Source organism: Carcharodon carcharias, chromosome 2, assembly GCF_017639515.1.
Source record: "Carcharodon carcharias isolate sCarCar2 chromosome 2, sCarCar2.pri, whole genome shotgun sequence".
Lineage (NCBI taxonomy): Eukaryota > Metazoa > Chordata > Chondrichthyes > Lamniformes > Lamnidae > Carcharodon > Carcharodon carcharias.
The window spans coordinates 77,756,886-77,828,974 of NC_054468.1; the positions used below are offsets into that span (position 1 = coordinate 77,756,886).

Here is a 72,089-nt window from a genome sequence, read left to right on the forward strand (position 1 = left end):
CCTTCTATGCTGTAACCATTCTTTGATACTATGATTGCCATCTATTTCACTTATATCATTGCACCTATGTCACAGATTTCATTTGATCTTTTCTCCACATAGCCAGAGAGTAATTAAAACGATAATGGAACACTTGAGGCAGCTGTTTCTATTCCAACTGGAAATGAATTAAATCTTAACCCGAAAGACTATTTTGAAAGATTGTTTTCAAACGTTTCATGACAACACATTGTGGCAACTGTAAGATGTGCGCACTGATACTGGACAACTGAGCATGGTCAGCACCTACAGTGAGCACACGGCAGCCTCCACAAGGCACTGAGAGCTGTCATTGTATCACAGGATCTTTTCTGTGCAGGGACAATTTTTTAATCTGTAATTTACGTTATCTGTGACGTTGTGTTTTCTGACACGTTGTTAATATTCACTGAAGCCAAATTCCCTTTTACACGTGTAATAGAAATTAGGACGGAATGTAGCAGAGGAAGATGCATCTTGATGACCTCACCTCTGGTATTTCCTGTTCATGGCAATTTTGACTCAACACCTCTGTGGACCAGAGTTGTGTATGTCACTCTCTGACAACTCCACCGCTGGAGTTCTCCCCAGCAGTGTCAGGCAAAGATTTACCCCTCAATGAACATGAGGTTATCTGATTATCACACTTTGCGAGCTTGCGGTGCCAAAACTGGCTGCTGCCTTTCCTACATTACAACTGTGGCTACACTTCAAAAGTAATTAACTTCTTCTGAAGCGTAACATCCTGAGGATATGAATGGATATAAGTGCTTGCTCTTGTTACTTTTGTGGCTCCAAAAGGTTATTTGGTATATTCTCTACATATAATAATACACAGGTTCACTAGTTGAGAATCTACTGACCGCCTAATTTCATTTTACATTGACTTAACTGATTAATTCGGTAGCTGCATAGTGAATAGCAAATGAAGGCAATAAGCCATCACTAATAAAACTTTGAGGAGGCTGTGTAGCCTTCCAGAACCGTTAAGACAATTAAATCAGATGAAAGGTGACTTAATTGACATTTTCTTTAAAAAATGGGTTCAGCTACTACTACCCATTTACATCTATAATGAGTAAACAAGCAAATAACCTAGATTCTATTGTCTTGAAATGGGTGCATGGCATCCCACACTTAAACAAATACTTCCGTTATGATAATCGTGCTTCCAAAAGGTCACTTAGTGTAACTTAGGTTGCAAACATTTATGAAAAACTTAAATGAAACACAAAGCCCTCCAAAATGTCTAAAAGAAAAGCATTGGGCTACCTTTTCCGGTTGGTGAGCAGGGGTGGGGCCTGCTCACCGACGTGTAAAATGACGCAGAGTGATGTCGGGCATGCGCACAGCTTCCGTGCAGATGGCACGTTGGGCAGGCCTTAATTGGTCCACTCACGTAAAATGGCGGCACGCCCCCAAACGGGGGCGCCGATCAGGAACCTGCCCGCTCACGCCCGCTCCCATTCTTGCTCCTGCACAATCTCCCCCGACAGGGGGAAAATGCTGCCCATTGTGTTTATATAGCTCTGTTCATGACCTCAGGACATTTCAAAGTGCTTCAGAGACAATGAAGTATTTTTTGAAGTGTGGTCCCTGTTGCAATGTTGGAAATGCCGCAGCCAATTTGCACGCAGCAAGCTCCCACAAACAGCAATGTGATAATGACTAGATAACCTATTTTAGTGATTAGTTGGTTGAGTGATAAATATTGGACAGGACCCTGAGGAAGACTCCTCTGCCCTTCTTTGCATAGTTCCCTGGGATCTTTTCTTGCACCTGAGACGTCAGATGGGGTCCTGGTTTAATGTCTCATTAAAAAGATGGCACATTCAACAGTGTAGCATTCCCTTGGTACTGCCCAGAAGTATCAGGCTAGATCATGTGCTCAACTCTCTGGAGTGGGACTTAAACCCAGAACTTTCTAACTCAGAGATCACTGAACCATGGCTGACACATCAAACATTGATTTGCATGCTCAATTTCTCTTATTGCACCAAATCTAAAACTTTTCTTGCAATTACATTTCTGGACAGTTTGAGTGGATGTAGTACAGAGTTACATTGGGATAGTGTTTGATTCTTGAGCTATACTGAGCTGAGGACTGCTGCAATATGCATCAATGCATGTGTCCTTGCTTCTGATCACTGTCCAGTGACCCTTACTGGATGGTATGTGTGTATTAAGGATCAAGCATGGTTCTATTACCCTCCACCTACCAGCAGTCACTATCGGTTTCACACATGACCAGTGGCCATTTTGATGAGATACTTGAAGAGAGCCAACACCGCTTGGAATTTTTTCCCATTTGAATCAACAGATTGATAAGACAGGGAAATTGGGAGGAGAGAAAGAAATTTTCAGGACTTGTAGAATGAAGAAAGTGTTCTATTTACCGATTATTTATGTCAATGGTATTTTTTTTTTGTTTCTTGATATCCTTGTACAATCAAACTGCGTTGCTTTACATCTATAAATGCCAATTTAATCACTTTTAAAGTAGCAAAGTGGCCCATAAGTAGCTTTGATGAGCACAATAGGTCTTGAAATCCAGGAAAATGCAAGAGTAACCATGCAGATCTGGCTGATCACAAGCCACTGTTGGCTAGAATGCTATAAAAACAAAAAACTGCGGATGCTGGAAATCCAAAACAAAAACAGAATTACCTGGAAAAACTCAGCAGGTCTGGCAGCATCGGCGGAGAAGAAAAGCGTTGATGTTTCGAGTCCTCATGACCCTTCAACAGAACTTCAGCAGTTCTGTTGAAGGGTCATGAGGACTCGAAACGTCAACTCTTTTCTTCTCCGCCGATGCTGCCAGACCTGCTGAGTTTTTCCAGGTAATTCTGTTTTTGTTTTGGCTAGAATGCTATCTCTGCAGGAGTAGGTATTTGACATCATTGAAAATAGAAGTTTGCAGCACAGAAAGATGGAATTTTGGTGAATTGAACCTGTGCTGGCTCTCTGAATCAGCTTTCCACTCCATCACATTCCCCTCTCCCCATTCCCTTCTAATCTTTTTATTCAAGTATGTATCCACCTCCCTTCTAAAAGCTATTACAGATTCTGTGTCATCCTTGTTTCTGGTAGGTTTTTCAATGACCTAACAATTGAGCTGTGTCTGAAGCTAGAGGGGCAGACTGCCACAGCTATTTGGTCTATCTGCCTTCTGACAGTTTGCCTGGAGGGCCTCCTAGTTCCTTGTTGATAGATGACATTTCTCCCATGCATTTCATTGAACAAGGCCTCCAGTGCAGCGTGGGAAAAAGTTGGAGCCCGCTTTCTGCAATCTTGTGCCATTGTTTGGTCTTTTCCAAATCAAATTCCATCACCAAACATGGCTCAGAGCACCACAACTGACCAAGCTAGTTGAACCCTAAAGGAAATGGACTGGACCTGTAGCAGGGGTGAGGGAATCAATGAGAGGGAAAAATGTACTGGACCTTGTCCTCACCAATCCACCTGTTAGAGATGCATCTGTCCACAACAGTATTCGTAGGAGTGACCACTGTACAGTCCTTAATAAGATGAAGTCCCATCATTGCACTAAGAATACCCCCAATTGTGTTGTGTGGTACTTACCACCATGCTAAATGGGATAGATTTCGGACAGATCTAGCACCTCAAAACTGGGTATCTGTGAGGTGCTGTGGGCCATTAGCAGCAGCAGAATTGTATTCAACTACAATCTGTAACCTAATGGCCCAACATATCTCCCACTCTACCATTACAATCAAGCTAAGAGAACAATCCTGCCTCAATGAAGAGTGCAGGAGAGAAATGCAGCACCAGGCATACTTAAAAATGTGGTGTCAGCCTGGTGAAACAACAACAAAGGACTACTTGCAAGGTAAACAACAGAAGCTGCTTGTGATAGACAGAACAAAGTCATTTCACAACCAACGGATCAGATCTAAGCTCTGCAGTCCTGCCACATCCAGCTGTGAATGTTGGTGGACAATTAAACAACTAACTGGAGGCAGAGGCTCCACAAAAATCTCCAACCTCAATGATGGGGGAGCCCAGCACATAAGTGCAAAAGAGAAAGCTGCAGGTTTTGCCTGAAGGAGTGGATGATCCATCTCGGCCTCCTCCTGAGGTCTCCAGCATCACAAATGCCAGTCTTCAGCCAATTTAATTTACTCCATACAATATCAAGAAACTGCTGAAAGTACTGGATAGAGCTATGAGCCCTCAAAACATTTCAGCAATTGTATTGAAGACTTGTCCTCCAGAACTAGCAGCACCCCTAGCCAAGCTATTTCAGTACAAGAATAACACTGGCATCTACTCGACAATGGGGAAAATTGTCCAGTGATGCCCTGTCCACAAAAAGCAGGACAAACACGGACAGTCCAGCCATCTACCATCAGGCTACTCTTGATCATCAGGAACTCCACTCGTTGGAGTCCTACCTCACATAAAAGAAGATAGCTGTGGTTGTTAGAAGTCAATCATCTTAGTCCCAGGACATTCCTTAGGGTGTTGTCCAAAGCCCAACCATCTTCAACTGTTTCATCAATGATCTTCCCTCTATCATTTGGTCAGAAGTAGGGATGTTCATTGATGACTGCACAGTGTTTGTAACCATTCACAACTCCTTGGGTAATGAAGCAGTACATGTCCATATGCGGCAAGATCTGGGCAACATTCAGGCTTGGGCTGATAAGTGGCGAGTGACATTTATGCCACACAAATGTCAGGCAATGATCATCTCCAAAAAGAGGGAACTTAGCCATTTTCCCTTGACAGTCAATGGCATTACCATCATTGCATCCCACATTATTAAACATCCTTAGCTTACCACTGACCAGAGATTCACTGGACCAGCCATTAAAAATAATGTGGCTACAAGAGCAGGTCAACAGGGGTTTGGAATTCTGCAGCGAGTAACTCACATCCTGTCTCCCCAAAATCTGTCCACTATCTATAAGGCACAAGTCAGGAGTGTGATGGAATACTCTCCGATTGCCTGGATGAATATGGCTCCACCAATATTCAAGAAGCTTGACACCATCCAGGACAAAGCAACCTGCTTGATCAGCACCACAACCACCACCTTAAATGTCCACTCTCTCCACCACTGGTGCACAGTGGCAGCAGTGTTCATCATACATAAGATTCACTGCCAGCAACTCACCAAACCTCCTTTGACAGCACCTTCCAAACACATGATCTTTACTACCTAGAAAGACAAGGGTGGCAGATGCATGGGAACACCTCTGCCTGCAAGTTCTCCTCCCAGCTATATTCCTGATTTGGAACTATAGTGCCATTCCTTCACGTTGCTGGATCAAAATCCTGGAATTTCCTTCCTAACACAATTGTGGGTGTACCTACACTTGATGGGTTGCAATGTTTTAAGAAAGCTGCTCACCACCACCTTCTCAAGGGCAATTAGGGATGGGCAACAAATGCTGGCCTTGCTAGTGAGGCCCACATCCAATGAAAGAATAAAAGAAAAACTCACTTTTACAATGGCACCCAGCAAATGCTCCAACAATGTTCCAGCCAAACTGCCTGAGTAGCCCAAGGTCGCACTAATTCATGCCAGCCTCTCACTATTTGGCATCCCCTTTTCAGATGTTCAACCACTCAACAGCTGTTCAGTAGCTCTCCATTATCAAATCAGATGAATCCTGACTGCAATCAAACATCCTTTAGTTCTGGATGCATGTCCTCTTCAGCTAGGAAGGCTGATGCAACAACTAGGCCAATTAGGTGGTGGCCTAGAGTAACAAAATTTGGCAAGGGGCTGGCAAAAAATGGCACAAAGTATTCATGAAACTATATAAGTAAACAAACAGGTTTCAGCAGTGGGAATGAAAGGTCTACATCTACTAACATGCGTCCACAGATACTGATATACATATAGATTTCCACATATTTACATTGCAGTCTTTTCCAGAATTTCATACTATATTCCTCATTCTATTTATGCGGCAGTTTTACAAATTTGTTCATTCACATGACTATTGCAAAACTGTGAACCTATAAATAATATCTAAGAACATACTGGAATTTAATCTAGCCCACTCTATCATAATGATTATTGATTGTGTAAATTGTGCATAACATCATCTAGTAACTGTTGCAGGGACACATTATTACATCATGTGAGCCATGTTATACATGATAATGTGCATTTCTTCTAGTACATATCCTGTGAAAAGTGTAGCACAATGAGAATGTACAATCAGTATCATAATATTATTGCTTTTCATGTAAAATAAATCTGTAATTATAAATGCAGAATTTTTATTTATACTAATGTACAATATTCATTTTTGAAAGTTAATTATGGGGGGGAGGTGGTGATCGCTAGGCTGGAGGTTCGTTTAGGGCACCTAATGCTCTTGCACTGGCTCTGCCAATAAGCACCACATTGTTGGAGCCAAATCTTAGTGATGGTTGCTAGATACAATCATTTAAATGAGTGAGTAATGCAAAGTTTGTCCGCTACTTGCATTAGAGGCAATGTGCTCGGGTTAATTGTACATCACGATCCCTGTGCGTGTTTTTGAGTCTTACCAAAGTTGGAGGCCATAAAATCAATAAGAACAGAATTTATGACCCTGAAATGGGATTGAATTACATTTGTACTCCATGGCCATCCTCTGTTCTCTAATAACACTTCACCTGAACACTACACTTGATCTTAACCCTCTGTTATGCCACAAGAGATTAAGTACAGGAGTTTTTTTTAATTTGAGATATCTCTGGAAAAATACATTGGAACTTGCCTATTGGAAATTTTGGAAATACTGAACTGTTTACACAATATCCCTAATATCACTTTACAACCCACAAAGAATATTTCTATCTATTTCGAAGAGCATGTTACACAAATCAAGTTTGTCAGCATGCTTAGAAAGCAACTGAGAAGCCAGATCATACTTATCCCAGGACACTTCCAAGCTCGAGAAAGAATGACCTGACTGGCTTCCATTGAACTGATCAAACTGGTTTTTCCAAATTCTTTCATGTGACTCCTCTCCATAATTTGTATAATTTTTTCCAATTCTTGATGGAGGAAGTTTATGCAGTACTATGGGTTTTGATAAACACCTTCACTGCAGCAAAATTACTTGGTCTGATTTTACCAGGAAAGATTTCTCTATGTTATATATGCTTAGAAAGAACTGATACGAATGGAAAAGTGACAAGGGACTGGACAAACAATGGCCTTGAATTTGCTAGAGTGGGGATTTTTTCATGGTGTGTCCATTAGCTAGACTTTCTCCTCATCCTCACTTGTAAAATATTTTGTGAGGCAAATTGCAGAAAGTACAAGCTGATAACATACAAGGGGCAACGAGGCATCTGGGACCTTGGTGAATGCTGGGACCAATGGTCTACATCTTTAACCAATTGAATTTAAGGATTAAGAAAGAAACAGAAGAATCATAGAATAGGAAATGGGGTGAATAAGACTTAAATCAGGTGCAGAAAGACAAATAGAGAGAAAGATTAGGGTGTTGCTGTGGTGAAAAGGTGAAAACAAGCATTAAGTGGAAGCTGTGCTAATAAGATGGGCCCATTTAAAAAGTTTGATTGAGCACACACTTTTCATGCTGATTATGATCATTTGGACTTGCCTAGAGAAGCTAAAACAGAGACCTATATGTTTAGTTCTCAAACATTGACTAGAAGCAATTTTCATAGAGCAATATATGTGGGCCCCACGCACCTAATTACTTCTCTCGGTGATTCCTATAACACATCCAATGATGCAGAATAGAACAACAGTTAAGCTGGGATTTTCCATGCTCGCCAGTATCAGGCGTGTTCAGTGGCATTAACGGACAATATGGCACAATCGGTTTCACGACAGCGTGAAACCATCTGCTCAGCCCACCGATGGTGGGCCGTGTTCTCTGCCATTGGATGTCAGGAACCTTATTGTAATACATCAGCATATCAATATTAGGCCTGGCTGCCGGAATCGTTCCCTCTTCCCATTGGATCATCCGCCCACGTCAGTGGGAACACATCTTGACAAGCAGTAGTTGGGACTTGACGGCCAGGGCTTTTTTCACATCGCGGACATCGAGGAACAGAAGATGCTGGAACCCGACAGCAGCAGCACACTGAAGGAATGTCCATGGCATGCTGGGTGGATTCTCTTGGACATGGCTCTGCTGCAAAGCAGCTTATGGAAGTTGGATAGTCACCATTGATGCTTACAATGGATGATGGCAGAGGGGGCCGGAGAGGAAGGGCTAGGATTGCTGGGAGAGGAAGAGGTGTCGGAGGGGTAGGATTGGGAAGGGGGAATGAAGGTGTCAGAATGGGGTGAGGTTTGGAGGGGTGCAATGAAGGTGTAAGGATTGGATGAGGTTGGGAGAGGGGGAATGATGGTGTCGGGGAGAGGTTGCGGGGTAGGAAGAACTGGGGGGGGGAGGGGGTAACGGAAGAGAAGATGGCAACTGGGGTGGTAGGTGTAAGTAGGCTGCAAGGGAAGGAGTGTGGAGAGGGGACGGTGTCCAGGAGGAGGAAGGAGTGCAGAGAAGGGAGGGTGTCCAGGGGGAGGAAGGAGTGTGGAGAGGGGAGGGAGTAAGGGAGGAAGAAGAGAGGCTGGAGGAAGACTTAAGGCTGGAGGATGGAGTCGGGAGGGAGGAGGGCCTAAGGGTGGAAGAAGAGCTAAGGATGGAGGAAGGAGTCAAGAAGGGGGAGGGGCTAAGCGGCGGGGGAGAGTCTGGGGGGTGGGTGGACTGTTGGGGGGAAGGGGAGGGGGAGGGGAAGGGTTCCAGGAGGGAAGGGGTTCCAGGGGAAGGAGTGCATGGGGGGATGCACAGTTGAACGTGCGCAGGAGGGGTCGGATAGGTCCATGTCTACCTCCTGGGGAGTAAACTAAGGGTGGGTGTGATATGGAGGAAGGGTGAGAATGACCGAGGGCAAGGTGAGGCAATAGGTTGGGAGGGTAAGGGTTTGACGGTAGCGATAGAAGGGACAACGAGGGCAGTTGGTGAGGACCCGAAGGCACACATGGACCCTGGGGTGGGAGGGAAGAAGTCGCGGAGGTTGATGTGGATGGGGGTGAGATTTTCAGGAAAGAAAGGAACATACACATTCACCTGGACATCGCTGAAGGAAAAGGGTTGGGGCTGGTAGGTAACGGAAGGGAGATTGAATGTGAAGCTGGGGGATGGGGGCGGGGGGTCACCTGTGCTTGGGAAAGGGAATTGGGTGACTGGGGGAGGGTAGAGGACGGGGGAGTGGAAGTAAAACTGAATTAGCACCATGCTGTCCAAATCGAAAGTGAAACGAGAGTTGTGGTTGGCAAGATCGGTGCTACATGGGAGTGTGATCAGTGGGTGGGCGGAGAAACAGGTCAACTCCGATGGACAACTGAAAGTGAATCCCAGCAGGCAGCATTCAAAATGCTCAGGACATTGAGAGGATTGTGAAATATAAAGGATCCATGTACATGGGAAAGTGCTGGTACAAGGCTCTGAAAGGCCCTGCCATGCACATGCTTTTCCATCCAGAATCACTCATGGGCTGGCTGCTCCCTCTGCGGTGATGAGTCTTCTGGGCTGCTTATTTCCAGCTTTTCAATGGAGGAGGTGTCCTTTTGGCTGCCGGTGAGGACATGGATGGAGCTGAGGGACTGGCTGGCTAAGGGTGTCAGTCACTTGGCAGAGCTCCCTGTGAACCTAAGTAGAGATAAGTAGTGCATGGTTGCAGAGTGAAAAACAGGACAGAGAGCACTCACATTTGCATTGAGAGGGATGATGTGGTGCAGGATCCTCAGGTGGGTGTTCGCCACTGACATCACCATCACCGCAGGCAGGGTCCACATCCTAACCAGTCAGCACAATGACACGCTCCTCAAAGTGAGTGAAGGGCCTAGTGTGGGCCACTCCACCCTAGTTGCGGGACCTCTCCCTGCTGTTGTGAGCAGGCTTCTCCTGCATGTGAGAAAATTGAGACAGTGTGAGCAGGACACATGGCACTGTGAGGAATGTTTGTGTGGTGAACCGAGCCATGGACAGGATGAGGACATGAGCTCCAGAGGGTATGAGCCTGATGGAGATTTGAGGGTGTGTGTGAGAGTTAGTGGTGTTGACCCTTGAGTTGTGAAATACCTGTGGATGTGTGATGGGTTTGTGAGTGTGAGTTGAGAGTGATGAAAGGAGTGAGTTATCCTGGTGTAACAGATGAGGCCATTCATCCTGGGTGGCTGTCCTCTTTTGCAGGCCATTGGTGCTGAAAACCACTGCCACCACCTCCCAAGCCTGATTGGCCACGCTGCTGCCCATCCTGCGCCCAGAGCTGGGGTAGAGGGCATCACGGTAGGCCTCCAATGCATCTAAAAGGTGTTCCAGTGACATTTCGCTAAATCTGGGTGCTGCAGCCTTCTTGCCTTTCATGGACATCTTCCCTGCTGTAGCCGTGGCCTGAAAGCACTGAGACGTGACGCATGCGGCTGTACTTTAAATATGGCATGATGGAGCAGCGAGATGATGGCAGGCGCGTGGATGAGAGCCCAACTGTTATGGCGCAGCCGATGGTAAATGCTGAGTTGTTCAAATCCCAAAGGGCAACTTGAAACAACTGCCACAACTTGTTTTGTAATTTGTATAAATTTCAAGATGCAGGCCTTGAATTCAGTAGTAATAAGACCGGCAAGTCTTATGAGTTTTTACAAAACTAGATTAAACATTTATTAATAAGAGAAATGATTTAAGCACATACACATATCTACAAATTACTACTATAATAACTTCTAATCCTCTGTGCTGTGTGCACGCCGAACTGTCAAAGGCCTATTAAGGCCTGTTATAAACTAATTTAAGCAATTAAATGAGCTGCCTGCCCAACCTTAAGGTTGGCGGGCGGACAAAGAGCCCAGGCAGCCATCGCATTTTTCATGAAATTTCATCCAGGGGCGGGATGAGGTTTCATGAAGTGTTTTAAAATTCAAGAAAAATTTTTTAAACAATTCTTGACGTGTCCCAGCTCATGTGTCACATGAGGGACATGTTTTAAAAGTTTTTAATTACTTTATTTCAGTTTTTAAATATCAAACTGATCTCCCTGAGGCACAGAGGTGCTCTTCCATGTGCATGTGTGAAGGACTGCTGGCCCCGACTCAGGGAGTCACCCCCCCCCACCAACCCGCCCGCACAGGGAGCGCTCAGCGCTTCCGGGCGAGCATGACACTAGGTGGGCCTTAATTGGCCCACCCATGTAAAATGGCAGTGCAGCCCTGATCAGGGGTGCCGATTGGGTTTGCGCCTGCCCCCATGCCCGCCCCTGCACAATCGCCCCCCGCAACAGAAGGAAAATTTTTCCCATAGATTTGATAAGACCCAGGCAAGGTTACGCAGAATACCCTGTGCCCGTGGAATTCAAAGTGAGATTTCTTAACTTCAGCTCTTTGAAGACAGCAGGTTGAGGCATAAATGCTGAAGGCTTTTCACATGTGTTAGATCTCAAAATGCCTACCCTAACACACAGCCTTCACTCCTTTATACATATTTTCCCCTTTGAATGGAAATTCCCATTGTTTCACTACGTCTTTGGACTTTACCTTTCTGATAATAAAAATCTCTCATAGTACTACATTTTGCCAGTAATCTTTGGGAAAAACATACTGTTTCTTAACTGCACCTGGCTAGGTGACACATTTCACCCCTCCTTTGGAAACAACCTAGTCTGGTTTATTTAAAAATGCAAATGTCCTTTTACACCTATGTTTACCTACTTAACACTTCAAACCTAGCTCATCTCCTAAAAGATCAAAGCCTTCAGACCAGCTGCCTTTAATCCTTTAATCTTCAGAGCTCTGAAGAAGAGTCATAAGGACTCAAAACATTTTTTCTCTCCACAGATGCTGTTAGACCTGCTGAGGTTTTTCCAGCATTTTCTGTTTTTGTTTCTGATTTCCAGCATGTGCAGTATTTTGCTTTTATCTAAAATTTTAAAACTCTCTAACAACAATTGACTACATTCGAGAATCAAATCTCGTAGTTTCAATTGTTCCCTTTCTGGACTGAACAGGTTGAGTGACATTGCAGGAAGGTAAATTTTTTAGAAATATACTTCAACTGCTAAGTGCAAGCCCTAACATTCTGAAGTGAGTTTAATTAATTTATGAAAAAATGCAACAATTCCTTGAAACTTGTGTGAAAGCTGCTGTTTGCACAAGGCTAACACAGCTATAGACCAGTTGAATGGGGGTCTATTCATGTGATTCCTTCCTTGGTGAGTTGCCAATCCTGGCAGAGAAATGTAGCTAGCAGGAACTATGCAGATATGCACTCTAAACAAAAGCTAGCAGAATGCATCATATGTTCAGCTCTTAGTCTCCTAAAGAAAATTACATTCCAGCTTCCAAGGGCAAATAAGAAGATAAGGTGACCCATATTCTATCTACACAGGCCACTGCACAATTGGAGCTGCTGTGTGTGACAAATATTTGTCAGTCTCCCTCAACTCCTTCTTTACATTATTCTATATTAACTTAGTGAAATTGAGAATGAGTTATTACCCGATTTCGCTGTCGAACTTTCAGATAAAGAAGCTAGACGAAATTAAACTAAGCATGTAATAGATAGCTTGCCAACTCAGCACAAGTTAGTTTAAGGGAGAAATAGTAAGGTGGCTGTCCTAAATGAACTTTGCTGCAATTTAAGATATAACTGACTTTGTGCTGCTACTGATAGGGGAAGTTTGTCTACGAATGTAGACTCCAACTGAGACTAAACACACATTGTACTGGTCAAACAGTTTAATGCCTTAAATAAAAACAGAAAATACTGGAAATACTCATCAAGTCAGGCAGCATCTGTGGAGCGAGGCATCAGCTGACATTTCAGGTTGATGTTCACTGTGCTGCCTTCATCGTCACTGTTATCAGCTGAACAATACTGGATGGGTTCAGGGGTTTCTTAAATGAGTAAACAGTTTTGGAAAGACTGAAGCTATTGTTTTCAGTCCCTGTTCCAAACTCTGTTTCCTAGCTTCTGACTACATCCCTCTCCCTGGCAACAGTCTGACATTAAGCCAATTCGCAACCTTGATGTCACATTTGATTCTGAGATGAGCTTCCGACTTCATATTTGTGCCATGGCTAAGACCACCTATTTCCACCTTTGTAACCTAACCCGACATCGACCCTGTCTCAGCTCATCTGCTGCTGAAACCTTCATTCATGCCTTCATTACCTCCAGACTGACTATTCCTGCACCCCTGGCTGGTCTCCCACAATCTCACCTCGGTAAACTTGAGGTTATCCAAACACTATTATCCTTGTCATAACTTGTAGTCCCCCTCTAACCTGATCAAGCAACATCTTGATTTTATATTTCTTAACTTTGTTTTCAAATTCCCCCATGTAAACTCTTCCAGCCTGAAAACTCCCGAAGGATTGCATTCTTCAAATTCTGACCTCTTGAAAATCCTCAATTTTAATTGCCCCATCATTGCTGACTTCGCCTTTAGTTGCTAAGGCTCCAAGTCCTGGACTACCCTCCCTACACCTCCAACCACTCTATCTCACTTTCCTCCTTTAAGACACTCCTTAGCTCCCACCTTTGATCAAGTTTCTGGTCATCTGGCCTAATATCTCCTTATATGGCTCAGTGTTATAGTTTGCTTTATAATGCTCCTGTGATGCACCTTGGGATATTTCATTACATTAAACACACTATAACTTGTTATTGTGAAATGCTCCATTGCCCAGCTCAGTTAGATATATAATTCTTTCTTCTCATAAATCAAAAATCCCAAGGTGCATTTTAAATGAAGCATTTCCAGTACAAAAAAGGCAAAAGAAATTAGCTTCAATATAACTTTCAACATGAGCTACTGAAGCATTTAATGCACACATTTTTCAAATGTGAGCCTTTGCTTTAAAATTCAAAGTTTGATTGCACATAAAAACACTGAGCTGAATTTTCTTAGCACATAGCAGGACACTGGCATTATAATGGAGGAAGGCATTGTGAAGAGAGCTTGATGACTTCCCACTGCCATGGGAACCACAGCGGTGTGGCCGCCCACTAGGCAGTCAATTGAGTCACATAAGTACCCATTTAAGGACTACTCCCCACCCCCATCAGATGCCCTGGAGATCTCCAAGTAGTTTCCCATGGGATAGCCTCCTTAATGACCACCCCATGGTCCAGGAAGACCCCAGGCAGCAATGGCCATCCTTACAGCTCTGCTGCCCCATTCAACGGGGCCTGCCTGCCTGGCCTTGGTTCTTTAAAACAAACCTGTTCTTCAAGGGCGTTTTAGTATTGAGGCACCCCTCCTTCGTACTGAATCCTCAGCTGTGCCCACCTGTAAAAGTGGTGCTGCCGAGATGGAAGTACTGCTGGATCTTTGCATGGGCTGGCAGCTATGGGAGGTGAGCCATCATCCTCAACCATACAGCACTCCTGCGTTAGCCTGCTAGTTGGTTGCATGACACCCCAGGATCCTGGCACCTGCTGACACAGTGTCAACTTCTGCTTTTGGTCCCGATGGCAGATTTTTGCCATGGTGGCAAAATCCAGCCCAAATACTTTTGGATCAATTGTCAAGGATCCATCAAGCAGCTTTTCTGGGTTCCTGAAAATAAGGGATCTCCCATTTAAGATGGAGATGATGAGGAATTCCTTCTCTCAGAGGGCTGTTACTGTTTGGAATTTACGACCCCCAGAGAACAGTGGAGGCTGCATCATTGGATTCAAGGCTGAGTTGGACAAATTTTTGATCTACTAGGAAGTCAAAGGTTATGGGGAGCAGTAAGGAAAGCAGAGTTAAAGTCACAATAAGATCAGCCATGATCTTATTGAATGGAGGACCAAGCTCAAGGCAATGGCTGCTCTTTCATATGTTCTTATGAAACATTGATTAAATGAATCAGGAGCTGTTCATTGTTCTTCATGCCCCAGAGTCTCAGTTTGCTGAAGCTGGACTAATGTAGGTGACGAGTTAAATGATTCTATAGTCCTTCAGAAACACTAAATGAGCAACATTACAGATGGATTATGATTGTCCAGGTTTTTGTTCCTTAAACGGAGAAAACATCTATCATTTTCTGACACCTTTCTTGTGCTAAAATCAGTCTTGTGAATGAATGATAATTAAACATAGAAGCTGTATTAAAGTATTGTTCATTTATTTTAGTGTAGAGTGTACAGAAAATAAATAAATATTTACATTTAATCACTTATTCATGTTCAATGGAACATACAATAAAACAGCTTACATATCATTGAGAGTAAGGTAAAAGTGCCTTGAGCTTAACTAACTGTATTATGATATGGTACATAGATACTATGCAGAAAGATTTAAAGTGATAAATGGAGCTGATACAGCTGCTTTAACTTCTCAAGATGACAGCTCAGCCTTGATGTGACATTTCCTCCAGCTTTTTGCTGTAAGACAAAAGGAAGATCAATAAGTTTCAAATAACCAAATTTATAATCAAAAAACGCACTAAAAAATTAGCCAGTCATTTCTGCCACATTGTAAATATGACAGAGAACTTGTTCACATTTTACAATGACTAAGGAAATACGGTGGCATTTGTGTTAAAATTCACATTCAAAAGTCCGATTCTGGGCGCCATCCTTAAATAATCTCAATTGTTGTTGTTTTATAAACGTCAGAATAAAACACCGTACTTTCCCAGTATCATTAGACACTGAATTTGCCGCATCTTAGAGCCTTATTTTCCTCTTACCTCAAAAAATGTAGTGCCCTTTTCACCCACCTAGCCTCAGGATTTGCGCACACTGCCCGTCCTCCAACTGTGTGGAATCTGTGAAATATTTAAAACGAATTTGCAATTAACAGAACATCATTAGACAAAAATTGCTTTTCAATCAGACGGCGAGACATCAAATTCCTATACTTACATGATTGCATCTATGTCACAAATTTCATTAGATTGTTGTTCCGCATAGCCAGAGATTAATCGTAAAGGCAAACGACTATTTGAATAACAGAGACAGCAGTCACTATACGCATCTAGGAAGGGAGGCAAAAAAGTTTTAGAAAAAATACCCACATACCTTGATTAAATCTTTTAAAATCTAGTTAAGCCGCTCCGAATGGGTTAAAAGGCAATTATGAAACTTACGTGCTGACACTGACACACTGAGCATTATCAGTGAGAACAAAGTCACCAACAGAAGTTTCCCGAGAGCATTCATTGCTGGTTATCGGTCTGTTTCCCAAATATCTTTTCCGTACAACTTGTTGTTGGGTCGGTAGCTGAGATGTGATGTGCCTTTAGGTACCTGCCAGTCAGGTAATATACACCCGGCCTGATGCTGGGATTTTTTTTTAAGGAAGTGAGTCCGGTGATTTGCACCCTTTGGGTTTTCCTTTGTTGCCTTTCCTTGTTTGCTCAGCAGTTTGTGATCTGGTTTATTTGTGTATTTATAAATAGATCTTCAGTCTTTGCTTTCACAATCCACACAACCCATTAGCTCTCTTTATTTTCCCAAGGTACTAAGAGTTGAGAATTTTTTTAGCTCCTAAATCGTTTCTACTTTCATTCAAAAATTAAAGTCACAATATACTGACAATCTAATGAGCTTGCCAGTTCCAAACTAACCAATTTTGTGGTGTGAATTGTGAGTCAGGCTTTAAGCTTAGCGCAGAGAACAAAACAAATACATAAATGTAAATATCTATTGGTGGGACAGTATGGAATAAAGGGAGACCTTCTGAAGGAGGTGCAGGAACAGAGGGACCTCGGTGTATACGTACATAGGTCATTGAAGATGGCAGGGCAGGTTGAGAGAGCAGCTAATAAAGACTATCTTAGCCTTTATTAATAGGGGCATTGAGTACAAGAATAAGGAGCTCATGCTGAATTTGTGTAAGCCACTAGTTAAACTTCACCTGGTGAACTGTGTCCAGTTCTGGGCACCATATTTGAGAAAGGAAGTGAAGGCTTTGGAGAGAGTACGGAGGAGATTCACAAGAATGATTCCAGCGACAAAGAACTGTGGTTATGAGGATAGATTGGAGGGATTGGGACCCTTTTCCTTTGGTGCTGACCAGATGGGCCGAATGGCCTCCTTTGGCATTGTAAAGATACTGTGAAGATACTGTGCTACTATTATAATTTTTAACAAATGCAAAATGATCAATACTTATAAAGAGACCTGATTCATCAGAAATATAAGGCACTGTCATGAAGGAATGCTGTTCATTCTATATTAGCTGTATTTAATTGCATGCAGGTATTTAATGCCAGCAACAATTAAATATAATTAATATTAAGGAGATGATATTATTAATATTAAGGGGGAGGTGATGTAGGGGTAACATCTGTGGACTAGTAATCCGGAGGCCCAGGCTAATACTCTGGGGGCACGGGTTCAAATCCCACCACGGAAGCTGGTGGAATTTAAATTCAATTAATAAATCTGGAATATGAAGCTAATCTCAGTAATAGCAACCACAAAACTATCCTTGATTGTCATAAAAACCCTATCATCCTTACCCTGTCATCCTTACCTGGTCTGACCTACATGTGACTCCAGACCAATAACAAAGTGGTGAACTCTTAACCACCTACTGCAATGGCCCAGCAAGCCCATTCAGTTCAAGGGCAATTAGGGATGGGCAATAAATGCTGGCCTTGCACTAAATAAAAAATATACAATTTACATATTGGATGTGGTTATTATGTAGACTGTGGGGCTCATACTAAAAAGATGAGAAGTAAAATTTTGGTCATGAGTGTTGAAGATTTCATGTTTAAAGTAAGCATATATGACAAGAAAGCACTGTATGTTAATTCTGTTAAAGCTCAGGTACGTCAAAGTCTTCAACAAGGAATAGAATAGTTGTTAGTGTCAAGGCTGAAGGCTTTGTCCATTGCTGCTCTGAATGCAAGAATTCCGATTTCCTAATATGGTGATCAGTGGAAAGTTTCTATTCTGTAACCTAACCCCACTCCTATTCTTCACTGTTCCATTTGTTCTCTCCTGTGCCGTTACTTGGTAATTCCCCTCACGAATAAAACAACTTTGACCTTGTTCGAAAAAGGGTGTAATGATAAGCCCAGCAACTACAGCCCAGTCAGTTTAACTGTGGTGGTGGGGAAACTTCAAAGGGAGAATTTTCTCCCCATCGGGGGTGGTGGGGGCAGTTGGACGGGAGTGGGCACGGGCGGGCGCATAGCCGATCGCCGCCCGTGATCGGCTGCATGCCGCCATTTTACGGTGGGGGGCCAATTAAGGCCCACCCAATGTGACATGGACCAGGAAGCGCTGTGCGCTCCCTGTGCAGGTGGTGGGGAGGATGCTGAGTCGGGGCCTGTGCAAAAGAGCACAGAGCTGCCTCAGGAAGATTAGTTTGATTTTGGAAAATTTTAATAAAGAAAAAAAAAATTTAAAACATGTCCCCTCATGTGACAATGTCACATGAGCTGGGACATATCAATGAATTTTATTAAAAATTTTTATGAAACTTTAAAAACGTTCTTGAAACCTCATCCTGCCCGTGGATGAGGTTTCATGATAAATGCGAAGGCCACCTGGGCTCTTCACCTACCTGTCAACTTAAAGGTTGGACGGGCAGCTCAGCTAATTAGTTTAATTGGTGTTTAAATGGCCTTAACAGGACTTTGACAGTTCAGCAGTTGTGCAACCAACTCTGGTCTGCACCTGCTGAACTCAAGATCTGAATGATGCACAATGATGTCGGGACGCACGCCCAGTACCACCGCGCGTCATTTTATGCGTCGGCGAGCAGGCCGCACTCCTGCTCGCCGACCCGAAGATTCTAGCCCAAGAAACAATAACTTGGAACAAAATTAATTGTAACATGGGCAAAAGCGGATTAATTATGACAAATCATTTTTAACAAACTTGCTGGTGTTTTCTGTTAAGAGGTAACGGAGAAGGTTGATGAGGATAATGCTGTCGAGGTGGAATACATGTTTTCCAAAAGGCATTTGATACAGTGCCTCACAAGAGACTTGTGAGCAAAATTGTAGCTCATAGAATAAAAGGGACAGTAGTAACATGGATTCAAAATCTGCTGAGACAGGAACCAGAGAGTAGATACGAACATAATGAATTAGGAGTGGGAATAGGCCACTTGGCCCCTCAAGCCTGCTCCGCCATTCAATAAGATCAGGGCTGATCTGACTGTAACCTCCACTCCACATTCCTGCCTATCCCCAATAGCCTTTCACCCCCTTGTTTATCAAAAATCTATCCAGCTCTGCCTTAAAAATATTCAAAGACTCTGCTTCCACTGCCTTTCAAGGAAGTGACGATCAGAGAAAAAATTGCTCCTTATCTCTGTCTTAAATGAGTGAACCCTTATTTTTAAACTGTGACCCCTAATTCTAGATTCTCCCACAAGAGGAAACATCCTCTCCACATCCACTCTGTCAAGACCCCTCAGGATCTTAAATGTTTCAATCAAGTCGCCTCTTACTCTTCTAAACTCCAGTGGAATCAAGCCTAACCTGTCAAACTTTCCTCATAAGACAATCTGCCCATTCCTGGTATTAGTCTAGTAAACCTTCTCTGAATTGCTTCTAATGCATTTACATCTTTCTTTAAATAAGGAGACCAGTCTTGTACATAGTACTCCAGTTGTGGTCTCACCAGTGCCCTGTACAACTGAAATATAGCTTCCCTACTTTTGTAATCAATTCCCCTCACAATAAATAATAACATTCTATTAATTTTTGGATTTATTTGCTCTATCTGCATACTAGCCTTTTGTGATTCATGCACTAGGACACCCAGATGCCTCTGAATTTCAGAGCTCTGCAACATCTGACCATTCAGATAATATGCTTTTTTGTTCTTCCTGCCAAAATGGACAATATCACATTTTCCCACATTGTACTCCATTTGTGAGATCTTTGCACACCCATTTAACCTATCTGTGTCAACTTATATCCTCCCTACATCCTCTTCACAACTTACTTTCCTGCCTACCTTAGTATCATCAGCAAATCTAGCAATCATACCTTCGGCCCCTTCATCCAAGTCATTTACATAAATTGTAAAGAGTTGAGGTCCAGCATTGATCCCTGTGGCACATCACTTGTTACATCCCGCCAACCAGAAAATGACCCATTTGTGTCAATTCTCTGTTTCCTGTTAGCAAGCTAACCTTCTATCCATGCCAATATGTTACCCCCCTACACCATGAGCTTTTATTTTCCAGAATAACCTTTGATGTGGCGCCTTATCAAATACTTCCTGGAAATCCAAGTACAGTACATCCACCAGTTCCCCTTTATTCACAACATGTGACTCCTCAAAAAACTCCAATAAATTGGTTAAACATAAGTCCCCTTTCACAAAACCAAGTTGAATCTTCCTGACTTCCATGAATTTATCTAAGCATCATTGCTATAACATCTTTAATAATAGCTTCTAACATTTTCCCTAAGACAGATGTTAAGCTAACTGGCCTGTAGTTTCCTGCTTTCTGTCTCCCCTCCTTTTTGATTAAGGAGTTACATTTTCTATTTTCCAATCTAATGGAATCTTTCCTGAATCCAGGGGGTTTCAGAAAATTAAAACCAACGCATCAACTATCTCACTAGTCACTTTTTTCAAGACCCTAGGATGAAGTCCATCAGAACCTAGGGATTTGTCAGCACGCAGCTCCAATAATTTGCTCAATACCACTTCTCTGGTGATCCTAATTCTCCTGACTTCCTCCCTCCCTTCCATTTCCTGATTTACAGTTATTTTTGAGATATTACTTGTATCCTCTAGAGTGAAGACTGATACAAAATACCTGTTCAATTCATCTGCCATTTCCTTATTTTCCATTATTAATTTCCCAGTCTCACTTTCTATGGAACCAACGCTCACTTTTTAACTCTTTTCTTATTTAAATATCTATAGAAACTCTTACTATCCATCTTTATATTCCTAACTAGCTTCTCTTATAGTCTAATTTTTCCCTCCTTATTAACCATTTTGTCATTCTTTGCTGTTCTTTATACTCAGCCCAATCTTTTGATCTGCCATCCACCTTTGTGCAATTATAAGTTTAGTAAACCTTCTCTGAATTGCTTCTAACGCATTTACATCTTTCTTTTAAATAAGGAGACCAGTCCTGTACATAGTACTCCAGGTGTGGTCTCACCAGTGCCCTGTACAACTGAAATATAGGCTCCCTACTTTTGTAATCAATTCCCCTCACAATAAACAATAACATTCCATTAGTTTGATAATGTCGTTAACCTTTTTAGTTAACCACAAATGTTGGGTCCTCCCCTTGGAAGTTGTCTTTCTCATTGGAATGAAGCTATTCTGTGTATTCTGAAATATCCCTTTAAAAGTCTGCCACTGCATCTCTATTAACCTTTTGATTTATTGATGGTTTTTGCATTAGAGGGATTCAAGGATGGTAGACTACAGTTGTATGGATAGATTGGAGATGCTGGGATTGAGCTAGTAAGAGCAGAGAACACTCAAACAAGGTTTGATAGAGGTGTTTAAAATTATGAAAGATTTAAGTAGAATAAATAAAGACAAACTATTTCTAATGACTGAAGGGTCAATAACCAGAGGGCAAAATGAGGAAAAGTTTTTTTATGCAGGAAGTTGTTAAGATGTGGAATGTACCACCCAATATGATGGTGGATACACATTCAATACTAACCTTTAAAAGGGAATTGGATAAATATTTGAGGGAGAAAAATTGTCAGTTTAAGGAAAGAGTGGGGAATGGAACTAACTGAATTGCTCTTTGAAAGAGGCAGCACAGACCTGATGGGCAAAATAGCCTCCCCCTGTGCTAACCAATCTACGGTTCTATGGAAACAGGCTTTATGTCATTGAGCTAGTAAAGGAGAAAGATCTCAGACTGGTCACTACCTTATTCAGGGATGACTTTTGGAAAAGTTACATATTGACCATCAGGAGTGACCCTATGACATCCTTTGTCAAATATTTGGGGTACACTTATGCTCACATCACCAATGCAGAATGGCTACTTGAATGAGGAACCAGGGGACTTTCATTCCCATGAAAAGCTACCCAATCGCTTATCAGTGCTTTCAAAAATGGGGTGGGAGAAGGAATTGTGAAAATTATCAATAAAATACAAATAGAATAAAAACAAAAGCTGATAATACAGTAACTTAAATTTATAATATTGAAAGTGGAAAGCACAAATATTCTAGTAATGTAAAAAATGAATGTTGTTACTTGTAAATATAATATAACCTAGAAATGACTGCTGCCAATTTTAGTGGATAAACATTGAATGGCTTTGTGCAGCAGTCCTCTGCCTGCTATTTAATGCAAATATCAGGCAATGGCATATCTTCTTTAATAAATGTGAAATACAAAACAATATAATAGCCAATGGCTCAGTGGGTATTGGTGACATGTGGATTCGGTATTGAGCTGTATAGAGCAGGAGATTCCAGTTTAGACCTATAGCCTTTGTTGTATTAGTTCACTCAACTTTACAATTGATCCCAATGTCCTAAATACAGCCAGGGCAAAAAAAAAAATCAACTAGTGTTTTCTGCTGCAATGTGATCCTGCCAGGACATTAGGTGAGGATAAGACCAAGCCTGACTGTGACCCCTGTAATGGTCGAAAATAATTCTGCTGCTTGTATCTGATAATTGCTTGCTGTTCAGGTTCACATGAAGAATGGCCACTTGGGCAGTAGATGTGGACCTGTACCCAGCACCTTTGGACCTCCACATATGTCCCAGCTTCAAAAGAAATCTTTGAAATTAAAACAGGAAAACAATATACAAGTCCATTCAAAATTAGATATGTCAGAAATTAAATATAGCAAGTATAGTAAGATCTAAGGCCAGTGTTGATGCAATGTAAAATTCCCAGGGAGGTTGTAACAAGATGCATTTCAAAATCCCCACCTTCAAATCACTCCCTTTTTCCTAAAGGTGTAATTGATACTGTCTTTTGTTATTGAACAGATCCACCAGGAAACAAAGCTGATATAATAAAAGAACGGTAAGAGTAAATGGCCTAAGGTAAAAATGACTGCTTGAAATAAGAAGTGTCTAACAGTAGATTATCCATTTATACAGCGTCTTTTGTGACCTCACTTTAGAGTCAATAAAGTACTTTAGTTACTGTTGTAATTTAGTATATTCAGCCAAGACAGAATGTGCAGCAGGGAATGGGTGGAGAGTGTAGGTAGGAGTTACCTGTGCACCAGCTATAGTGAAATCATTAGTGTGTTAAACTGATTTAATTTGTAATTAAAAGTGAAGGATAATCAGTGCATTTTACTTTGCAGTTTGCTGTCTCTGAGAACATTTCAAAGTGATTCACTGCCTACTCTCCTTGAAGATATCACTGTTGCTGGATGCTTAGAGTTGACTTGATGTCAGATTCAAACTAATGTTGGGAAAGGGGTAATCCACTGGGAAGCTTTCTTTGAGGTGAGCGCCCAGCATCGTAACTTCACCACTGGCTACAAAATCTGGGCTGTTATTTCATTACATCCAGTGTGCAAAAGGAAATCTTCCACCATGCTGAGTCTCTACCTCTACCTGACCCATTGAGGTCATGTAATTTCCAACAGAGAAGCTAGGAAATTCACAGGTCCCGTCAAATTGGGACATTCCAGTGCACCTCTGCGGTTGAGGTAATGGAAGGAATGTTGGGCACGTGAGGAACAGAGGGGGAGGGGTAAGAGCACAAAAAGTAAAGAAAACAAAGAAAAACAATAATCAGAAGAGAAGAATGTGCAATAAAAGGAAAAGCACTTTTTTAAAATTGAGAAATGGTCAGGCTTTGCTGTACTCTAATGCACTTATTGCACTGAAACTGGCAGCAACTTCTGGAGTCTGCACATACACAGAATAAAACAGAAATCCAGAAGTTGCCATTAGTGAGTCTACTTCCTTAGAGCTCAGCTTTTTTGGAGGTCTGTGGCGAGCACCCTTGCTTTGCCACTGTCCACAATAGCCAATAAAAAACTGCAATTGTACAGTACCCCCTGAAAGCTGCTTCAGTGCCACAGCAACAGAAGTAGAAGGTCAAATACCACAGGAATTTTACATTCCTTTGTCTGGATTGCTTCTCTTTACTTAATGAGTGAATGGTTAACTGAATGTTGAGTAATTAAAAGCAAAAAACTGCGGATGCTGGAAATCCAAAACAAAAATAAAAATACCTGGAAAAACTCAGCAGGTCTGGCAGCAACTGCGGAGAGGAACACAGTTAACTTTTCGAGTTCTTATGATTCTTCAACAGAACTAAGTGAGAATAGAAAAGAAGTGGAAACCAGCTTATATTTCACCTCTTTTCTATTTTTCCTTAGTTCTGTTGAAGAATCATATGGATTCAAAACGTTAACTGTGTTCCACTCCACAGATGCTGCCAGACCTGCTGAGTTTTTCCAGGTATTTTTACTTTAGCTTTGGTGAGTAATTAACATTGATAATGGTGGAAACTCCCGACTTCTATGGGAATCTTGTGGGACTTTCTGTAGAATTGTTGCAACTTCTGCTAGCTCATTTCTGTGTTCAGTTCAATGACTAAAGTCTTACTCCTTTGTTTGCTTAACACTCATTTGTTTGTTTGTTTATATCAATCCTCAGCTATCTAGTCATCAGTGTCTTTGATGCATGTTTTGCTTCACTGGTGTGTTCTTCATTCCTTTCACTGATTTATGTTTCTCAGTGTATAAGTTAATTGCTGATCTTATCATTTTTTCTAAATCCTATGATTGGACGGTTTGCATACTTTCATATAGCATATGGCTATTGTCTCTACCAATCAGTATTTAGTGTAGTGATTTGCTCCATCTCAATTTGCTTTATAAACAGTTACTGGCCTCAGATTATTACTTGTACAATGTGGCAATGAAACTTTGCTTTCAGCTCTATATGAAGCCACCTTTTATATCAAAAATGACTTTATTTATTTATTGGGATGAAACCACTAGTTCAGTTTTAAAAGACAGAATAAAAGCATTTCAATTACTTAAAGCAGCAGCTTATAAGATGACCAAACATTTGCATAACCATACCCTACAAACTCCAAAGCCATTAAAATGGATTCAGGTGATGAAGTCACAATGCCTGCTTGAAATAAAGATAAAGACTAAGACTGGCTTCTTCCAACAGAATTTTATTTTTGGTCCATAAAACTCTACAGAGAATTTGTCTCACCTGTTTTCCCTGTTTTTGTTTTTTTTTAAGAGATTAACAAGGTCCAGTCATTACTGACATAAGATTAACATGAAAGCAATGCCTTTCCAAATCCAAAAGATGTACCAAATGTTTATTTTTGTTATAGTCTATTATATAAGTGAGTTAATCTTATATGGTGCATTTCATAACCTCCAGACTTCCCAAAGCACTTACAACCAATTAAATAGTTTTTTTAATTTGAGGTGTACATCTCTTTTTTACATTCAGTTGGATACTTAGCTAGTTAACTGACAGTTACCAATTGAACTCCTTGTGAGTTAACTGTTTGCTTCCCCAACATCAGGCTATCTAGAAGAACCCATCAGAGACAAACAGTTTAGAGGAAGGTGAATGACCCTATCTCCTGACCCATTCATAAAACATCCAGAAAGCACCTGTGTATTCAGCTGTGTGTGGAACAAGTCTTTGGATACAATCATTTTATACAAAGGACCCTGGCTGAGAAGGGAACTCTGCAGAATCTAATCATGTCTAAACTATGGACTTGGAATCAACTTTCCATGACTATGTTTGGGTAACTGGTCAGTTGATGAAGAGATCCTGTGATTTGCCACTAACCAACTTTTGTGTTTTAAGTAACTGCTTTTCTCCAGACCAGAGAACAGAAGAAGAAAAGACTTAAAAGAAGAAGGACCCTGAGTGGGCTCTCTCTCTCTCTCTCTTTCTCCATCCATCCTTCAAGCTCAATGTCTGCCTGTTGTTTGACCATCCACATGCCATAGGCAGTGTTTTAAGAATCAGCCCAGCAGCTGCTGACTCCAGAAGAAAAGATATAAATCATCTGTCAATATGTTTAAATTGACACAGAATCTAGAAAGACCATTAAGCCCAATCTGAAACCATCCAAGTATTCAATCTACAAGGTCCATATACAACTGACTGTTTTAGAATCTTAAACTACTTAACCTGGTTTTCATCATAAACTCAAGACTGGAGCCGCTTTCGTAGATCTTCACTCAGCCTATGGGCAGGATCTTCTGTTGGGGGGGTTGTGTGGGAGCTGGCGCAAGCGAGCGGTTCCCAATCGGCACCCCCAATTGGGGGCGTGCTGCCATTTAATGTGGGCAGGCCAATTAAGGCTTGCCCAGCATGACATGTGCCAGGAAGCACTCTGTGCAGGCTGGGGGCGGGGGAGTCTCTGAGCTGGGAGTGCACATGTGTGTGAAAGAGTGCACAGACCTCCCTGAGGTAAAGTGCTGCCTCAGAGAGATCGGCTCAGGTTTCAAATAGTCAATAAAGATGAGAAAAAAAATTCCTGACGTTTCCCCTCATGTGACACTCACATGAGCTGGGGCATGTCAATTTATTTTATTTTAACATTTTATAAACATTTTAAATCCCTCATGAAACCTCATCCCGCCCGTAGATGTTCATGTTTTTTCATGTTTTTTCTGAAGGCTGCCTGGGCTCTTCACCTGCCCACCAACCTTAAATTTGGAAGGGCAGGTCCATTACATGCCTTAATTACTTTTTTAAAGGCCTTAAGTGGCCGTAGACAGGTCGGCAAGCACACAGCTGACTTGGCTGCGCACCCGCCAAACTGAAAATCTAAATGTTGCGGGGTGACATTGGGACGCACGCCCGACATCACCCTGCGTCATTTTACGCATTGGCGAACCAGCCCCACTCCCTGCTTGCCGACCGGAAGATGCAGCCCTATGACACTGTGTGGAAACACTGACTGATGCTCAAGCTGTCCCTGATGCTACCATGTGCCAAACCACTCCAACTGCTGTGGACATTTCTGAGCAACAAAAGGATAAAGTCTACCTACGAGACAACGTTAGCATTCCAAAAATACTCAACAATGGTTTCCCTCAGGGTAGTATTCTGGTATCACACTTTTTAACATCTATATAAGTGACACGCCCAACACATCATTATGAAAATTTATATATGCCAACAATATTGCCTTCATAGCTCAGGCAAAATCTTTCCAGGACATGGGAGCCACACTAACTCTGACCTGTCAAAAATGAATAAATATTTTGGCATGTGGAGACTGCAGCCAAACCCAGCAAAGTCCATTGTCTCTGCATTGCATCTTGAAAATCGCAAGGCATGCAACATCCTAAATGTCACATTCTGTGGTGAAAAAGTGCGGGTCCTCCCACCTATCTTGGATAGACCCTTGACTGCTCCCTAACTTAGCACCACCGCCTCCAAAAGACTGCCAAAAAGTCCAAGACATGCGTGAACATAATCTACAAGCTCATTGGCACAAGCTGGAGTGCAAAAACTACAGTCCTCCTCACTTCTGCCATAGCTCTGGTCTTCTCAACAGTTTGGTACTGTGCACCTGTATGGGGCTCAACTTGTCACAAGGAATTCATTCAAACACAACTTCACTCAGTAGTGAAGATAATCTCTGGAACTTGTAGATCAACTCCAGTTCAGTGATTACCAGTCTTTTCAAATATCACCCCTCCCTCCCTTTAGTGGGAGGCAGCAACACGCAGAGAAATAACTCATATCAGCAGCAACTGGGACTTCCCGATCCATAGAGACCTTTAAGACTCCCCAACTCACTACATGCTCTACAAAACCCCTTCTGTTCAGAAATCAAATATCTTCAACTCTGTAACACTGATAGAAACTGGACGAAAGCTTGAGAAGAAAACACCTTCCCCAATAAACAGGGTCTCTGATTCAACATCTCAACAACCAGGCTACAATCTTCCTTGGAGCATGTGGACAATCCTCAATAGAATACATAGCCAATGTGGCCACCTGATATATAAGTGGCACCGCGAAACCTCGCCTGGCTGTGACTGCAGAAACCTTGACCAAACCATGGAGCACATAATGACATCCTGTCCCCTATTCAAGTTTGAGGGCAAAATCCTGGAGTTGCACTTTCTCTCTAGCCTGGTATTGGACTCGTTAGGGAACTCGACATTAAAATTATGATGACATGTTCTGCTCCTAAACCTATGCAAAAGAAAACATTACAGCACTTAAACAGTTAACACTCACTGAATTGGCAAGGCTTTAAAAAAAAAACACCTGTTGCAGTCAAACAAGGAGTGGGAAAGGGGGGGAGCCATTTTACCACTTCTCACCTGATCTTAAAAGCTCCCATATCCTTCTCCATTGATCACAGTGCTCTGTAAATATTTGCAGTAAAAGGCAGCAGAGCCTTTATCTCGAGGATTGTGATATCAAATACATTTTTAATGAACTGATGGGACTAACAGCAAGAAGATTCAAAATTAAGTTAAAAATGTTCCTAGGTAGCATTGGACTAGCAAGCGACTTGTTAAAAACTTGCAGCGTACTGTGATCCTGGATATAAAGTGATAATTTTCCCTTAGCATGAATTGTAGTTAGATTGTTCACGTGACAGCTGAGTTGTGGCACGGCTTTGAAAAGATGCATATCTGAGACTGTTTGACACTGACATAAAATCAGCAGCATAATCTAATATTTCATCAAATTATCTGTCATCTACTTGACTAATGGTTGTCCTTTAAACATAATCATCAGAGTGTAATTAATAGTTAAAGTATTATGGCACTAACTGTACTTATGCATAAATGTTTTACAAAGATAATTCTTCAAGCAACATAGGCATGAAAAGATTTGTTATTCTGCAAATACAGTACATCTTCCTGATAGGTTTTTGTTGTAAAATTAAAAGAGAGATGAATGTTCAAGTGCTTACCTTCACCAAGTCAAAACAATAACTAATTCCTAAAACAGCATTTTATACACCAAAAACTCCCATAATTACTTGTATTAAATGTTAGGCCTGTTTTTATGGTTACAATTTTGCTGAGAGCTGGCTATTTGTGTTAAGCCACTCAGTGGGTTTCCCACATGAGAAGTAAATGTAGTTGAAGAAAGATCCACATATCAGTCTTTCTACCTTCATTTTTGCAACAATACATTTTTCTCAAAGCAGGCATTTCTTTTTAAGAATGATATAGAAGAATACCCCAAAGTACAATCAATACTGAGTCAGAGAAGGAGAGTGACTAAAAGGTAAGTTGAAAAGATGAGTTCCAAGTAGGGCCTTAGAGGAAAGGCTTAAATAGCTGATGGCACAGCCACCAATTGTGACCAGAGTTGGAGGAATGCAGAGATGTCAAAGAGTTATAAGGCTGCAGAAGGTCACAGAGTTAATGAGGGAGAATAATTTTCTATTTGTATAGTTATAATGGATATATGTTCTCTGTTTCTATAATTTTATTTCCTCTTCACCCACTTGGCTTGACATCACTGCAGGAGAATGGGAAGGCACAGAACACAACAGCAAGTTGGCATCGATCCCCTTGTACCCATTTGATAGGAGATACTAGAGACCAGGTAAGACTATCTACCCTGGTTTTGTCCTTTGGTGTAAAGACTACAGCTTCAATTTAGCAGCTGTGCATCATGCAGCTCAGATTAAAAAGTGAGTGAAGCAAAGCTTAGGCCCTATTCAGTTCCACTGTGTTACCTTTGCAATTGCTTAGTGCCACAATGCTACTGTTCAATTAATATAGTACATTCTTTGGAGATCTAAGGTAAACTACCTTGTTTGTACTGAACTTCCTTCTCACAATCCCTCATTCAAATCAGTCAAAATGAAATTAAATTGTTTTTGAAAATAATAAAAATTCTCAAATATTTAGATGGGTACAGTACAATATCCAGTTCATAGAAGTGTGACATTTAAATTTGATAACAATGGTCTTTGTTAAACAAATTTTCTAACAAAATGCATTCATTTAATACTGTGCGGTCATACAATTCCAACTATGTAAACAGTGTGAGGTCACAAAGAACTATAAACTAATGCAACATTATATAACACTGCAATTCTGTTATGTAGTAGAATGATCAATTTCTGATACAAGCAGTTTCCATTAAGACCTGTTTAGCTGAAAACCTCTGGAATCAAACTTTTTTTCCTCTTATCGTAACTTATGCTGTTTAATAGTGACGGGTGGAACTTGTGCAGTCACCTCAAGAAGTGCAGTCTCATTTTCACCCAGCTACCTTTCAGATTTATGACAGCGTGGAATCTATGTCAGTGTACGGGCCATCACCAGAAGTAATTTGTTTCCGATCATTATGTGTGATGTGGTAACGCCTTACGCTTACAAAGTTACATCTAGAGAGTTGGTTGGATGTTTGTTCTATATAGCCATGTATTATTCTGCAGGGCAACCAATCCTTTGAGTAATGGAGACAAATCACCTCAAATTAGGAAGACTTACATTTATATAGCACATTTATCCTAAAGCATTTTACAGCCAATTTTAGTACTTCTAAAGTTGTAATGTAGAAAACACAGCAACCAATTTGTACATTGCAAACTCCCACAAACAGCAATGTGTCAATAACCAAATAATTTTCGTATTGTTGTTTAGGGATAAATATTTACCAAGACATGGGAAGAAGGGCCTCTTCTGCACTGTGTGATTCTGTGAGAACTCTTATGCCTTTCTTTGAAATAGTGTTATGGGTCTTTTACATCCTCCAGTGAGGGCAGATGGGCTGCACTTTGAATGTCTCATTTGAAATACAGTACCTCCAAAAATGCAGCTCCCTCAGTGCTCCAATGGAGTGTGATCCATAACAGAAAGAAAAAGTTAAATACTATAATTATTAGTGGTTTGATCTTTTTAAGTAGACAAATTTAAAAGAAACCAAAGTAAAGCAGATTAAAATTTATATGTTGAGATGGGCTATTGAGCATGTTGAGCATTACCAGTGTGAATAAAGCATCCACCACAAAGTAACTGAGATCAGTAATTGTATTATTGTTGCCCAATTTTGTAATGTACGCTTCTGCTGATTAAGGAATGTAAAGCTTGATGATCTCACCAGAAAGGAACGTAATGATTGTAGCATGGTAAACAAGTTATTCAACTTCCATTTTAATCGAACCTTAGGGCAACATTCGAGAAAACAGGGAGATTGCTGCGGTGGGGCGAAGATGAACATTGAGCGGGACATTCTGGAGAATTACTGCCTATTTTGTGGTCTTCCAATTGGAGGGGTGGAAAATTGGCCCACCTGCCGTTATACCAGTTCTCTATTGAATCGAGTCCTTTATGGGATTTTCCATTGGAAATGATGATGAGCAGTGGCTATGCCTGCCCAATGTTGTGTTGCAATATTTAACTAAGGTGACGAGGGAACATTGGTATGCGTCACATTTTTAAAATCACTGCCTAAACAATGTTAACTGTTAGTTGTGCCAGTATTGTGCTGGTGCCCTGCTCTGTGCAGGCTTGTGTAAGGCTTTAAATTTTAACATGCTGAAAATTCACTTCTATCAAATATGGTGGTTAATCAACAGAACCTCTCTCATTCTGTGGGAGCACAAATTCATTCATCATCTGGTAGGATGTCTGGCCTGTTTAAGTTGCTCCAGGCAACAGAGGTCTACAGCAGCATCAATTTCCCTTATCCCTTGAGGCTATAGCTGGTGAAAACATCACTTGGAATAGGTCAAAAAATAAATTATTGGGTTGATTACAGGACATTCTCTGTAGCCAATGGCTGGGCAGTTCCAGCGGATATAAAATTGACTATACCAGCTTAACCCCGGTGATATGTCACTGAGGAAAGTCCCAGCTCTTGCTTGAGGCAAATTTAAGGCTTCTTATGATGTGATTCTTATTTCTGTATCAATTGAAAATAACAAATTAAATTGTTTTGAGCCTTATTTATCCTGGGTTTTGCACAAAATCACCATTTTTCGTATTTAAAGAGTTACAGAAGATCCAAAGGGATATCGTTTTGGAATAAGTCCCTTTGGAAAGCTTCAACAGGTGGATTCCTATTGACGAGGTGGTTGTTTCACTGGCCAACATTTTTATCATAAAAGAAAGTTTACACCTGATCCAATACTGGTCTTGATATCCAACTCTTCATTGAAAGAGCAAACAGTCCCTTTCCGACCATGATGGCTACTCATGTTTTTGTGTGGTACTTTGGCATTTCAGCAGACTTACATGATTGTGACAATGTTGAGGGTCCACTTGCACCACCTGCCCACATATTTCCAGCTACCTTCGGCAAATGTGGTATCCTGAGTATGGTCCCTGAGCAGATTCAGCACATTTTCCTTATTTTCACTATAAATTTCTCTACATCAAGCTGCATACTGAACTTTCAATATTGCTTGTGATTACTTTACCATAGCTTTGGAATGGAACGTTAACATATCAGACAGCATTCAAACAAATCAAAGAAATACAGAATTATGGGACAATATATTGTTATATGTTGTTACAATATATTGTCCCATAATTTGCTAATGCAGAGTACAAACAGCATCCACTATTAATTAGATTCGTCCCTACCTGTTTAACCTCAATTACGGCACAAGTTGCTGAAGTTTCAGATGATAAGGTCAAAGCGAGGGAAACAGGGCAAGTGGAACCTGAAAGAACAAGACAAATTACTGCATATCTCATTAGCCAATCAGGCTAGAAGGTTGAGAAAATAACAGAGCAAAGACTAAGGTATAAACTCGAATGGGTGAATTTAACATATAATCAGGTAAGAAAGAAAAATAAAGAGGCAACAAAATGTTGGTTGGCAGAAAAAGAGACAGAAAGGAAAAGTAAACATAGTTTTTAATTTTAAACTTTCGAGGTGAGAAACACATTTGCCCTTATTTTTGAGTGCAGGAACTATGATTCACTGTTGCCTGTCCGTTCAGATTGAGGTGTGTAAGCCACATAATTTGTCGACCCATTTTATCTGACTGGTTTTGATACTAGTTTCCATTCCTCCAGGATTACACTCTCATTTTCTTTGCTGCCAGCAAGCTCTTCTGACAGAAGGAGGTCCTGGCAGCATTGCTGCAGACCACATTCTATAGTCAGCCTTTGTTTCTGTAATAGACATGGTTTCTGTGTCTTATGTTTTTCTGTGATCAAAGTGGTTTTATGTGTGAAGCTAATGTGTTTTCTGACCCTCGGAGTGGTTTGTTCCAATTTAATTTATCCAACAGCAAGCTTTCTCTGAATTTAAAATCAAAGCAGATTATTTTTCGCGCACTTGTCCTAGAGGCTTAAAGTGATGTCTCACACACTGTCACACACACAAAAGTTAGATACAGATGAAGAGAATAAAATACTAATTACTATCTGGTATTATTTCAGTCTCTTTCATTGCAGGCTGTAATTTCTTAGATGAATTGATGCTTTAGCTGGGGTGGAAGTCTTGTAAAGCAGGGAATTTTCAGTAAACTGTGAGGCTTCATGTAGTTGAAAAAGATCAAAAATTGGCTAAAAGCTGGGGATAAAACAATGAATAAAAATGGAAATATATTTAAAAAATAATAATAATGAAAATAAGTGGGGAAATAAATAAATAAAAATTAAAAACTAAAAATGAATATAGAAAAAAGGGGATCAAAAAGGGTTGAGGCTGGAGGATAGAGTTCATGGTCTGAAGTTGTTGAACTCAATGTTAAGTCTGGAAGGCTGTAAAGTGCCTAGTCGGAAGATGAGGTGCTGTTCCTCCAGTTTGCATTGAGCTTCACTGGAACAATGTAGCAGGCCAAGGACGGACATGTGGGCATGAGAGCAGGGTGGAGTGTTGAAATGGCAAGTGACAGGAAGGTCTGGGTCATGCTTGCGGACAGACCAAAGGTGTTCTGCAAAGCGGTCACCCAGTCTGTGTTTGGTCTCTTCAATGCAGAGGAAACCGCATTGAGAGCAGCGAATGCATTAGACTAAATTGAGGGAAGTGCAAGTGAAGCGCTGCTTTACTTGAAAGGTGTGTTTGGGCCCTTGGACGGTGAGGACGGGGGAAGTAAAGGGGCAGGTGTTGCACCTTCTGCGATTGCATGGGAAGGTGCCATGGGAGGGGGTTGGGCATTGGGGGTGATGGAGGAGTGGATCAGGGTGTCCCGGAGGGGATGGTCCCTGTGAAATACCGATGGAGGCTGGGGGGGGGTGGTGGGTGGCATGAAGGGAAGATGTGTTTGGTGGTGGCATCATGCTGGAGTTGGCGGAAATGATGGAGGATGATCCTTTGAATGCGGAGGCTGGTGAGGTGAAAAGTCACTTTCCATCCACCACTTTCACATGGTCCATCTCTGACACTTCCCTTCCTTTTCTTGACCTCTCTGTCTCAATTTCTGGTGATAGACTGTCCACCAATATCCATTACAAGCCCACCTGCTCCCATAACTCCCTCGACTACAGCTCCTCATGCCCTGCTTCCTGTAAGAACTCCATCCCATTCTCTCAGTTACTTCGCCTCCGTCGCATTTACTCCGATGTTGCCACTTTCCAAAACAGTGCTTCTGACGTGTCTTCCTCCTTCCTAAACTGAGGTTTCCCACCCACGGTGGTTGACAGGACCCTCAACCGTGTCCGACCCATCTCCTGCGCCTCTGCCCTCACACCTTCCTCTCCCTCCCAGAACCATGATAGAGTCCCCATTGTCCTCACTTTTCACCTCTGTCACTTTCCAGAGTGCTTACCCTGATGCAGCCATTGTCACATTCTGCTTTCCACACTTAATGTCACCATTAGGACCTCCTTTTGCCAGTACCACCACCATTAATAACCCTTTGACCTTTTGTTTATGCTATCTTTTGCAATCTCTCCTTTGCCTCCATCTATCGCTGGCCTACTCTCCAGCTTCACCTGTTCCACCCCACTTAGACAGTATATATTTCACCACATTTCTATTTCCTTTTAGCTCTGAAGAAGAGTCATATGGTCTCGAAACGTTAACTCTGTCTTTCTCTCTACAGATGCTGTCAGACCTGCTGAGTTTTTCGAGCATTTTTTGTTTTTGTTTCAGATTTCCAGCATCCACAGTATTTTGCCTTTATTATAGAAAGGTGAGTCGACTGACATGTGATAACCTTGTTCTGTTGACAGTGAATTTCGTAAGTGCCTGTGATTGTCCATATTTTAATGAGGTTTTTGCTTGAGTTTCAGATTTGTCTGGAGCTGATATTGCAAAAGTCACATGGTATGTTGAAAAGCTGTTGTGCCCACTTCAAAATACAGCTTTAAAAATTTGTAATATCTTATCCCTGTACTGGGCATGGCATTTCTTACAGGCACGCTGCCTCTTAGAGGGAAGCTGCACAAAAATATGGCTGCAATGGAAATTCATACCAACTGAACTCTGGAGCAGACAGTGGGATCTAGTTTGATGGACTTTTGTATTCATTCACGGGATGTGGGCATTGTTTGCTAGTTCAGTGCATCCCTGTGCTGGATGGCACTGGAGGCATTGGCAGTGCAGGTGGAAAAGGAGAGAGATGCCATGGTACCATCGGGGGTGGTGGGGGATGCATCATTAGAAGGGAATGAAGAAAGTGAAAGGAGCGAGAACAGCTGGCCAGAATGGTTAACTTCTGGAGCCTGGACTCATGGACTACCAGCAGTGCCACAAGATGACTAACGACATCACACAGATGGTCAAGGTCAGTGGTTGCAACTTGATATCTCCTTCTCATCATACTACCAGCTTCTCATGCTATTTATGCACCATACCCCATCTGTCCCCATCTCTGGCACTCAGGACTCACTCTACTATCCAGATACTCTTCCTCACCCATCTACCAATGCTGCCAGGCCTTATACCAACCTCTCAATGCCTCTACATACTTGAGCTATTCAGTTATGGCAGTTACATCACTCACAACAGGATGAGGTGGCAGTTAAGTCCTGCAGCTAAGAAATCAGTTGAGGACCTCAATGAGGTGGCACGCAGGAGAATATGGAATGTGCATGCAAACAAAGATGCTGAGTGCATTGGCTGGCCAGCCACACAGCTTCCAGTCACTGTCAAGGAGAATGGGGTAACCTGGCTCCACCTTGGAAGAGGGCATGGTGCAGAGCTTGCCCTCTCTAAAGCCTCTGCTCCATCTCCTTGTCACGCTGCAGCCCTGGAGGCACTGGCACTGCTGCCCGATACATGTTCCAGCTTTTGCGTGGACAGGTCTCCTGCTCCTCTGCCACCCCTGTGAGGATTCAATGACACTTTTTGGCAAATAAATCAAAATACCTTCAGAAACACTCCAGAGTATTCTCAGAGATTTTCCAATAGAAAAAGGTCCATAAATTTAACTTACCTGAAATCAGTTGCCTAGTCTTTTAAATGGTGCAACTGCAAAGTCCATTGTGCTGTTATACGTAATTGTTTTTTTTTAGCAGTGAACAGGTCAGGCATTGCCAGGACCTGCATGGTCTAAACCTGGAATCTGGGTGTCACATCGGCTGGTAAGGCTCCATGATGTCAGGATAATGTCAATATTCAGGCGCAGTCGCATGCATGCATATACCTGGAGAACTCCAGAATGCGAAAACGCTGACAAACCTGAAGGAATGAGGCTCTGCACTTGTAATAGTTAATTTTCAGAGCCAGAAAGGTTCATTGTCAGTATTCAACACTTAGCATATTGTTGAAAAAAATCTCTGACAGTTATTCCAGGTTTAAATAATTATGAGTAGATCTTACAACAAATTTACAACAAGCTCCTTGTGTTATTTGCGACCAGCCTTAACTTTCTGTGCCAAGTTTAGTTCATACCTACCACGTAAAAACAGTATGTTAACATGGCTCAATGCATTTCAGTGGCAAACCTGACAGCGAGAAGATGTTTTTGCGAAGCTAACAGTGAAACTGTGCATTTTGGACAGCAACCTTTCGATTTCTACATTTAACCAGGCATCTGCCCTCAGCTGAATTTGCTGTCGTTCACCCATAAATAACGGTGAGCACTCTTAGCCTCACTGTTACTTTGACAACAAGTTATGAACCAACGTCTTTGGAAGTACTTGTAGGTCCTGGCAGAAGAAAATTGTTGAATCACCAAAAATTTTAATTTAGTGTCTTTAATTTAAAGGGTGACTTAAGGTACTTTATAATGCAGGGACAAGAGGAATGGAATCACCCAGCCAGGAGAGAAATATGAGATTTGAAAAGGTTTACAAAGAAGGAGAGGGGTGAAGAAGTGTTGACATCTCAGGAGTAAAGTTCAGAAAGCTGGTTCTAGGCATCTGAAGACTGTACCACCCATGGTGGGGAAAAGTGAGGGTAAAACACACAGGGGGCAAGAGTTGGAAAATTGAGGACTGTCAAAGGGAAAGCAAGTTGGAGGAGGTTACAGGATTAAGATGGAGTAACCAAATGGGGGGATTTGAAGATGAGTATGATGAAGTTAAATTTGATCTGTGAGACATCAGGAAAAATGTGTAGGTTGGCAAGGATATGAGTGGTGTACAAGTGGGACCTAATGCAGTACAACATGTGGACAGCCACATTTTGTACATTTTGGAACAAGAAAAGAGAGTCCAGCAAGGTGAATATTTGAATATAGTCTTGTTGAAAGAAAATAAGGGATTTCCGTGGTAGAGGGGCTAAGATGAGGTAGACGTGGTCAAGATTGAGAAGGTGGAAATAAGTAGTCTACCTGATGAAAAGAACATTGGGTTTGAAGCACTGTTCAGGATCTAACAGGGTTGGAAGATTGCACATGACCTTGGTAAACCAGGGTCACAGGGAGTGAAGTTTGGGCTAAGTATTAAAACCTATGGCTTTGGTTTTTCCAGTGATGTTAAGGGAAGCTGTTACTCACGCAAAACTCAATATGGTAAAATGTCAAATAATGTTTGCATAACAAGCACAACTTTTAACCTCAGCTAGTTCTAAATAATACCTCAAGCTCACCTCAATTCTCTGGCTCCACATTGCCCTTTCAGAAGAAATTGGAGAAATTATGCCCTCAGGGCCATTATTATAGCCGGACTCTGGTCACCGTGACAGCATCAGACCTTTTGGATTAGGAGATCAGCAGCCATTTATGTAGCTTATGGCAGGTTTGACAGTTCCTTGGATCACCCCCTTGTGCCTCTTTGGTCCTCAGCTGACAGACATTGGCTACATATGGCGTGCAGCCTTGCACTACACTTGCAACTAACAAGAAGGTATGCAACCTTTCACAGTGGTGAAATACTGGATTATTTGACACAATAACCAATGCAAATATTAATTATCCACTAAAAATACACTTTAGTACTGTACATGCAAAAGGCACACACACATGGGAGACTGAAATTGGTGAATCTTTACCTTTTTAATGTGGTATATGATGCATTAAAACATTGGAACATATACAGAAAACAAAAGTTCTATTGTATTACAAATGATTTTTGTAACAAAATAATATGGCCATATTCAGTTGAACATTTCAGCCTGTCAGTGCAGCTAATTGTTAGCAGCTTTAATGCCACTAACTATACATAAGTACATAGATGCTATGCAGAAATAATTGCTCAAGCAAAGCAGGAGGTATATTTGTGGAGAAGGAATTCTTCAATCAAGGGACATTTCTTCCAGTTTTTTGCTGTAGGAAAAGACAATGAGAATTAAGTCTCGAATCACCTTAACTTTAACAATAAGACAACACAGAACTCTAACACAAACAGAAAATGTTGGAAACTCACAGCAGATCAGTCAACATCTATGGAACAGAAGAGTTCTGTTTCTATTAACATACATGGCTACCTCAAACATTTTAATTTTGTAGATAGATCCGCACACAAAATGTTAATTTGTCTGTTTTCTCCATGGGGACTGACCGATTAGTCCCCAGCATTTTCTGGTTTTTATTTCAGGTTTTTAATTTTTGCAGAGTATAGCTTTTCATTTAATCTCTGGAATTATGTTTTGTACACACACAGAAACCTTGGGCAGGATTTTTACCTCGTTGGGCCGGCCGGCTGGCCGGGGAGTGGTCACGAAGCTGACTGCCACCCGCTATCCAGCCCCGACTTCGATTTCACGCTGGCTGGACGTTAAGAATCGTGTGCTGCAATGCTGAGCACTGCCTCGGTGGGGGTGGGAGGAGGGCAAGCGCGGGAGTTTGTGCACGTGTGCAGGTGCGCGCACTAAAAGCTCCCTGAAGGCATAGAGCTGCCTCAGGCAGCTGAAGGTCTTTACAAGCACAAAGAAAGAATTTAAAAATGTTCAAAACATGTCACCTCATGTGACTCTGTCACATGAGCAGGGACATGTCATGAATGCGATTCGAAATTTTTATTGTATTTTTAATTCCTGTTGGAAACCTCATCCCGCCCGTGGATGAGGTTTCATAAAAAATCCAAAGGCTGCCTGGCTGGGCAGCGAAAATTTCCATTTAATCATTATTTTAATGGCCTTAATAGGCCTGTTAATTGTTGGCGGGCACGCTGCCAACTCCCGCCGCGCCTGTACTGAAATGTCGCGCGAGTGCGCAATGACGTTGGAACACTCGCCCGTCGTCGCCTGTCATTTTATGCTTGAGCGGGTCGGGCACGTGCCCACCCGCTCAGCTAACAATTCTGCCCCTTGTTACTGATATTCTTAAAACTTATTTCTTTGAATTGAACACTCATCAAGGTGAGGAACGTTGTTAGAATGGGAAATAGAACTCTTTTCTACTTCAACCACACAGTGTCAACAATCCCAGGTCAAAAGTTGCATGGTTAGCTGCAGCATACTGCCTTCCCCTCACTACTCCAACAATGGATTCTAATTTTAACTTGCTCAAGTCTACCCACTTACAGAAAATTAAAATCAGGCCTAATGGGTCTCAGATGCAATCACAACACAGCACCCCTGATTGCACGAGTGTGACTTTTTTTTTGTTTCCTGCCTCAGTCCACTATGTCTGAGACTGCCAATGTAATACCAATTATAAAGCAAAATACTGCAAGTGCTTGAAATCTGAAATGAAAAACAGAAAATGCTGGAAATGCTCAGCAGGTCAGGCAGCATCTGTGGTGACAGAAAAAAGGTTAATGTCTCAGACCTTTTATCAGAACTCAGATGAAAGGTCATCGACCAGAAACGTTAACTCTATTTCTCTTCATAGATGCTACCTGCAGCATTTCCTGTTTTAATACTATTTATGTTTCTTTAACAGGAAGGCTAGTAAAAGCAGGGGAAGGAAATGAATCTTATTTAATGGTAAAGTCCATACCTTTGAGTTCATGTTAAGCTTTGCACGGATGGAAATCTTAGTTATAAGAAATTACCAAACAGAAACACAGGCATTTTCACAAAATGAACTTGATGTTAACTTTTCTTCAATAACCTGCAGAGTTGTGGCTATCGAATTATTTCAAGTGTTTGTCATCAAATTTATTTTTTTAGAATTGTAACATGTCATTTTCAGTAGAGGACACATAAGACTGTAACACATTATAACCTTTTGTATACATTCCTGAATCAATCTTAGCTCTGGAAAATTGAATTTATGATCTGCGAAGTTTGTTGAAAGGGAAGTATTTCTCTAAAATTCTAGAATCAAATTGTACCCTTATTTGATTTAATGTCATTGGACTGTAAATGGATTATTTTGACTTTGTGTGATAGTGTTAAACAAACAATAGTGAATGCACAGCCAATTTTTCAGCTCTCCAAATCTTCATTTTATATTATCCCACAAAGTCAAAATTACCCCCTCGGTCTGGTACAGATAAAAGTGTGTGCTCTTACCTCAGCAATTTCAATGCAACTTTCACCCAACGACTGTCAGGATTTGCACATATTGCCTGTCCTCCAACAGTGTAGAATCTGTAAAGTGTATTTAAATAGAATTTGTCAGTTAATGGTCATTACCAAAAGTAATTACTCCCAATTGTTCCGTATGACACGTACTTACATGATTGCATCTATGTCACAGATCTCATTGGATTGTTGCTCCACATAGCCGGAGATTAATCTGAATGGCAACCGTTTCTTTGAATAACGGAGACAGCAATCTGCTGCTGAGGTTATAACAGAGGGTTAAAAAAAAAGAGCAAGCTGTTAGATAGAGACATGATACTAACTAAAAAGTAATTTGTTTTGAGACTGAGACTAACAAATCCTTTTTAAGTATAACAATTTACATTACATTCTGTATTCACAGCGAATTAAAATTCCATTGTGTTTGGGTAAAGTTTGAATGAAAATTTGTCAACATTGTCACATTTCATTAGCCTTTCATACCATCTTTACATAGATTTTGACATGCCATATGCTGCATTGGTCCCATTGTCCTCAAACATTTTACAATATGTGTGCCTGATGTGCAATAATGGACTTAAGTCTTATGGTATACCTTGAGTTGCAATTAATTAATAATTGATGTAAGACTTACACGTAGAGACTGAGTCATCGAGCATGTTCAGCACCAACAGTGAGAATAAAACAGTCACCACAAGGTTCCTCACAGCGCTCATTGTATGACTGACTGTTTCAAACAACTTCTCTCTCTTTGCAAATTATTCTAGAATCATCAGCCGATCAGTGATCTTGCCCATTCTGTCATCTTATATATAGACAGGATTTTGAGAAAAGGTCAGAAAAGTCATTGGAAAAAATGTATAATTAAGGGAGTGAAACAACCTCCGTATTATGCATTTCCTTTTTGTTTTTCCCTTACAGATACCGCAGAAACATTCTTCAATTACATTGTGCCAGCTGAAAAATGTGAAACTGAAATTTTTTAAGTCAAATAAGCGGTAAAATTTACAAATGATTTGAAATTTTCTATAGCTTCAGTAAAACTCAGGATTGAAACTGAATTTGTCATTGTGTTATAAAATTGTTCTCATATTGGGATGGGGATTTCAGATGTGTGGTGCGGACAACTGTGAATCTGTTGGTAAAATCTTTCTCTGTTCTTTGATTATGGTGAAATAGTAAAAGGCTTCTTTCAGAAGATGGTCACAATTTTGCTGGAAATACCAAACAGAGACAATCTTTACAAAAGTATTAATAGATGGAGTAGAGCTTCAATAGAAGATCTCCTGCTATCATTTTGGTGGAAGGGCAGTCAAAACCTTGGCAAAACACCTGTAATCCTTGTTTAATCATTGACCCAGGGTTTCTGCTAATGACATTGTGGCAACATTAGCAGAACTGCTGAGAAAATATGTGCTGATTATTTTTGAAAGTGTGTGTATGCTTTAAATGACGTAACAATTTCCTCAAAGAACAATGAACAATGTAACTAGCATTCCATAGTATTTTGTATGAATCTGGGTGGTGATGTCTGAATGAAAGTATGCCAAAGAAAAGCTTTCTCCTTACAATTTTAGCTTTTAAAAAATATTTAGACCCTTGTTTTGAATTTTGTGACCTGCATTCTCTTCAATTGAAGTACTACACTCAGCACACCCTGTTCTTACCAAACTCCACTGGCTTCCTGTGGCCCAGTGATTTTACTTCTAGATTTATCCATCGTCTTCCTTTGCCAGTCGCATGAGGCCCTGACGTGGCCAATGCTGCAGGGTGCTATGCCATGTTTCTGAAATTCTCTTCCCCTTAGATTTCTATCTCTATCCCTACCTTTAACAGCCTCATTAAATACTTTGAAGTACAAATTGGTCTTGTCTGGTGGTGGCGTGTGGAAGGGAGTGAATCACTGAAGTCAATGGAAAAGAAAATTGTTTGGAATGTAAAAGGGGCTGCCAATTCACTAATGCCCATTTTATGCTACCACCCATGACCTCTTTGTATTCCTTTATTGTTAGGATCGTCATCCTGAATTTTCCTCCTATCCTTGCTCCGTGCTCACTAATTTAATCAACAATCTGACATTATCTTTAAAAGCAGAAGGCTATATAAATGCCAGTTTTACTCCATTGAACTGAATGGACAATAAAATATATATATGTGTCTGATGCACATTGGTTGTTAGGAAGTACCAAAACTGGCTAGTTATTCACTTAGTTAATAAAAGGTCTTTGTATTAATGATGTATCTTTTACTCACCCTCTATCAGTTTTCATTAAATTTACTACTCATGGAAAAATTTACTTCAACAACAACAACAGCTCGTGTTTATATAGTGCTATTAGCATAATAAAATGTCCCAAGATACTTCACAGGAGTGTCGTACAATAACATTTGACACTGGGCCACATAAAGCGATATTGGGTCAGATGACCAGAAGTGCAGCCAAAGAGAGAGGCTTTAGGGAGAGTTTTAAAGGATGAAAGAGAGGTAGAGAACTGGAAAAGCTTAGTGAGGGAATTCCAGGCTTAGAACCTACACAGCCGAAAGCAAACAGAACAGACATCAGGGATACAGATATTGCCATAATAGGAAAAGTGCATTGATCCCTGAGGATTGTATGGCTGCGTGAGGTTATGGAGATAGGGAATGGTGAGCCATGGAGGGGTTTGCACACGAGGATGAACACTAAAATGTTTTAAGCTGATCCTCACCAGCAAAATTGGCTGAGATTAAACAGAGTTCTGAGCATTCAGCTTGGGAACTGATTGGCCGATTAAAACTTTTAGCCTCTGAAACTTCTGGACATTTAATTAAGTGCAGGCCAGTTCATATGCTCTTAAACTCTTCATGAGAAAATAGAATGCAGTTGTTGTGTAAAATCAAGGAAGTTCATCAAAATATTCTAGATTGCTGGAATTTCACTGTTAGGGGAAAGATAAAAACTGCCACAGGTAAAATCAAGTTCTCCACAGTATATTTGCATTGATACCATCTGTACTTTCCAGAGGAATTACTGGTTTTCTTGATGCTGTCCTTGTATTTACTAAAGTGTATTGTTTGAGAGCCATGTCAGAAAGTTACTTGTGACACTTTGAAACATTGCTCTTGTAAATAATTAACCATGACCCCACAAAATTCCCAATCCAGTGGGTAATTTTCAGAGGGAATTTTTTTTAACATTATAAACTACTTAGCATTGAATTATGATAAATTAAGGCAAATCATTCTGATGGTAGCCACTTCAAGAGGCAAAGCAAAATTCTGTAGGTGCTGAAAATCTTAAAACAAGAACTCAGCAGGTCAGGCAGCGTATGTGCAGAGTTCATATTGCAGGTCCATGACGTTTTATCAGTACTTCTTTATTTTCTGATAAGTAATTAAATTAGAATCATAAATTAAATTGTACAAATTATAGAGCAACATCTTTACACACAGGCCACTCAAACTACTTAGGAGGATAGTAATATTTAATAGTGTTGACTGTTTATAATGAAAACAACACTTGTAACTGATAAAAGCAAAGATTAAGTGAATGCAACTTAGTGATGCAAATCTTGCCAGCTTTTTTGAATTTAGCTAAAGGTAATCGGGTTTTAGTGATTATGCAATGAAGGAAAAAGCATTCAGTTCAAAAATAAACTTGCCTTTCTCTTAAACTGGTAGAGCAACAGCGTCGGAAACAATGTGGTTGCATCATCTTCCACATGCCGTGGGAAAGTCTGGCAAATCTACCTTTACATGGCTTATTTTCTTCCACATCACCTGTGATTTTGTAATGCTCTCACCGGTTAGCACACAAATTTCCATTCGATTGACGTAAATAATTAGGGGCAGGATTTTCCCATGCCCGCCCACACCCCCCACCCCCTCCCACAGTAGGCTTAATGGTGGGCGGTGGGGGAGGGGGAGGGGTGTAGAATGTGGTGGGTGGTCCAAAACTCAGTTTCATCCTGGTGTTAAGTGACGACGTGACTATCCGCCACTGTCCACCATGCGGGTCACATTTGCTGCCGGGGGGGCGGGGTGAAGCTGATTTGCAGCCGTCTATAATGGGATGCAGATGAAGGCCCGACTGGAATCCAGGCCCGATCATTAGCGAGAAATCATACCGGTTCAGAGCTTGTCTGGTGTGTGAAAGTCGGGACATCTTAAGAAGGCCTTGGGCAGCTCGTAGAGATCCGAGGAGAAGATGGAGGCCTCCAAAGACCCAACCCTGGAACACCACGTGCAGCACTGGGTGAGTGGAACATTAACCACGTGGATCTTCTCCGTACAGTGGCATCCAGGAGGTGGTTGTTCTCGGTAGAGCAGCTTTTACCAGAGATTGGACCATCCAGATGCAGGTGGAAGGCTGCAGGAGGTACTGTTGGGCTATGAGAGTCTGTTATGGCAGGGAAGGGGGGACATAGAGGGGTAGGAGAGGAATGAACAGGTGGTGCGGGGGAGGGTACGGGTGCTGGGAGAAGAGGGAATCAGAGGGGGTCTCTCACTGTCAGATGGAATGGTGCGGGACAGTGGGAAGGACCATGGTGGGATAGAGCTAGGGGGTGCAGGGGTGGCATATGCAGGCCTGAAGGGTTATGCGGAGGTGCAGGGTTCTGGAGGGTTTCACAGGGAGGTGTCAGTGGAGTTAATGGTGGATGTCTGGGGTGCAAACTGAGGGTAACTGTTGTAGGAGGATATGGTGAGCATTAAAGGGGGCAGAGGGAGCCAGTAGGGTGGGAGGATGATGGTACGAATGTGTTGCATGAAGGGGTGCTGAGGGTTGTTAGTGGGGATGCAGAAATGGACACAGATTCCCAGGGTGGGCAAGATGGTGGTGAGCAAGTCAATGTTAACAGGGGTGGGATTCTCAGGGACCAAGGGGATGTTGATGTTAATCTGCACATTTCCAAAGTTGATGGGGGGAGGGTTGAAAGGTGATGGTAGGAAGGTTGAAAGTTATACAGGTTGCGGGGGAGGTGGTTGTCAATAGTTATGGGGGATAGGGTGTACAAGGGTATGTGGGAGGGGAAAAGGTGTTCAATCTAAGGTGGAATGTCTCTATCACCATGGCTGGGCTGGTCGCATCGATGCAGAGCCTCATGGTGGAGATCTCGAGATGCTGCACAGGAGTTGAGTCATTGGGGGTGGATGGAGATCCAGGTTACCTCAACTGGACAACTGAAGGGGAACCCCAGCATATAGTCTTCACAATGTTAGGGCACTGGGGCAGTTGAGATAGCTGGGGAGCTTTTCACACTGGTCACAGTTTTCTATCAGGTGTGCTGGGTCCTGAGGCTATTCATTGGACAACTCCCACCACCCACTCTCCACCATCCCCCCTCCACCTGCTAGTGTTAAAAAATGCAGGATATTTCTTAATTATACTGATAGAGTTCAGATACAATGATCTAATTGAATAGCAAAACAGACTCAAGGGATTGATTGACCTACTTCTATTCCTATGACAGTGAGACTATCACCCTCTGGTCATTTCCCTGCAGCATCTGTGCATGTCAAGAGCTAAAGAATATAGCTAGAGTGGGATTTTCCCAATCGGGTCTAAGTCTTCCACCTGCATCTGGAGAAAAGATGAAAGATTTTAGAAATATTACTAGCATTGCCAGATTTTTGTTCAAGGCAACAAGAGAAGGGATTTATGGCCATTCCTTTTGAATATGCATTGTCAGTGGGGAGACTGTTCATTCATCTTGATGGATGGAAAGTCAAGGGCAATATTCCTGTGATTATTAATAGTTTTGGAAATGAGAATTGTTTGATCTGCCTTGGTCACTGTTTTTATGTCCAGGTTGAAAATTTACCTGATGTTTCTTAATGGAGTGGATTAGATTGACTGAATGGCCTTTAGTTGCTGTAGGCTTTCCTATATGTTCTTAAGTAAGTATTTCATCTTAAGTATCTGCTACTAACAATAAAATGTTGTTGGACAGAATTTAATCTTAGCAAGGGGGTCTCACCCACTGGTTGGAGAACTGGTGGGAGTCCCACATTGCCTCTTTTCGAGACAGCCCACTGCACCTTGTGCCACTCAGGCCCTTAAGAGGCTAACAGTGAGCCTTTCCCGGAATCAAAGATCCCAGTGATGGAAGCCCTGCTTGCTGAGAACTGTTGACCATTCAGAGGTCAATCTTCTGTACTTAGCAGTGCCATGCAGGAGGTGGTGGCTGCTGTAGGTACTACACCCACCGAGGCCTCAGCTTGAAGATGGACCCATGCCACAGGTGACTGAGAGTGGATAGGGGTCACAGGGAGGTTGTCGCGGCTGGGGAGAGGGGTGGTCTGGCTTGGCTTTCAGCAGCCCACCCACCCTCCTTCCTGAAGTCAGGTCCCTTGATCAGGCACTGAGTGCCTTTGAACAAGGGACCCCTGCTGGGAGACCATAAGCAAATTTGACAGGGTTTGCTTTCCCGGCTTCCCACATGGTGAGTCCCCTGCCTGCTGCTGGTTGAGTACCAGTGGCAGTGGGATGAGGCACTTAAGTGGGCATTCATTGTCTACTTAAGGGCCTCAATTAGTGCCCGGATGAGAAGGCTGTCTACAAAGACTTAATCAGATGGCAACAGGGTACCCACCCTGCATCCTCATGCTCGATCAAATGCACCCCATCCCCCGAGCTCCAAACTTGCCTCCTGGGGAGCATTATTTTTCACCCAATGCATGGGCTTCATTTAAGACTGGCTGTTGATAAAAGCAGGTGTAGTGGTGTGCTGACATTTTGTAGTTTTGCTTTCCCACCCTGCTTGTGATGATGAGGTCTAACCCTGTGGCCGCTTCTGTGACCTACATAGAGAATCAACTTTTAACAAATACCTATTTAGCACAGTGCAATGGTTCATTACCATTTCCTCTGGTGTCCCCAAATTACCTATCTTATTTTTTATCTACATGTGGTCCTCGGTGACATCATGCAAAAACACTGCGCCAGTTTCCACACGTACAGCTCTACCCCATTGCTAACTACCTCGACCCTGCCACTATCTCTAAATTGGCACACTGCTTGTCCGACATGTAGTATTGGATGAGCAGACTAGACTCGTAGAGGTACAGGCTAATGCTCTGGAGACACAGATTCAAGTCTCACCACTGCAGCTGGTGGTATTTAATTTCAATTAATAAATCTGGAATTTAAAGCTAGTGACCATGACAAGTATCATCATGTTGTAAAAACTCATCTGGTTCACTAATGTCTTATAGGGAAGGAAAGCTGCCATCCTTACCTAGTCTGGTCTACATGTGACTCTAGACCCACAGCACTGTGATTGACTCTTAACTGTCCTTCGAAATGGCCTAGCATGCCGCTCAGTTCAAGGGAAATTAGGGATGGGCAATAAATGCTGGCCTTACCCGTAATGCCCAAATCCCATGAAAGAAGGAGGAAAGAAAAGCAGCATAGAGGAAAACTGGAAATTTGGGTCTCCCCATTTGATGTGGAGATTTAACTCCACAGGATTTGCCTGTTGTTTTTGACAGGTTTGGCTTCTAGTCAGGTGAGGAATACTCTAAAAAAGGCCACAGGATCAGGTAAGTCTGATCCCTGATTCCAGTGCGGGGAGCTAGGGGGAGGAGGTGCTCCATCCAAAGTGGAAGGGTTCTGATCCTCAATATGGGGTGGCTTCTGATCCCGAGGGGTTAGGAGGAGAGACTGGGGAGAGGGATGCCGGATCCTGAGTGGGGCAGGAGGTTTGTTTGGGAAGAGAGCCTGATGATTTTTTTTTCACAGAATCACAGTGCAGAAGAGGCCCTTCGGCCCATCAAGTCTGCACCAACACCTGAGAAACACCTGACCTACCTACCTAATCCCATTTACCAGCACTTGGCCCATAGCCTTGAATGTTATGACGTGCCAAGTGCTCTTCCAGGTACTTTTTAAAGGATGTAAGGCAACCTGCCTCCACCACCCTCCCAGGCAGCTCATTCCAGACCGTCACCACCCTCTGGGTAAAAAAGTTTTTCCTCACATCCCCCCTAAACCTCCTGCCCCTCACCTTGAACTTATGCCCCCTTGTGACTGACCCTTCAACTAAGGGGAACAGCTGCTCCCTATTCACCTTGTCCATGCCCCTCATAATCGATCAGGTTGCCCCTCAGTCTTCTCTGCTCCAACAAAAACAAACCAAGTCTATCCAACCTCTCTTCATAACTTAAATGTTTCATCCCAGGTAACATCCTGGTGAATCTCCTCCGCACTCCCTCCAGTGCAATTACATCCTTCCTATAATGTGGGGACCAGAACTGCACACAGTACTCCAGCTGTGGCCTCACCAATGTTCTATACAACTCCAAAATGACCTCCCTACTTTCATAATCTATGCCTCGATTGATAAAGGCAAGTGTCCCATATGCCTTTTTCACCACCCCACGAACATGCCACTCCTCCTTCAGAGATCTATGGACACACACGCCAAGGTCCCTTTGTTCCTCAGAACTTCCTAGTGTCATGCTGTTCATTGAATACTTCCTTGACAAATTACTCCTTCCAAAGTGCATCACCTCACACTTTTCAGGGTTAAATTCCATCTGCCACTTATCTGCCCATTTGACCATTCCGTCTATATCTTCCTGTAGCCCAGGATACTCAACCTCACTGTTAACCACCCAGCCAATCTTTGTGTCATCTGCAAACTTACTAATCCTACCCCCTACATAGTCATCTATGTTGTTTATATAAATGACAAATAATAGGGGACCGAGGACAGATCCCTGTGGTACGCCAGTGGACACTGGCTTCCAGTCACTAAAGCATCCTTCTGTCATCACCCTGTGTCGCCTACAACTAAGCCAATTTTGAATCCAACTTATCAAATTACCCCATTTGCCTTCTTTATAAGTCTCCCATTGTCAAAGGCTTTGCTGAAATCCATATAAACTACATCAACTGCACTACCCTCATCTACACCTAGTCACCTCCTCAAAAAATTCAATCAAATTTGTTAGGCATGACCTCCTGATGGGGGGCTTGGGAGGGTGTGTGGTGGTTGGGGGGGGGTTGCGGGGTTGAAAGGTGATCCCCTGTTCCTCCTGATCCACAAGGATCTCTCCCTGAGTTCGTCTTCACCACATTGCAGTTGCTGAGTTTCCACAGTTAAACCTGCAAAACAGGTTAAATCCAAAGCAGTTGGCAGGTTGTAGCAAGCTTTCTGACTGCCCAATAAACCACCTCCCACGCCCCTGACCCACACACATTCCCACCATGTTCAGTTTACCCCATCTTGGCCCCCACTCCAAATTCAGTTTCCTAATTACCAAATCCATCTATCTCCCTAACAACTCTCTGAGGCTGAACTGGACTGTTTGCAAACTTGGTGGCATATGAGATGAACTTTTGACCACTCATCCACAGCATCCCCAAGACCACCTCTTTCTACCTCTGTAATATCACCTGACTCTGGCCCTGCCTTAGTTGTTCAAACCCTCACCCATACATTAGTTTTCTCTAATTTGATTATCTCAATGCCTGGCTGGCCTCTTACTTTCTACCCTCTGTAAGCTTGATGTTATACAAAAATTCTGCTGCCTGTGTGTCCTAACTCACACCACAGCTCTGTGCTTGCTGACACACTTTGGCTTCTGGTTGAGCAAAACCCGTTTTTAAACTATCGACCTTGATTTCAAATCCCTCCATGGCCTCAACCATCCCTTTCTCTGTAATTTCTTTTGGTCCTGCAATCCTCTGAAATATCTGTGTTCCTCCAAATCTGGCCTCTCAAGCATCTCTGAGTTTAATTGCTCCATTTCAGATGAGATGTTAAACCAAGAGCTCTTAGGTGGTCCTGATTTTAATTCCAGTTTGGGCAGGTGGACAGTGGTGTGAGTTAGAAATCAGACGTGGCGTATGTTCATTCACTTAATTCTTCATTTAATTCCTACTGGCTGGACAGAAGCTACAGAAAACAATAAAGTCCAGAGGCTAACTGCTGGGACCAGGCAACTGGTGAGAATAATTCACTATGTAAATTGTGAGTTTTATCTGCTGGACCTGTACAGAGGTTAATCATATTCATCTTAAGAGACTAAAAGTGTGAAATGATGTAACACCTTTCAATCAGACCTCAAATCCCTCATTTACAAGCCTGGGAAGAGCCCTAAGTGCAGCAATCCAGGGGGTGGGACTTTCTGATGAGAGTCTCAATTGAGTATATAACATCTGAAAAGCTCGCTGTAATAAAGTTTATCTGTTTCTTGTTGAAATCTGTCCAGGCCGGCAAGTCATTAAAGGTGCTCAGCTAACAGGTCTGGAAATAGTTCACTCATCTAGATCTCCTCTCTTTGATGTGAAAGTCAATTGATGATTATTTCAGGCTGTTTTGGCTAACAGTACTGTTGGATGTAGATAAATGAATGCAATAGATAATGACACCATTTCTTGCCAAAGAATATCTTCCTGAAGAGGAAATGGTCTGGGAGCAGAAAAGCAAGTGAAACCCAATCAAGTATCACTCATTTTTCCTTGGAAATGATGATGACAATGACAACAATCTTCAACATTGTAAACATCAAAGAGAAGACCCAAATAAGGGGGCTGACCAAAAGCATGATGAAAGCAACTGTTTTTGATCAAATGTCCGAAGATAGAAAGAGTGTAAAAAAGGCAGACGGATATATGAAAACCCTTAAAACCATAGAATCCATTAATCTTACTACGCAGAAGGAGGCCATTTGGCCTATCGTGCCTCCATGCCAGTTCTTTGGAAGAGCTGTATACATGTCCAATTTGTCTCACACACCATCTTTTCCCCTTAAATGCTGCAAATGAATCCTCTTCAAGTATACGTCCAATTGCCTTTTTAAAGTTCCCATGGAATCTGATTTCATTACTCTTTCATGTAATGTGTTCCAGATCTTAACAACCCACTGCGAGAAGACATTTCCCTTAATTTCCTCTCTCGCTTTTTTGCCAATTATTTTAAATCTATGACCTCTGGTTACTATCCCCTTTCCCAGGGGAAATAATTTCTCCCTACCTGATCTACTCCCCGCCCCTCTGCTTTGACATTGACTTCATCTTTTTCACTTATGAAGACAGAATGTTATCATTCAGCACCTCAGTACCCTTTCCAAACACCAGATTTCCTTTTTCATCCCTAACTGGTCCACAGTCCATCTAATTATTGTTTCTATTTTTGCATGTTTATAAAAGATTTTTAGACTCTAGCTTTTGATGCCCTGTCTTTCTTCCTTTTGGGAAAATTCTTGGCTTGTAGGAGAACCGTCTGCTCTTTGAAGACCTACAATTGCTCATTCCTGTTTTCCTGCCCAATCTTTTTTTCCAGTCAATCTGTGCTTATCCCTTTGTGAATCACAGAAAATGGCCCGTGTTCTCCCCACTTCTTCATCTGTGTCCTAGACCTTGGTTCTACAGGCAACATTGTTGCAGGGAATATGGCAAAGTCAACTCCAAAACCTCAAGAGTTGTTTAAGTGATGACTGACAGTGCCTTAGAAACAACAGAAGTATCATACAAAATGGGACTCATTTGATCACTGAAATTAAAACAAAGAATAACAGACAACACTGCTTAAATACGTATATTAACAAAAAGCTGGTGATTTGTTGGTCCCACGAACCCAAACTATACAATGAGATTAGTCATCATTATGTGCACTGTAAAAAACACGCATTTAAGCTGAGTAATGGCAAAACAGAAACATTGTCTATTGATTGCAAAGTGTGTAAAGAAATTTCCTCTATATTAAAATGACAGATAAAGAAAAATGAACACCTACACCAAGTTCACAATCACATTACTGGTTTGTGTATTAAGCTTCCAGTGATCAAGTTAAAGATGTAAAATATAAAAATATTTCAGACGTGTCCAGCAAACACTGTACTGAAGTCAGAAGTGATGACAATCAATCACTGGAGATATCTAAGATGATCACCAACCACAAAGAACTGAAAAAAGCAGCTTCTACCATCGTGTGAGGTCAGAAATGCAGTTGAATGGCTTCCCTTGTTCTTTTCCTTTTGTAGCACAAAAAACAAATTACCTGTGGCAGACGTAGTGACAGCACCTTCGAAACCCATGACCACTACCATCTAGAAGGACAAGGGCAGCAGATAGATGGGAGCACCACCACCTGTAAGTTCCCTTCCAAGTCACACCCCATCCTGACTTGGAAATATATCGCTGTTCCTTCACTGTCACTGGGTCAAAATCCTGGAATTCCCTTCCAAACAGCACTGTGGGTGGCCCTACACCACACGGACTGCAGCAGTTCAAGAAGGTAGATTGCCACCGCCTTCTCAAGGGCAATTAGGGATGAGTAATAAATGCTGGCCCAGCCAGCGAAGCCCACATCCCATGAATGAATAAAAAAAAAATAATTAGTTAGCTATGGATTTTCCTTTGTTCATTACCAAGAGTTTCTTAAACATTGGACCAATGGCAGAGGGCTTGGATGAAATCATCATAAACTGATGATCCATATAATTATATTATCACAAAATGAGTGAAGCTCAAATAGCTTAGAATCTGAAACATGAGACTATGATAGTGACTTGAATTCACTTTATTGCATTTGTTATTGTTTATAAGATTCCAATGCACCTATTTATTTATAATGATCCTTTGCATTTGTTTAGCATGTATATAGTTTCAATTTTATGCAATGGTTTTACTCTGTTTTTTCAGATTCTGTGGAATAGGGTGGATTTACTGATGTGGAAATTCCTAGGGCAGGAATAGTGCAAATATGTATTCAGCCCACCTGCTTTCCACCACATCTCAGCATTCGGAAATATTGCATAATCATTGCAAACTCTTGCCTGTGTGGCAAGCCACAATTGGGAGTTTACAAACAGAGAAGTGGATTTCCTGTAGAAAAACAGAATTACCTGGAAAAACTCAGCAGGTCTGGCAGCATCGGCGGAGAAGAAAAGAGTTGACGTTTCGAGTCCTCATGACCCTTCGACAGAACTTGAGTGAGTCCAAGAAAGGGGTGAAATATAAGCTGGTATATCAGTGGATTTCCTGTGCTGTTTAAAGGTGAGATGGATTGTGACCATTTACAAAGAGGCCATTGGGAGTCAACTATACACTTTCAGCCAATTGAGTCTCTGCACAACTGATAGAGAATGGCACTAGCAGAAGTCTCCACTTTATAGAGCCCTTGATTGCTCTTCCATCAAAACACTCAGCTAATCTTACTAATTTCCAATTGATTGTCACACATAGCCATAGTACAGCAGGGCCCACATATCAACAGCAAGCTTCAACTGGAGCTTTTGTCACATTTCTGTCTTAAATATATTCCTCTACTCTATGTAATGACCACTGATCATTGGTAGCCAAATTTGGTAAGTTTATGAAACCAGGGAGAACGGTCCTGATGCTAGCCAGGAGCAACGCTGAATCGAACTGTGTAATTGTAAAAGAACATTACAGATGGAATTACTGACAGAACCCAAAAGTTCTGTCCTTGTTGCTGGTTTTGATCATTATCATTAAATTGTGACAGTCAAACTGGGCAAGATGAAGGTGGCCAAGAGGTTCCAGAGCAGCACTTTACTCACATATGCTGAGATACAGGCTGGGCACTTCCGATGCTATCTCGCCACTTGCAGGACAAGGTGGCTTATAACTAAAGCAAGCAAAAAAAACTCAAGAGGACACAGAAATTTCAGTCCACAGTTTCAAGAATCCACCTTTGAAATATTAAGAAAAGAAAACATAGAAAGTGCAGGCAAAGATAAAGCCAGAGGCCTTCCACCTGATGTCTTGTCTTATTCTCAAGTACATCTAACTTGGGTTACAGGCAGAGAGTTTGAAAAGAGAGGTGAATCACTGATCATGAGTGGGGAGGAGGGAGATTTGGTGACAGTAGAAAGGCAGAACCTGCTGGCTAGGGAGCTTATTAGCTTATTCATATTGTTCCTTAGTTACAAAGCCTCAAGATTCTTCCCTTATGGGAATTCCTTATAGAGAACTGGAGCACAATCATCTACTAGAATTGTTTGAGTTTGTTCAAAGTATCTCACAAGGTCTAGGTAACAGTATGGAGAAATAGACTACTTGCAGGATGTCTTCAATCACAAAAGGCTAGTATGCAGGAACAGCAAGTAATTAGGAAAGCTAATAGAATGTTATCGTTTATTGTGAAGGGAATTGACTACAAAAGTAGGGAGGCTATACTTCAGTTATACAGGGCACTGGTGAGACCACATCTGAAGTATTGTGTACAATACTGGTTTCCTTACTTAAGGAAAGATGTAAATGCATTAGAAGCAGTTTAGAGAAGGTTTAGTAGACTAATATTGAGAGTGGGTGGGTTGTCTTATATGGAAAGGTTGGGCAGGTTAGGTTTGTATCCACTGTAGTTTAGAGGCAACTTGATTGAAATCTTTAAGATCCTGAGTGGTCTTGATAGGGTGGGTGTGGAGAAAATGTTTCCACTGATCGGAGAATCTAGAACTCGGGCTCACAGTTTAAAAATAAGGGGTCACTCGTTTAAGACAGATGAGGAGAATTTTTTTTCTGTGAGGGCCGTGAGTCTTTGGGACGATCTTCCTCAAAAGGCAGTGGAAGCAGAGTCTTTGAATATTTTTGAGGCAAAGCTAGATAGATTCATGATAGCAAGGGGTGAAAGGTTATTGGGGTAGGCAGGAATGTGGGGTTGAAATTACAATCAGATCAGCCATGATCTTATTGAATGGTGGAGCAAGCTCGAGGGGCTGAGTGGCCTACTCCTGCTCTTATTTCATATGTTCGTTTGTTCATATATTCTGAAGGAAGACATCTTGGATTGAATTTTACCAGTCCTCTGGAGATGGGCGGAACAGCAAGAGGTCTTGTAAAATGGTGGCGGAGCCTGACCTCTTATGGGGTGTTCTCCATGACAGGAACATCAGTGACCTGGCTGTCCAACGAATGGGAGTGAGCAGCCAACTAAACCAACTACTTGGCCAATTAACAGCCACATCCTCCCCCACTGGTATTTTAATAGCATTGGGATGAGCCCCCACGTCTTGGGGAGACTGTCAGGTAAACTGTTGCTTGCATTAGAGTAAATAGCTGGGATGCAATGAGGTTGCCATAACTATCTCTGTGTGACCTGCTAGTATGTTGAAGCTGCACAGGAGTGTCTAGTATAGATCGTTAGGCCAAGATCTCTTTAAGAGGCTTCTGGGATTGGCGGGGGTTGGGGGGGAGGGGGGGGTGGGGGCTTCCATTCTGCATGCTCGGTTGCCCATGAAGAGGTCCCCTGGCAGCAATGTATGTGCCCCCACCCGATTGTCAATGCTTGCCTGACTGGCCCCAGCACAGTAAAAAAAGAAACAACTTACTTGACCTTCAAGGGTGCCTCAACATGGAGGTGCCCTCTCCTTCACCCTGCAGCCTCAGCAGAGCCCATCTCTACTGGTGATGCTGCTGAGCTGCCAGCTATCTGATTGGACAGGCAGTTCATAGTAGCGGGCCACTGTTCTCAATTGGATCGTGGTCCTGGCTGCAGCCTCTCAATCGGCTTGAGCTGGTAAAATACTACTCAGGGTCCCACTGTCCGCCTATGCGAACTCGAAGCTTGCTTTCAGTCCTGACAGTAGTACTTCCTGGCTTTTGATAAAATTCCGGCCCTTGACACAGCAGTCTACCTTGGACAGCGGTAACCCCAACAGCATCCCCTAGTAACAGAGGTTCTAAGCACAGTCACACTTTCATGAATGCTGAGTCTGCTGTGTGAGAGATCTTGGCCTAACAGTCTATAGCAGACGCTCCTGTGCAGCTTCGACATACTAGCCGTTCAGATAGAGATTGTTATGGCAACCTCATTGCGACTCAGCTACTTACTCTAATGCAAATTAATGCCCAAACTGCTATGCCCTCCACAAGCATGCTCACAGAGGAACACATGGAGCTGCTCTCTCAAGGCAATATCATATTTGGTAAATACAGCCCTCTAGCCAAATGTCAGCTATGTGCCAAAAGCAGGCAACACTTGCTAGCCATCATGTCTGCTCATATAGTAGAAGCAGTTGCAGTGACTTCTCAGTGGGAGCTGGATTCAGATGCTCTTGTTGTCAAGTATAAGACAATGCATTTCGAACTGCCTCTGATGAGACCCAGTTACCAGCCGCAAAACACGCTCCTTGGAATGGGAAAGCAGTAGAGTGGGTTTGAAAAGTGGACACCGTACAGGAAAAGCACCAGAAAATGAACACCACTCTCACAGACAAAATGCACAAATAAGGAAGCATATCTGTTGCACTTTATTTCACCTTTGTCTGAGAAGCTTACTTCTGTTGCAGAATGAGGTAGCAGTAGAGCGAACAATGTTCCTTATTTGAGGTGAAGTGGAAGGCATGTTGATGATGTTTTCACAGGAGGGTATTTGTTTGTGTTCACAGTTTAGCCTAATCCTACATCAGCATTGCCAAGCCTCATGGTTTTCAAAGAATTTTAACACAGTGGGCAAAATTTTGCCCTTGATGGGTGGGCAGGCCCCAATGGCTTGGTGGCGGGTGGGCAGCCAGTCACCGCTGCCGAAATGGGCACCACCACCATTTTAAGTGGGCGGGCCAATTAAGGCCCACCTAGCGGGCCACCCGACGGGAAGCACTATGCGCTTCATGTGTGGGGGTGGGGGGTGGGGGGGAGGGGTGGTGGGTGGGTGGGTGGGGAGGGATTCCCCAATGGTCAGAGTGCGCTCTTTCATGCATGTGCACAAAAGAGCACACATCTCCCTGAGGCTAAGTGCAGCCTTAGGGAGATCGGTGAAAAGTTTGAAAATTTCAAAAATTAGAGAAAATAAAACAACTATTAACATGTCCCCCTCATGTGACAATGTCACACAAGATGGGACATGTTAATAAATATGACTTTATTAAACTTTTTAAAAACAGACATGAAACCTCATGTGGATAAGGTTTCATGTTTTTTCAGAAACCCGCCGGGGCTCCTGGCCTGCCCACCAACCTTAAGATTGGATGGGCAGGGTCTTTAATTGGCTTAACTACCCTGTCAATGGCTTCAATTGGCCATTGACAGGTTGGCGGGTGGACAGCTGATTTTGCTGTCCACCTGCCTTCTGAATATTTAAATGCAGTGGGATGTTGTTGGGAGTTCCCCCTGACGTCATCCCATGTCATTTTTGTGTTGGCGAGCGGGCCCCACCCCCTGCTCACCAATAGAAAAATTCTGCCTAGTGTCTAGACGAGATTCTGAAGGCAGAGATTGTTAGTATGAGTGAAGAGGGCATGATGAATTGAGCACTGTGTGAGGCTAGTGATTCAGTGTAAGGACGTTGCATTTAAGGATGAATTGATTGACCACTTGTGTAAGGTCATTAAACTTCTTGCGCTGCATCCAGGTCTGCAGTTACAATGCATTAACAGTGCCCATTGCCAATGCAAAGTTTGTGTGGAGAATCTCCTGGTCCCAATGGGTAAAGAACCTCTCTCCTCTTGTCCACCACATGCATCCAGGTGTCCAGTGTTGAGCAGAGAACCTTGGAGCATATTTTCTGCCTTGTGTGTCAGAGTCACTCTTCTTGAACATCAGATACTCTCCCCCAGTCACTTGCACTTCTGCTGCAGCCAGAGTGCACATCCCCTTTAAGGGATGCAGGCAAACAATACTAGTCTTGCACAAACTTGGGGCCCCCTGCTGAGGCATGCAGCCACTCAACAGCAAAATCAACACTGGGTTGCACATTACTATCATTTAAGTTGGCAGCAAGAAAATTTTGTACTCTCCACTTCAGACGGAATGGACGTTGGTTAATCCGAATCACCATACCCACGCTAGTTTTCATGGGCTATCAAATTTTACCTCTTGTTTGTGGAGTAAATCGACTCTCTTTGCTGTAGTTTATGACTAAATTAAAACCACAAGCCCTGGACGCAGCTCATACTATGTATTATGGTGCCTTTGGTCACTTTGATCATTTAAGTGCTTTGATTAAAGGCGAAAGTGATGTCAACCCTCATCTTCCCTTGTCGTCCTCTGTCTCCATATGGTGGAGGACCAAATGCAGCATTGTTCATTGCAAAAATAGTCCTTATAGGTTACACCCAGCCTGCTCAGACTAGAAATTCCAAAAGGGGCTGGCCACAACTTCTTGTTGCCTGCCTGTACAATGGTTAGGTATTTGTTCCTGCAGGCCCAGCAAAGAGAAGGCCCAGAGGCCTATCAGTTGTATTTGGAAAACAGTCAGAAACAAATGGCCATTACTGCTGCAGCAGACAGTTGCCATCCCTCTTTTCCTGGGCAGAATTTTGCCGTTGGTGAGCAGGGGGCGGGGCCCGCTCGCCGATGTGTAAAATTACACAGGACGACTTTGGACGGAACCCCCGATGTCATCCTGCCCCATTTGAATTTTCAGGAAGGCGGGCCTGCAGCGAAATCAGCTGTGCTCCTGCCGACCTGTCAATAGCCAATTGAGGCCATTGACAGGATCAATTATACAATTAAAGGACCTGCCTGTCCAACCTTAAGGTTTAAAAAAGTTTAATAAACTTACTATGTAAATTATGAACATGTCCCGTCTCGTGTAACATAGTCACATGAGGGGACATGTTAAGGAATTTCTTTTTTTTATTTTTAATATTTTTAAAAGTGTCAGCGATCTCCCTGAGGCAGCACTTAGAATCCCTCCCCCACCTGCTAAGGGAGCACATAGCGCTTCCGCCGGATGTCATGCTGGGCGGGTCTTAATTTGCCCGCCCATGTAAAATGGCGGGGTGGCCCGCTTCTTTGGCGGAAATCGGCTCTCTGCCCGCTGGAGATTGGGTCGGGCCCACCCGCCCGACAGGCAGAAAATTCTGCCCCCTGTGTTTGGGTATGAGCTCCTTCTCAGGGCCGTCCGTACGCTAATGAATGCATTGATCTTAATCAACAAGTGTGCTTGTGTTCACTTGCAGTGTGTGCTCTGCCTGACTCAGAATGGACTGAGAAGGGAGAGGAAGTTGAAGCAAGAGGGAACATGATCTGGTCTGATTAGGGTTCAGGCAGTGTACATTGTAGAATTATCTGCTTCAATATCAATTTAATTTCAATATCATTCAATCTGCCTACAATTTTTATAGCAATATGATATTTTTTCAAAACTGCTTCACTCTGTTATTTGTGAAACATTGACGCAGGCACTCCAGGTTATAAAAATTAAGCCAGTGCCTTTATAACAGTAATCTCCTCCTTGCCTAACTCACTCCCCATACACATACTATAGATAGGAGCCTGACCCTCTCCCATCATTAACAACATAAACATTAAGAAAATTAAGAAAAATGACTGAAAAAGATAGGAAAATAGAGCATCACATGGTTGAACTAATGATTTAGTAATTGAAGAATGTTTGCCCAGTGAAGGAATTCATTCTACTTTGATTTAGATGGAAATGGTTTTGACTTAGTAAATAGGTTTTGAGAATGTTTCAATGGACAATATCAGTAAAATTAATGAATGGAATAATTTGCTCAAGCACTAATTAATTCTACAGATGCCTTGCTAGAAACTCTCAAATTAATAAGTAGCTGCTGCATTACTTAAAATAAGCTATTTTCTGAGCTGCCTCAATTAATTTAATTTTCCACTGTCACTAGGGTTATAAGTTTAATTAAAATTTAGCTCACCTTTGATTGTACTGGAGAACTTTATACTAAGTTGCCTTTTATTGAAAGGTGTAGACTACATACCCAACTTTGCCCAACTCACACATCATTTTGAATTGAATGTGTGACAAGCCTCCTTCATCTTCGCTGGGTCAAAATACGAGAAATCCCTATATACGTTGTGGAAATACCATTAGGACAAGGATTATAACAGTGCAAGGAAAAGGTCTACCACTAGCTTCTCAGGACATTTAGGGTTGCTCAATAAATACAGCCTTGTCAATGTTGCCATAACCTGAGAACAACAAAAAAATCAGTTTAAAGTGAGGTTTTCTTTGTCATTCAATCAGGAATATAGGATATGGGAAAACTTTGAAATGTGAAAAACGTTCGAAGGAGCTTCTTTTAAGTTGCTGCTTTGTTCAGTAGGGAGCATTCTTATGTCTTGAGTCAAATGGGGAACGTGATTATTTTACATGGTTAGGGATAGATGGACTGGGACTTTGGAATATATGGAATCAGGTGGAAGCAAAGGATCTGACGTTCTGAAACACTGAGGCACAAGGTAAGTAAACTCAATCACCTTTTTCTTATATACAGATTTCAATGGGCTGCAGATAGAAGATTAAAAGAGGACAGGAGAGACTTCTTTATACAGAGTTGTGAGACTGTGGAATTGACTTCCAGGGTCAGTGACTGAAGCAAAAATGATGCCAACATTCAAGATTAGACGGATGGATGCACATGTTCTGCATTATACACCTCATAGATATCTATGCTATCTATCATGAGCATTTCTTCCATTCCATATGTTACATGTACCTATGTTTCCTATTGCATCTTGATCCTACGCTTGGCGACTCATTGTTACCAGAAGTTCATTGACCTAATGAGGTCAAGAGCTAAAGAGGTCAAGTTCACTCTAGATATTCACAGAATTAAATATATATATATATATATATATATACATATTATGTGTCACTTGCAACCAACTCCTACTCAGTATGTGAAAATGCTTCAAAAGCTTACCATTCGTCATCTGAAAATATTGTAGGTTGTTTTACACCCCCAGTCTTCGCTTACAAGCGTTCCTTTATTCACATGAATGCATACAGGTGACAGAAAACTTCTCTTGAAATGACATTGCCTGCATGCATCTGTTATCACTCATATCTTCTGTATGTTAGCAATTGGTTTGCACTGTATCGCATGATAATTGGAGGACATTCTTATTTTTTGCATTCTTCTTAAGTGACTTGCCACAGGTGCTGAACATCATAACCCCTGTCCTCTCGCCCCTGTGATGAGGCAATAGTCAACAGATGTAGCTTAGAGATGGGAAGTTGGGTGCAAGTTCACCGGGAAGCATCTCTTCCTTTGCGGCCTACCGTTAACTGTTTTACATGTTAACAAACTATTGTGCCATGTTTATTTCGCTCTTTTCTTTTTAGTGCATTCTACCTGAAACTGGCTGACCCAGCCCAAAAGGTGGTGGAATTTCAGGCGTGATTTACATCTAGCGCAATTTGTTTTGTCACAAATTTTTGTGCTGATTTAAACAAACATTGTGCTAAAAACTGATGGAAAAATTAGCCAAGGCTGTTCATGGGAAGTTTTGCTGCAGTGGCAAAGGGTGTTGCTGAGACCACATCTGCATTACTGTGTATGGTTTTGGTCAATTTACTTAAGAAAGGGTATAATTGCATTAGAAGCTGTTCGGGGAAGGTTCTCTTGACTGATTCCTAGGATGAAGAGGTTATTTTATGAGGAAAGGTTGAGCAGGTTGGGCTTATACCCATTGGAGTTTAGAAGATTGAGACGTAACATAATTGAAAAATATTAAGATCCTGAGGGGACTTGATATGGTGGAATCTGAAAGAAAGTTTCCCCCTGTGGGGGATAGAACCAGTGAACACAGTTTAAAAATTAGGGTCTCCTAAGACTGAAGTAAGAAGAATTTTTTTCTCTCTCAGAGGGTCATTATTCTGTGGAATTATTTTTCCCAGAGAACAGTGGAGGCTGGGTCATTGAATATATTAAAGGCTGAAATAGATTTTTAATCAGCAAGGGAGTCAGGGGTTATGGGGGGACAGACAGGAAAGTGGAGGTGAGACCACAATCAGATCAGCCACAATTTTTTCAAATAGTACAGCAGGCTCGAGATACCCTGTTAATCATGGATGTCATTAGTACAGTCGTGAGAGATGACCTTAGCACAAAAGAGCAAGATGTACAATCAGTTTCGGTGGATATAGGATATAGGAAAGGTAAAAGATCAATTGTAGGAACAGTTTATAGCCCCCCTCCCTCCCCACTAACTGGAGTTACACTGTATGACAGAGTATAAAGGAAGAAATAAGAAGGTACCACAATAATCTTGGGTTACTTTAATCTACATGTAGATTGGGTAAATGAGATTAGCAAAGGTAATTTAGAAAATGACTTCATTGATTGTATTCTGGACAATCTCTTTGAGCTGCACATTCTAGAGCCAACAAGGGATCAGGCTGTTATAGACCTGGTAAAGAACAATGAGACAGGATTAATTTATAGCTTCATGAGAAAGGAGCCTCGAGTCAACAGCAATCATAACATGATAGAATTTCATGCTCGGTTTAAAGGGGAGAAATGTGGGCCTAAGACTAGTATTTTAAACCTAAAGAAAGGTAATATTAAAGGTATGAAGATAGAGCTGGCTAAAATGAACTGGGAGACTAGGTTAAAAGGTAGCACAGAAGTGAGGCATTGGCAGATTTTAAGGAGATATTTAATAACTCTCAGTAAACATTTATCCCAGTGAGAAAGAAAGACACTTTGAGAAGGATGCATCGTCCATGGCTAAATAAGGAAGTAAAGGATTGTATCAAGTTGAAAGGAAAGATTAGTGTTAGGTCAGAAGATTGGACAGATTTTAAGAACCAGCAAAGAATGAATAAAAATAAATAAAGGGTGAGAAAGAAGGCTAGCTATTAATATAAAAGCAGATAGTAAGAGTTTCAACAAGTATTTAAATAGGAAAAAAGTAACTAAAGATAGTGTTCATCCTCTAGAGATTGAGTCTGAGGAATAGATAATGGAAAACAAGGAAACGGCGTATGTGTTGAACAGGTGTCCATCTTCACTGTAAAGAATTAGAAAACTTCCCAAAAATACTTTAAAGTCAAGAGGTGAAAGGGAGGGAGGAGCTTAAAAAAATCACCATCACCAGGGAAAAAGTGCTGGGAAAACTATTAGGCCTAAAGGCTGACAGGTGTCCCGGACCAGATGGCCTGCACCCTAGGGTCTTAAAAGAAGTGGCCGTAGAAATAGTAGAGGCATTGGTTACTATCTTCCCAAATTCCTTAGATTCTGGAAGGGTCCCAGCAGATTGGAAAATAGCAAATGCAACACCTTTATTTAAGAAAGGAGGGAGACAGAAAGTTGGAAATTATAGGCCAGCTAGCCTAATGTTTGTCATAGGGAAATTGCTAGAATCTATCATCAAGGAAGTTATAGCAGGATATCTAGAAAATCATAATGAGATCAGGCAAAGTCAACATGGTTTTGTGAAAGGAAAATCATGTTTAACTAATTTATTGGAGTTGTTTGAGGAAGTAACAAGCAAAGTGGATAAGGTGGAACTGTAGATGTGAAATACTTAGATTTCCAAAAGCATTTGATAAGATGCCATATCAAAGGTTATTTCACAAGATAAAAGCACATGATCTAGGGAATAACATATTAATATTGATAGATAATTGGTTAGCTAACAAGCAGAGAATACAGATACATTTTTTGGGATGACAAGCTGTAATTAGTGAAGTGCCACAGGGATCAGTGCTGGGGCCTCAACTATTTACAATTCACATCAATGAATTGGATGAAGGGACTAGATGTATGGTAGCTAACTTTGCTGATAACACCAAGATAGGTAGGAAAATAAGTTGTCAAGAAGAGGTGGAGATTCCACAAAGGGATATAAGCAGGTTAAGTGAGTGAGTAAAAATTTGGCAGATGGAATATAATGGGGGAAAATGTCCACTTTGGCAGGAAGAACGGGAAAGCAATATACTATTTAAACAGAGAGAGATTGCGGAACTCGGTGAATCAGAGGGATTTGGGTATCCTGGTACCTGAATCACAAAAGGTTAATATACAAGTACAACAAGTGATTAGGAAGGCAAATGGAATCTTGGTGTTTATTGCAAGGGGAATGGAATATAAAAGTAGGGAAGCATTACTACAGCTGTACAGGGCATTGGTGAGACCGCAACTGGAATACTGTGTACAATTTTGGCCTCCTTATTTGAAAAAATATATCACTGCCCTAGAAGCAGTTCAGGGAAGGTTCACTCAACTCATTCCTGGGATGAAGGGCTTATCTTGTGAAGAAAGGTTGAACAGGTTAGGCCTATACCCACTGGAGTTTAGAAGAATGAGAGGTGATCTAATTGAAACATGTAAGATCCTGACAGGACTTGATAAAGTGGATATCTGGAGGATGTTGCCTCTTGTTGGAGAGACCAGGGGAAGAATTTTCGGCTCGATGAGCGTGGGCTGGACCCGCTTGCCAAGGTGTAAAATGACGTGGGGTGACACTGAGCTTGTGTCCTGACGTCATCGTCCGTCATTTAGATTTTCAGTTTGGTGGGCGTGCAGCCAAGTCAAACACGCACTCGAACTGTCAAAGGTCCATTAAGGCCATTAATTAACTAATTAACCCTATTGAGAAAGCTGCCTGTCCAATCTTAAGGTTAGACGGGCAGGCGAAGAGCCCAGGCAGCCTTCGCATTTTTCATGGAACCTCATCCATGGGCGGGATGAGGTTTCATGAATGTTTTTGAAATCATGGAAAACTTCTTAATAAAATTAATATACATGCCCCAGCTCATGTAACAGTTTCACATGAGGGGACATGTTGTAAAGATTTTTTTCACCTTTATTAAACTTTAGAAACTTTAACCTAATCTCCCCAAGGCATCTCTGTGCCTCAGAGAGATTTCTGCGCTCATGCATGAAAGAGCACAGTTCCGACTCAGGGGACCGCCCCCACGCACTCCCCCCTCCCGCCCCCGCCCACACAAGGAGCGCACAGCACTTCCGGGTGCGCATCACGCTAGGTGGGCCTTAATTGGCCCGCCCACTTAAAATAGCAGCACGGACCCCTTCAGGGGCGCCGACTGGGTCCGCACCTGCCCCGGCCCTGCATAATACCCTCCGATGGGGGGAAAATTCTCCTACAGAACTCCAAGACATGGTTTAAGAATAAGAGGTTCCCCTTTCATGAGAAAGAAGGAGATGAATGTTTTTTTTCTCTCAAATTGTTATTGGTATGTGGAATTCTCTTTCCCAGAAAGCAGTGGAGGATGGGTCATTGAATTTATTCAAGTCTGAGTTGGATATGTTTTTGATAGACAAGGGAGTTAAGGGTTATGGGTGACAGTCAGGAAAATGGAATTGAGGCCACAACTAGATTAGCCATGATCTTATCAAATGGAGGAGCAGGCTCAAGGAGCCGAATGGCCTACTCCTTCTAAGCACTATGTTCCTATGTCCTATGAATGGCCTATTCCTTCTCCTAATTCTTGTGTGCCATGGGAGTCAATTCCACAGCCACACAACACTCTGTGTATTGCGGTTTCTTCTGCCTGCTTTTAATTTTGTATCTGCAACTCATGATGTAGTAGTCAAGAAAAGTCTTCCATATTTGATAGGCATGAATGTCTCTTGCAACTGACAAGGGGCTGTCCTTTACATCCCCTACCAGCTGAATTTCTCCTTTGCTCGAACTATTGCTATTCTAAAGTCTTTTGCCTCCAGTTAGAGGAAGGAGCAAATATGGGTGATCTCGAGCTGATGACACGATAGATTGTGAAGTAACTGTTATCAGCAAATAAAAAGATTATGCAATTGACTAAGATGTAAAGTTTCATGAGTCATTTATAATAGCAACTCAGACCTTTAAATGCACATCTGCCTTTCAGTTAATGCTTAGTGACACTAAACACCTGTTTTATGTGGGTGTCATTTATCTGCAGTGTAATGATGGAAAGCGGACATAGGCTATCGTACACCAATACTTTTTAATATATCCAGCCGTTTTTTTGGATTACGGCTCCCTACATCCCATTACTGCTCAAAAGCTGGGTGGTATGAAGAGGAAATTCAAAGCCTCCATTAGGCCTGCCTAACATCTAAGAGGGAAATCAATTAGAAACACAACAATACTCAGAGGCCAGAAAGGATGTAATTGCACTAGAACAGGTACAAAAGAGATTTATGAGTATGTTGCCAGGACTGGAAAATTGTAGATATGAGGAAAGTTTGGATAAGCTGTGGTTGTTTTCCTTGGAACAGAGAAAGTTGAGGGGAGATTTGATTGAGGTGTACAAGATTGTGAGGGGCCTGAACAGAGTGGATGGGAAGGACCTATTTCCCTTATAAGAGAGGTTAGTGACTAAAGGTCGTAGATTTAAAGTGATTGGTAGAATAATTAGAGGGGAGGTGGGGAAACAAAATTCACCCAGAGGGTGGTAGGGGTCTGGAACTCATTCCTTGGGCAAAATTTTTAGCTTGGCGGGTGGCCGTGCATCTGACCCGCTCGAGCGTGAAATGACAGATGTTGAGCTGCATTAGGGTGGTCTAACCTGTTCCTGAGACTTCACAAGATGTGGTACCACATGGATGGAAAGACCTTATTCCTGGTTCTAAATAACATTGTACTGTTATTTAAAATTTGCTCCAATTTAATGTTGATTCGTCTTATCACTGATGCACTGGAAGTAAAATCCAATAATTAGGATTGTGTGTATTTTATGCTGCAGCCTGAAACTTTTGGAAACTGGCGTGGTTTTGAGAGTGATGCAAGCAGACATTACCAGGTCCAGATGTGATTGTCCTGCTTGGGAAAGCAGGGCTTTGCTCACTGGTCTCCAACTGCTAGTGAAATTTCTAACTTCAGAAAGTTGAAATTTGAATTTGAAGAACTAAAAGATCAGTTAAAAGCAACACTTCAAGCATGAGTGTGAAACTGAAATGGAGTGAAGTGACATTCTCCAAAGGCCTTATAGCTGATGCTGAATGATGAACTGACACCAATGTGGCTCATCATGGTGTAGCATGATTCCAGATAGCCTGATGTAATATGGACGCATTTCTAAAGTTCTTGCTATACTCAAAGTCAAGAACTAAAACCACAAGCATCTTCCAACTACTTTCTTTTGTCTTTGCTTATCAATATGAAGAAAGTGCATTGAGATGGGAACATTTCTTCCTTATCGCTGGTATCAAACACTCCTAATGAAGGTAGAACTCTCCTCACGTTGCCCTAATGATATACGCTAACATCAGAATTCCCTAAACTGACAGTTTGTTATTAGCATTTCTCTCATTAGTCATGCATCTAGTCTCGAATCAAGACTTCATCACAGCCTTGATTCAGATGTGGTCACAAGCTAGATGTCCAAGAAGAGAGTGGTGCAGCCCTCAGCATCAAGGCAGCATTCAGCTGACTATGGCACCAATGAGCTTTAGCTAAATGGAAGTCATGGGAGTGAAGAGGAAAATTCTACAATGGAAGGAGTTATCAATAATTCAAAGGGAGATAGTCTTGGATTATTGGAGATCAAGCATTATTATAAGGATTCCTTGAGGAATTACATTAGCCGCTTCAACAACTCTTCATCACAAGATTAAGAATGGGGTTGTTCTCTGATAATTCCACAGTGCTCAATTCTGTTCACAACTTCTCTGATAATGATGAAATCCACACAAGCCTACAGTAAGACCTGGATAGCATCTGCTGACAAGTGGCAAGTAATGTTCAAACCACACAAGGGAAAGGTGATCACCACCTCAAATAACAGAAAGTCTGGCCCTCTCCCTTTGATCTTGAATGGCATCACCATCACCAAGACATCCATCATTGACATCCTGTGGTTCACAACTGACTAGAATCTGAATGTACCAGCCACTGTCACTACAAGAGCAGTACAGAGCCTGGGTGTTTCATTAATACTGGCTCATCTCCTGACCTCTCAAATAATCTACAAGTTCAATTCGGGAATCTGATGAAGTGTTCAACACTCACATGGATGAGTACATCCGTAAAAGCATTCAAGGAGCTGGATACCATCCAGAACCGACACGTTTGTTTAGTCAGTGCTATTGTCACTGCACTCAATATCTAACCTGTCCACTGTGGCTAAAGTATATATAGCCTACAAGATGCACAGCAGCAACTTCTCAAGCCTACTTCAATAGCACCTCCATCCCCTGCAACAATCATATAGGAATACCATCACTTCTAAATTCCCTGCCAAGTCACAATTCATCCTGATAAAAGCAAAAAACTGCAGACACAATTCATCCTGACTTGAATATATATTACCATTTCCAGCATTTGTACTGAGTCAAGGTTAGGGAGCTTCCTACTTAACACCTTTTCTGTGAGCACCGTCACTATACGTTCAGCAGTTCAAGACAAAAAAAATCACCACAGCCTTCTCAGGGTTACTAGGAATAGATAATAAATGCAGCTTTTCCAGCAACATCTACATTCCGGGATCAAATACCTTCAAAAATATATTTGTGAGTGTCATTTTGTTTCTTTCCATTAAATCAACTTGACTTTGGATTGAATTAGTCAACTATAAACTATTGTTACAGGTCAGCTGTGAGAATTGCCTCATACACCAATCTAGTTACAGAGATTACATTGACTACAGAGATAAGGAAGAAACTGTAAATGTTCTCAATCTTGAGTTTGACAACCATGATGTACTGCTTTTCTGAGTCGGTTTGCTGAGTAGCTTTTCACCTAAACATTGCATGATATTTACCAACCTGTGTTTTGTCATTCTGTTTATTAACCACACTCTTTAAAACACATTTGTGTTCGCTGTGTCTATAAATAATTGGGTATTTTCTTAAAATAATGTATAAAAGTTGGTGAATAATTGTTCTTAGTTTTTCTCTGATTTGTTTGGTGTTCTAAGCCATTTCTCACCTCGTGTAACAATTGATCAAACGCTTTTTCAAATAATTACATAACACTAAGAAATACTTCATCCTTCAATATGACATAACCACATCTTCCAACGAGTGCAAAATTAAGATAAAAATTCTGGAGCAGAGCCCTACTTATTTTTAGATAGAGAGAAGGGTAGAAAAATAGGTCACAATGGGTGGAGATTTCATCGGTATTTTTAAAAGAATGACTGCAGCTTGTGCAGAGGTAAGAGAACGTGGGTTTCAAGAAAATTCCACCAGGAATCTATAAAAAGCATTTTCTTTCATGACATCAGTTTGACATCGGCTTAACCAATGCAGCCAGGTTCACGAACTTCTAAGAAAAAATACTAATGACTGGCACAGACTGTCAGAAACTGGCTGCTTTGGTGCCTTATTTGGTGTTATGGGTGTTACATTTGGTCTTCATTCTCTATGTGAGAAAATGTCCTGAATTCCATTCAATCTCTCCTACCAAATGGAAAGCTGTGTCCAGGAATTCACTTCAGAGGGGAATTCCTACCTTTTTATGGCATAGCATTTTAGTGCTCTGATTTTTTGCACAACCACTACCCCCCTCCACAACCCGCCCCCAACCAACCCCCATCTTACAGCTGATCTTTAATGAGGAAAGGACCCTGTTGGTCTTGGTGTCTCTTGACTGGAGAAGGGTAAAAGCAGCTGAAATTCCCATCCCATACACAATTCATTAACTTTTGCTGCAGAGCAGGCAACTGGTCAGGAAGTCTTCAATTTAACAAGTTTAAAAATAAGGGATCTCCCATTTAAGAGGGAGATGAGAATAATTTTTTTTCTCTCAAGAGTGTGTGAGTTTTTGGAACTCTCTTCCCCAGAGAATGGTGGAGGCAGGGTCAATGAATATTTTTAAGGCAGAAGTAGATTCTTGACTAACAAGGGAGTCAAAGGTTATTAGGGATAGGCAGAATGTGGAGTTGAGGCCACAACCAGATCAGCCATACTCTTATCAAATGGCAGAGCAGACTTGAAGGGCTGAATGGCCTACTTTTGCTCCTAATTTGTACATATGTTTGTGTCATCAGTAGAGTAATATTCCACCATTTAGTCATCAAGTTCAGGAAAAGAGGGAAAATTGGAGGAAAAGACTACAAAAGCGTGCACAATACCTTGCAAAGTACATTTTCACAATTGATTTGAGTTCAGCTTTGAGTGCAGGAGAAAGAATATTGTCCTTGGCTTATATTTCATGATTTCTGTATTGTCAATGGAGCCATTAAGAATATGTGCTGTATATAAGGTAATTATGCAGCACAGAACTTTGGAGTGAAAAGCTACTATATTAAAGTTTTACTCTGTAAACTGTGGTAAAATTTCTCTTATAAAAACAGGAGTAAGCACCATTTCTTTGTATTTAATGTTATTTTCCTGTGTGTTTACAAGTAGAATATTCAAATTGCAACACTCTAAATGAAAACTGCAGGAGAGCTTAGAACATATTTGTTCTTTTAATATCTGAATATATTAGTAATTAAATGGATTGTCATGATTAATAAAAGTCTGAATTGAGTTAAAATTCAGTTATTTACAAATTAATTAAAATTCATTTCAGTACTTGGGTTTCGAATTTGATTCAGGTTACGGGCTGATGATTAACACTTCAAACTGGTACACAAATTTTCGAGATGTTTTATCCCAATGTTTGATGCGTGCTCAAAATTGCAATATTTTCAACTTACAAATTAAAATCATTCAATCCTGCACTAGAGTATTTCCACATCCATCCTTGGAGCTAATACAATGGGCTGAATTTTCTGGCTGACGCGTGGGTGGTGGAGAACACACATCAGCGCTTAAAATGCTGTGCGCTGACTGCGCTCGAGCGTCCCGACGTCAGCACACAGCATCATGATGTTTAGGTGGGCGGGCACGCTATGCAGCGTGACACGCGCCCGCCATTAATTAAAGGCCTTGTTAAGGCCCTTAACTCAGCAATTGGAGCTGATTTTGAGGAGCCCGTGCGATCTTCGCCTCAGCTCACGGGACCAACGGACAGGCGGGTAACTGATTTTTTAACAAACCTCATCCACGGGCGGGATATGTGGACTCAGAGGGGTTCTTCATGTTTTTTTCTCAAGTATTTAATGCAGAAAGTGTTTTAAACTTACCTGTATGATTGTTAGCAGTTCAGATCGATTTCCAATAGCTTTCTCTGTACTTCGAAGCTTCTGCTCAGCAGTCTGCAGACAGTAACCTTTATCGGGCCTGCAGCTTTCCGGAGGCCTCCATTTAGCCTGGGTATGGCTTCTGACATCTCCACTGGAGGCAGCTCCTCTGAGGAGGAAGGGAGGGATAGAATAAGGAGGAGGCCAGGAGTGGACAATCAGCCTCCAGGGGAGCCACGTTTGGGAGGCCAGGCGCAGGCACAAAGGGCGCAGGGCCAAGAGGTTGTCCAAGGTGGAAGGGGCCGCAGAAGACGCCACTATCTTGCTGCCAGGGTATACAGGCCGTGAAGCAGCTTCCTCAATATGACTGAGGTGTAGTGCCGAACGAGGCTCCGACTGTCAAGGGAGATAGTCAAAATCTGTCAGATGATTAGCCCTGAGATCTCCCCTAACTGTGTGGGTGGACACCCCATGCCAGAGGCTCTGAAGGTCACAGTTACCCTCCACTTCTATGCATCTGGCTCCATCCGGGGCTCGGTGGGTGATCTTTGCGGTGGCTCCCAATCAGCTGTAGACACTTGTGTCAAGCAGGTTACAGATGCTCTGTTCAGACAGGCATTGACCTTCATCCACTTCCACTGTGACCAGGCAAGTCAGGCACAGTGAATCAGAGGCTTCATGGCCATTACTGGCTTCCCCTGCATCCAGAGTGCAATAGACTGTACACATGTGGCCATCAAGGCACCAGCAGGTGAGCCGGTGCCTTCGTC

General features: G+C 42.0%; 2 protein-coding genes and 1 long non-coding RNA gene across 5 annotated transcripts; 1 reads left to right on the top strand and 2 right to left on the bottom strand.

The window, feature by feature from the left end:
* Positions 1-15,189: 15,189 nt before the first annotated feature.
* LOC121275354 (C-C motif chemokine 20-like) lies at positions 15,190-16,260 on the bottom strand. Its single transcript, XM_041182864.1, has 4 exons — positions 16,103-16,260; positions 15,879-15,990; positions 15,704-15,781; positions 15,190-15,395 (listed from the first exon to the last, which is right to left on the bottom strand). The coding sequence occupies exons 1-4, from the start codon at positions 16,173-16,175 to the stop codon at positions 15,362-15,364; spliced, it is 297 nt and encodes a 98-aa protein (XP_041038798.1). The 5' UTR covers positions 16,176-16,260; the 3' UTR covers positions 15,190-15,361.
* Positions 16,261-23,259: 6,999 nt separating this feature from the next.
* Positions 23,260-31,823, top strand: LOC121275355. The gene is made up of 3 exons (XR_005942390.1): positions 23,260-23,395; positions 29,402-29,482; positions 31,057-31,823. It is a non-coding gene; the product is annotated as an uncharacterized LOC121275355 (long non-coding RNA).
* A 6,505-nt stretch (positions 31,824-38,328) lies between these two features.
* LOC121286743 (C-C motif chemokine 20-like) lies at positions 38,329-41,417 on the bottom strand. 3 transcript variants are annotated; one of them, XM_041203774.1, is made up of 4 exons: positions 41,280-41,417; positions 40,800-40,905; positions 40,634-40,711; positions 38,329-38,498 (listed from the first exon to the last, which is right to left on the bottom strand). In XM_041203774.1, the coding sequence occupies exons 1-4, from the start codon at positions 41,359-41,361 to the stop codon at positions 38,468-38,470; spliced, it is 297 nt and encodes a 98-aa protein (XP_041059708.1). In that variant the 5' UTR covers positions 41,362-41,417; the 3' UTR covers positions 38,329-38,467. The 3 variants fall into 3 exon arrangements, with proteins under 3 accessions (XP_041059708.1, XP_041059714.1, XP_041059722.1); XM_041203780.1 differs by having other exon boundaries at positions 40,800-40,902; positions 41,280-41,361; XM_041203788.1 differs by lacking the exon at positions 41,280-41,417 and adding an exon at positions 41,129-41,202 and having other exon boundaries at positions 40,800-40,902.
* Between the last annotated feature and the right edge of the window lie 30,672 nt (positions 41,418-72,089).

Coding starts and splice junctions, on each gene's coding strand:
- LOC121275354 (XM_041182864.1), bottom strand. CDS start 16,175: ATGAATGCTCTCGGGAAACTTCTGTTGGTGACTTTGTTCTCACTGATA. Junction 15,991..16,102: donor CAGTGTGTCAGTGTCAGCAC/GTAAGTTTCATA, acceptor CTCCCTTCCTAG/ATGCGTATAGTGACTGCTGT. Junction 15,396..15,703: donor AGGGCACTACATTTTTTGAG/GTAAGAGGAAAA, acceptor TTTGTCTTACAG/CAAAAAGCTGGAGGAAATGT.
- LOC121286743 (XM_041203774.1), bottom strand. CDS start 41,361: ATGAGCGCTGTGAGGAACCTTGTGGTGACTGTTTTATTCTCACTGTTG. Junction 40,906..41,279: donor CGATGACTCAGTCTCTACGT/GTAAGTCTTACA, acceptor TTATAACCTCAG/CAGCAGATTGCTGTCTCCGT. Junction 38,499..40,633: donor GTTGCATTGAAATTGCTGAG/GTAAGAGCACAC, acceptor CTTTTCCTACAG/CAAAAAACTGGAAGAAATGT.